This window comes from Oncorhynchus kisutch, linkage group LG23 (assembly GCF_002021735.2).
Source record: "Oncorhynchus kisutch isolate 150728-3 linkage group LG23, Okis_V2, whole genome shotgun sequence".
Lineage (NCBI taxonomy): Eukaryota > Metazoa > Chordata > Actinopteri > Salmoniformes > Salmonidae > Oncorhynchus > Oncorhynchus kisutch.
Window position 1 is genome coordinate 29207495 of NC_034196.2, and position 71741 is coordinate 29279235.

General features: G+C 45.0%; 3 protein-coding genes across 7 annotated transcripts in view; 1 reads left to right on the top strand and 2 right to left on the bottom strand.

Moving 5' to 3' along the window:
* Positions 1-2792: 2792 nt before the first annotated feature.
* On the bottom strand, positions 2793-17500 carry LOC109868338 (synaptobrevin homolog YKT6). Of its 2 annotated transcripts, XM_020457807.2 has the most exons (8): positions 17149-17500; positions 16573-16717; positions 15999-16081; positions 15764-15864; positions 14603-14707; positions 14339-14404; positions 7146-7247; positions 2793-7033 (listed from the first exon to the last, which is right to left on the bottom strand). In XM_020457807.2, the coding sequence occupies exons 2-8, from the start codon at positions 16674-16676 to the stop codon at positions 6998-7000; spliced, it is 597 nt and encodes a 198-aa protein (XP_020313396.1). In that variant the 5' UTR covers positions 16677-16717; positions 17149-17500; the 3' UTR covers positions 2793-6997. The 2 variants fall into 2 exon arrangements, with proteins under 2 accessions (XP_020313396.1, XP_020313397.1); XM_020457808.2 differs by lacking the exons at positions 2793-7033; positions 7146-7247 and adding an exon at positions 13059-14123 and having other exon boundaries at positions 17149-17411.
* Positions 17501-17674: 174 nt separating this feature from the next.
* Positions 17675-56575, bottom strand: LOC109868817 (adipocyte enhancer-binding protein 1). 4 transcript variants are annotated; one of them, XM_031802982.1, is made up of 20 exons: positions 55738-56570; positions 40508-40798; positions 40062-40145; positions 39765-39809; positions 39622-39666; positions 39380-39439; positions 38688-38765; positions 37666-37775; positions 36365-36504; positions 36110-36194; positions 32074-32218; positions 23540-23619; positions 23198-23321; positions 22874-23070; positions 22498-22671; positions 22237-22368; positions 19872-20127; positions 19521-19660; positions 19250-19349; positions 17675-18767 (listed from the first exon to the last, which is right to left on the bottom strand). In XM_031802982.1, exons 1-20 carry the CDS (start codon positions 55979-55981, stop codon positions 18169-18171), a joined length of 3129 nt encoding a protein of 1042 aa, XP_031658842.1. In that variant the 5' UTR covers positions 55982-56570; the 3' UTR covers positions 17675-18168. The 4 variants fall into 4 exon arrangements, with proteins under 4 accessions (XP_031658842.1, XP_031658841.1, XP_031658844.1 ...); XM_031802981.1 differs by having other exon boundaries at positions 40062-40148; XM_031802984.1 differs by lacking the exon at positions 39622-39666 and having other exon boundaries at positions 55738-56575.
* Positions 56576-68614: 12039 nt separating this feature from the next.
* The window catches only part of LOC109868135 (set1/Ash2 histone methyltransferase complex subunit ASH2-like), a 7861-nt gene continuing 4734 nt past the window's right edge, over positions 68615-71741 (top strand). Inside the window, exons 1-9 of the mRNA XM_020457591.2 lie at positions 68615-68733; positions 69789-69855; positions 69947-70092; positions 70289-70377; positions 70486-70580; positions 70773-70868; positions 71016-71111; positions 71182-71257; positions 71453-71470. Coding sequence (XP_020313180.1) covers positions 68675-68733; positions 69789-69855; positions 69947-70092; positions 70289-70377; positions 70486-70580; positions 70773-70868; positions 71016-71111; positions 71182-71257; positions 71453-71470 — 742 coding nt within the window. The 5' untranslated portion in view covers positions 68615-68674. The remainder of the gene's footprint in view (positions 68734-69788; positions 69856-69946; positions 70093-70288; positions 70378-70485; positions 70581-70772; positions 70869-71015; positions 71112-71181; positions 71258-71452; positions 71471-71741) is intronic.

Below are 71741 nucleotides of genomic sequence, written 5' to 3' on the forward strand. Positions count from 1 at the left end.
AGCCACTGCCAGATTTCTGGATTGGGCTGCACTCAGAGTATCCTGCCTTGGCAAATCGCGCTGTTAAGAAATCGCGCATGAAAACTAAATACAGGAACAGACTGTTTGTGGAAAATGATTTAAGACTGAGACTCTCTCCAATACAACCCAATGCTGCAGAGTTATGTGCATCTTTTCAAGCACACCCTTCTCATTAAACTGTGGTGAGTTATTCACAATTTCCGATGAACAAATAAGGTTTTATATGTAAGATGGTTATTATTTGTGCCCTGGTCCTATAAGAGCTCTTTGTCACTTCCCACGAGCCGGATTGTAACAAAACTCACACTCATTCTTATGTTTAATAAATGTATCATATAGTGTGTGTGTGTGGCAGGCTTACAATGATGGTAAAAAACAACATTTGAGAGTGCGCTGACCCTGGTGCTAGAGGGGGTACAGCTGACCCTGGTGCTAGAGGGGGTATGCAGCTGGAGGTTGAATGTTTGATGGGTACGGACTATAAAACATTTGGGAACCACTGATGTAGACGGTTTAACTGACCTAGCATCTGTGTGGATCTAATTGATATCGACTGTTTGACCTAGCATCTCTCTCTGTCTCTCAGATAACGCTGAGCGGGTTTTGAAGCCGTATGGGTTTAAGATGGAGATCGAGGGCTTCAGATACTGCTAATCGGGTACGTACACACACCTCTGTGATATCATAGCACACCTGTTCACCTCACACCTGGTAGTATATGAGTTTGGATTGTGTGCCCATTCACTCAAGGTGAATGGGCTTCTCTCTCCTCTGTTTCTCTCCCTTCTGTTTCTCTTTCTTCTCCCTTAACTGATTGGTCCGTTGTTCTGTCACTCAAACATACTTTGAGGACAACGTTAAAGACCTGCACCCTGCCGTCATCAACCACACCTGAAAAACATCCTGAAATACCTTAGTAATACACACACTGCTTAGAGACCTCTTCTATAATATTTCAACCTTACACTCAGATTATGGTGAATGTAAACTATTTCTTATTGTCCGTTTCAGTCCCTCCGACGCTGAGGGGAGGGCCAACCCAATGTCAGGCAGGAGGAGAGAGAAGCCCAAACCTGACGGGGTCGTCAAGACAACCATCAAGGTAAGGCTCCGTCCTAACTAACTCTAACCCAGACATAAGCCTTTAACCCTAGCCATAACCCTAACCTAGCTCAACAAAGACCACACTGGGGAGTAGCAAGCCGTTTGCCGACATTCCATTGACTTTTTTCTCATGGTTATTTCTTTCACACTGGGAGCAGCAAACGGTAAGCAGCCATTTACATTTCAAAGTGTAATGAATACACTGATCTAACCTTGTCTCATCCCTCCTTCCATCCATTCCTCCCTTCTCTTCATCCATCCCTCCCTTCTCTTCCTAGAAGGACTTCTGAGGCAAGAACCACTTGAAGAGTTTTTGCTACACCGGAGTGAGGAGCCGAGGGGGCAAGGCTAGCAAATCCTAGGATTCCATGTCAAAGTGAATCCAAATCAAATTCACCTATGACATCACCAGTTTCCAGATCAGTGCAGATGGAGGGGAAACAAACTGAGGAAGCCACTGTAGACTGAGATGCAGCCGAAGTGTCCACTATCAGGCCCCAAACGGAAGAAAACGGACTGAAACAGGAGGGGACAATCTGAACTTATCCAATAAGAAACACTTGTTTTTGTATTCTGTTGGAAAACATTTTGCTACGTTTTGAAACAGTGCACACTAATGAATACAACCCAGATGAGGAACCTATCAGCAGCACCATTACTCTTAAAGTGAGCCAACATCGGAGTTTGCCTGGTTAGAAAACCTGTCAAATTAATATAATGTGCATTCCAACCTAAAAAAACCACAGTAATGTTATGACTGCATTACTCTGCACCTCCACTGATGCGAATGAACTTCCTTCTCTTTACTAGTGTTCAATGAAATCCGAAATTGAAGAATTAAAATAGTTTTTCAATAATTAATTTTCGATTATTGAATTGTCAATAATAGAAATGGAATTGACCCCAATTCTGGTATTCCCTATACACATGCTATGTATGTGTGGTCATTTCAGATGTCTACACGTGGGTATTACATTTATTGTTTCTTTGTAATTAGAATTCAGAAAACGTTTATTACATGTTTTGTATTTTTGCTCTTTAAGCCGTTTACCATAAATCATGTCAGTCCCAGAGGTCTCTCCCTCTAACCAAAGGTTCTTTGGGGGGCCTCCCGAGTGGCACAGCAGTAAGGCACTGCATCGCAGTGCTTAAGGCGGCACTACAGACCCAGGTTCGATCCCAGGCTGTGTTACAGCCGGCCGTGACCGGAAGACCAATGATGCAGGACACAATTGTCCCAGCGTCATCCGGGTTAGAGGGTTTGGCTGGCCGGGATTTCCTTGTCCCATCGCTACTGGTGAACCCTCGTGTCTCCCTGTGGCGGGCCGAGCGCCTGCAAGTTGACTTTGCCAGCAGGACAGTGTTTCCTCCGACACATTGGTTCGGTTGGCCTTCCGGGTTAAGCGAGCAGTGTGGAGGACGCATGGCGCTCAACCTTCGCCTCACCAGAGTCTGTACGGAAGTTGCAGCGATGGGACAAGACCGTAACTACCAATTGGATATCACAAAAAATTGGGGAGGAAAAGGGGTAAAAGTACAAAAAGATAAATAAAAAGTTCTTTGGGGACGTGCTTTGGATGTAATTATGAACTGGTGTTAAAATAAATTATGAACACAACGTAGAAAGCAAGTGGAATTCAGATTCATATAACCACCACAAATCTTGATATGGTTCAAATTATTTTATTGATTATTCTTGCAAGCCCATATCTTGTTTCACATTTAATACAATGTACACATGGTTACATTTAAGAGCGGTAAGAGAAGTTTGAATGATCAAACAGAAGAGGGTATTTTAGTCAAGGCATGCTACATACCTATGGTAGGTAGGCAGCTTAACCTGAATATACAGAATGGATGCAGGTGTGAGGGTTTTACTCAAGTAAATAAACAATTGTCAAATAATCGCTACAATAATATAAGATGAACCGGCATGAAGGTTTATTTTAGAACATTTGGCACATAGTGAGGCTGTGGTTCCTGGAGTGTACACACTGATGCATTGGTATAACTGTGAGCTGGAGGGAGTTCCTTATAGTCCAAGGGCCTGAAAATAACCGTATGTCTATCATCCATTATCTCTGTTGGATGAAAAATGTCAGCAGCATCTCAGACCATTTACCAGAATTTGGCTGGTGGCTGGGACTCATTTCAGGTGTGGAGTGAACAAGGAGAAGGGTAGGGAGTCGGTTCCCAGGCCAGGCTGGAGAGAGAAGGCACGTTGAAAGGCCTGCCGGATTTTGGAATCTCTCGGCAGAGAATGAAAGACTCTTATCTGGCACCATGTTACCCGATGCTTTACTGCAGCCTTTCTTAAAGTATGGGTTGAGATCCACTTTGGATTGCTGATGCTACAGGTGCATTAGGAAAGTATTCAGACCCCTTGACTATTTCAACATTTTGTTACATTACAGCCTTATTCTAAAATGGATTAAATAGAAAATGTTCGTCAATCTACACACAACACCCTATAATGACAAAGCGAAAACAGTTTCAGAAATATTTGCAAATGTATTAAAAATACAAAACAGTTTTCCAACCCTTTCCTATGAGACTAAATTCAGCTCAGGTGCATTGTGTTTCCATTGATCACCCTTGAGATGTTTCTACAACTTGATTGGAGTCCTTCTGTGGTAAATTAAATTGATTGGACATGATTTGGAAAGGCACACACCTGTCTATTATGGTGGAAATTACAAGAGTATGTTATAATACTTTTACTGCATCAAATGGTTGAATAGAGGGTTCTTATAACTCTATTGTGTCTGTGTGAACTGAAAGTGGGCCTCTGGGAGATAACACTGATAGGAGATTTACGATGTCTTTGGGTGATACCACATTCCAGAGCATGAGTTAATGTTTCTGTACTGGGGTACCAGGGGGAGATGGCTCCCGTATGGAGTTGGGGGCCAGACCCTGGTCTCTACACAATGAGAACTGTTTTTTACAGCAGATACTGTCTGCTGTGAATTATAAGTATCTTTCATACAAATCTTAACCTTGTGACCCAATCCATACATCTGTTGTTTGTCATATAGACTGAAGAAGGATGGACTTTGCTATAAAATGTTGTGGCTCAAACCATCTCGATGAGTTCTCAATGATCATCTCCAGGGGTGATTACCGACCAGCTCCATTACTGCAGTAATTAAATAATAAAGTTGGATTATTTTTAGGAAATCTAAAAGTCTCCTTTTGATTTCAATAATTCCACCACACTATATAAAAGGTCCCACAGTTGACAGTGCATGTCAGAGCAAAAACCAAGACATGAGGTTGAAGGAATTTTCTGGGGAAGGGTACCAAAACATTTCTGCAGCATTAAAAAGGTCCCCAAGAACACAGTGGCCTCCATCATTCTTACATGGAAGAAGTTTGGAACAACTCAGACTCTTCCTAGAGCTGGCCACCCAGGAGACTGAGCAATCAGGGAAGATAGGCCTTGGTCAGGGAGGTGAACAAGAACCCGATGGTCACTCTGACAGAGCTCCTCTGCGGATAGGAGAACCTTCCAGAAGGACAGCCATCTCTGCAGCACTCCACCACTCAGGGCTTTATGGTAGAGTAGCCAGACAGAAGCCAGATGACAGCCCGCTTGGAGTTTGCCAAAAGGCACCTAAAGGACTCAGACCATGAGAAACAAGATTTAACTCTTTGGCCAGAATGTCAAGCATCACGTCTGGAGGAAACCTGGCACCATCCCTACAGTGAAGCATGGTGGTGGCAGCATCATGCTGTGGGGATGTTTTTCAGATGCAGGGACTGGGAGACTAGTCAGGATCGAGGGAAAGATGAACAGAGCAAAGTACAGAGATCCTTGATGAAGAGCGCTCTGGAGCGCTCAGGACCTCAGACTGGGGCGAAGGTTCACCTTCTAACCGGAAAATAACCCTAAGCACACAGCGAAGACAACGCAGGAGTGGCTTCGGGACAAGTCTCTGAATGGCTTTGTGTGGCCCAGCCAGAGCCCGGACTTGAACCCAATTTAGCATCTCTGGAGACCTAAAATTAGCTGTAGAGCAACACTCTCCATCCAACCTGATAGAGCTTGAGAGGATCTGCAGAGAAACTCTCCAAATACAGGTGTGCCAACCTTTTAGAGTCATACCCAAGAAGACTTGAGGCTGTAAATCGCTGTCAAAGGTGCTTCAACAAAGTACTAAAAAAGGGTCTGAATACTTATGTAAATGTCACATTTTAGTTAATGTTTTATAAATGTGTAAACATTTATTGTGTGTACATGAGGAAACAAATGTATTTAATACATTTTAGAATAAGGCTGTAACGTAACAATATTTTGTAGTGGGGACAGTAACATTAGTAATCTCAAATGTAAACGTTTTTACATATTTTATTTGTAGGCTTAGCTCACATAATATAATTTAAAAGTTTGCATTAAGGTGTCTGTATAGAATAAATGTGGCAAATGTAGATGTTAATAAATGCATTTCAAATGTTTTTTTTAGGAACTCAGTCGGGGTCTCAACTTACTGTTGAAACTTAGTTAGAATAGTAGAATACACAAGGTGCCATTTAGAAATGTGGTTGTGCATCACCAGTTTTCTCGTTATGTCAGTCACTCAATTAGCCATGTCAGCTAACAGTTTTTAGATTGGTAATTCAGTCTAGCCAGCTATCTAAACTTGTAGTAATCATGGCAAAATACCAACAGGCCACGTGGCCAAGGGCAGTGGTGTAAAGTACTGAAGTAAAAATACTTTAAAGCACTACTTAAGTAGGTTTTTTTGTGTAAAAAAAAAAGTAAGACTTTTACTTCACTACATTCCTATATACAAGAATGTACTTTTTACTTCATAGATTTTCACTGACAGGACAGGAAAATGGTCCAATGCACACACTTATCAAGAGAACATCCCTGGTCATCTCTGCTGCCCCTGATCTGACGGACTCACGAAACAGAGAACATCCCTGGTCATCTCTACTGCACCTGATCTGGTATGACTCACTAAACACAAATGCTTTGTTTGTGAATTATGTCTGAGTGTTGGAGTGTGCCCCTGGCTATCCATAAATTAAAAACCAAAATCGTACCATCTGTTTTGCCTAATATAAGGAATTTGAAATGATTTATACTTTAACTTTTGATACTAAGTATATTTTAGCAATTACATTCACGTTTGATACTTAAGTATATTTAAAACCAAATACTTTTACTGTATTTTACTGGGTAACTTTCACTTTTCTATTAATGCGTCTTTACTTTTAATCAATTATGACAATTGGGTACTTTTTCCAACACTGTACAGGAGCACATTGATTTTGGTAACTACTCTCACTCAGATACCATATTAACATGATGTAAGCTATGTCAAAATGTGTAGAATTGCAGGAAACTAGCTGTAAAACTGCAGAAAAAAATGCTCTGCCCCATGGCAAAATGTGTAGAATTGCAGAAAACTTGCTTTAAAACATCCATTTTCTTCTCCGCCATCAACAGGGGGGCCCCTAAAATGTTTTCTTAGGACCCCAAAAAAGGGGGCATGTTTTCATGAGCTTGGGTCCCAAGAAAACATCGACTTTCTCATTTGGTTCACAGGCTGAAAAGGTTTAATAACCCCTGCTTTACTGTACACACACACACACACCTTTGATGCACAATGTTCACTTCTCACACACACAAGTCATGTACTTTTTCACAACTAGGAATGTATAGAATTCACTCAACATATTCAGAAAACAGCACTTAGGCCTAATCAACTGCAAAAGGCTCCAACAACTATCACCTGATACACTTCACCACACAACCATTTCGCCAGTATGCTCACACACACGCAGAGTAAGAAGTATAATATGAAGGCTGATAGTCATGGCACATCCAGGGGGTGAGGAGATCAAGAGGGGTTCAGCAACATCACATGACCTCACAGCAAGAGTTCTGCTTCCGCGCCTGGGGAGAACACACACACATACAGTATGATTACACTAGCAATCTAATACTGTATGTCCTCTCATTAATTATTGTGTGTGTGTGTGTGTGTGTGTTCCAATACGTTTCTCACCGTCTTGTAGAAGGCTTTAGACTGGTTCCCCAGGTGTTCGGACTTCTGGACTAGATCATCCAGCTTCTCTCCTCTCTCCAACAGACTTTCCATAGTGTTGTGCTGAGAGAGGAGATGAGGTGGAGAAGTCATTAAAAAGGGATAGATGGACAAATTTAACATGTTCACTACACCACGGGTAAACAACTTCTTGCTATTGACATGAAAATGGTGGGTAGAAGTGGAAAACTTAGCTTGCAGAGCTGTGAGACTGCTGTTTTTTCTTGGTGCCATGAATCTCTTGTCTGGGCATGTTTTTTCTTCTTCTCACATTTATCCACACATTCATTCAGGTTACAGAACCATTAGGCAAGCCTAGGACCCCTAGTACAGTGTTAACAGTCGGTTTCATAGCAAGACTGCATCGTAGCTTATTAGCTTGTGGGCGGTAGGTAGAGCGTTGGACCAGTAACCGAAAGGTTGCTAGATCTAATCCCCGATCGAATCCCTGAGCTGACAAGGTAAAAATCTGTTGTTCTGCTGCTGAACAAGGCAGTTAACCCACTGTTCCTAGGCCGTCATTGTAAATAAGAATTTGTTCTTAACTGACTTGCCTAGTTAAATAAAAGGTGTCAAAAAACTATTTGGGGGCCAAATAACTGTAGTTTTGGTTGACATGATGGTTTTAGGTTGAAACCTCCGCCTAAGTTGAAGACAAAAAAGCGGTGTGCCACAATCGGAAACAGGAATGGGGTGGATAAGGCACACAGGATTGTGTGGTAATATGAACCTCTCAACTTTGAACTCAAAATGTCCAAACTACAGCCGTTGAATGCGTTTCTTACTGAACGACTAACAGTGGCTGCTTCTGAGATATCCCAGGCCGTGGAAAAAACGTTAGCAGAGAAATGTCCCATTCCAAAGAGGAGAACGGACATCTACAGATGGTACTGGATTTGGTTTTCAAACCAGAGAAAGTCACAGAGCAGGTTTGTATCAACTAGCTAGATATCACATAAATCAGATGATACATTTATAAAGTAATCTACCAAACCCTGTAAATGTAATCCGTTGAAGTTAAATTACAATGACAAAAATGGGTAATCCAAACTCAGTAAAGTAATCTGATTACTTTTAGATTACTTTCCCCTAAAGATGCATTAGAAAAAGACAAAAATGAATATTACCTATTGACCGACATCTATTGCCGGATATGCACGACTCCAACTCGATCATCAAGTTTACTGATGACAACAGTGGTAGGCCTAATAACCAACAATGACGTCGAGACAACCTACAGGCCCTGGCGGAATGGTTCTGGGGAAATAACCTCTCCTTCAACGTCAACAAAACTAACGATCTGATTGTGGACTATCAGAGAGAGCACGCCCCCTTCCACATTGATGGGGCCTCGGTAGAGGGTCAAAAGCTTCAAACTCCTTGGTGTGCACATCACCAAGGGCCTGAAATGGAACCTGTGGTGAAGAAGTCGCAACAGCACCTCTTCAACCTTAGGAGGCTGAAGAAATTCAGCCAAGACCCTCATAAAACTTCTCCAGATGCACCGTTGAGAGCATTCTGTTTGGCTGCATCACCGCCTGGTACAGCAACTGCACAGCCAGCAACCGCATTGCTCTCCAGAGGGTGGTGCGGTCATCCCAATGCATCACCGGAGGCAGACTGCCTGCCCTCCAGGACATCTACAGCACCTGGTGTCACAGGAAGGCCAAGAAGATCATCAAGGACATCAGCCAGCCGAGCCATAGCCAGTTCACTCTGCTCCCATATAGCAGATAGACAGTACAGGTGCATCAAAGCCTGGACCGAGAAACTGAAAAACAGCTTTTATCTCCAGGCCATCAGACTGTTGAACAGCCATCACTAGCCAGCCACCGTCCGGTACTCTGCCCTGCACCTTAGACACTGCTGCCGCTCTATATGTACACTACTGATCAAACGTTTAGAACACCTACTCAATCAAGGGTTTTTCTTTATTTTTACTATTTTCTACATAATAGTGAAGATATAAAATTATTAAATTACTCATATGGAATCATGTAGTAACCAAAAAAAAGTGTTACATATTTTATTATTTTAGATTCAAATAGCCACCATTTGCCTTGACAGCTTTCCTTGGCATTCTCTCAACCAGCTTCACCTGGAATGCTTTCCCAACAGTCTTGGAGATCCCACATGTGCTGAGCACTTGCTCGCTGCTTTTCCTTCACTATGCAGTCCGACTCATCCCAAACCATCTCAAGTTGGTTGAGGTTGGGGGATTGTGGAGGTCAGGTCATCTGATGCAGCACTCCATCACTCTACAGCTTGGTAAAATAGCCCTTACACAGCCTGGAGGTATGTTGGGTCATTGTTCTGTTGAAAAACAAATGATAGTCCCACTAAGCCCAAAACCAGATGGGATAGCGTATCGCTGTAGAATGCTGTGGTAGCCATGCTGGTTAAGTGTGCCTTGAATTCTAAATAAATGACACAGTGTCCCCAGCCAAGCACACCCATTTATTTGGGCTGCAAATTCTGAGGCTGGTAACTTTAATGAGGGGCGGCAGGGTAGCCTAGTGGTTAGAGCGTTGGACTAGTAACCGGAAGGTTGCAAGTTCAAATCCCCGAGCTGACAAGGTACAAATCTGTCATTCTGCCCCTGAACAGGCAGTTAACCCACTGTTCCTAGGCCATCATTGAAAATAAGAATTTGTTCTTAACTGACTTGCCTAGTTAAATAAAGGTCAAAAAATAAACAAGAATCTTCTGCAGCAGAGGTAACTCCAGGTCTTCCATTCCTGTGGTGGTACTAGTGAGAACCAGTTTCATCATAGCGCTTGATGGTTTTTGCGACTGCACTTGAAGAAACTTTCCGGATTGACTGACCTTCATGTCTTAAAGTAATGATGGACTGTAATTTCAGCTGTTCTTGCCATAATATGAACTATCTTCTGTATACCCCCCCTACCATGTCACAACACAACTGATTGGCTCAAATGCATGAAGGAAAGAAATTCCACAAATTAAATTAAGGCACACCTGGTAATTGAAATGCATTCCAGGTGACTACCTCATGAATCTGGTTGAGAGAATGTCAAGAGTGTGCAAAGCTGTCATCAAAGCAAAAGGGTGGCTTTTTTAAGAATCTCAAATATATTTAGATTTGTTTAACACTTTTTTGGTTACTACATGTGTGTTATTTCATAGTTGATGTCTTCACTATTATTTTACAATGTAGAAAATAGTACAAATAAAGAAAAACCCTTGAAAGAGTAGGTGTTCTAAATCTTTTGACCGGTAGTGTATATAGAGACATGGAACACTGGTCACTTTAACCATGTTTACATACTCTTTCATCCACCTTATATTTACAGTGCTTTGCCAAAATATTCAGACCGCTTGGATTTCTTCACATTTTATTGTGTTACAGTGGGGTTGAACTAGATTTCATTGTCATAATATTTTGTCATAAATCTACACAAAATACTCTAATGTCAAAGTAGAATCATTTTTTAAGATAACTAAGCAGTGACCCTCAGCCCCTCTCTGCAGTAAATCCAGACTACTCGGAACTCCAGAAGAGTGGAGGACTTCTGCCAGGCAGCATAAACCGAAAGTTGTCCTGTTTGAAATCTCCTAGTTAAAGACATGCAGCTTCTCATTGTTGCAAGGCGTCTAAAAATATTTTTACTTCACTGCTTTATTTAACTTTTCATGTGCGAACCAAACACATAAAGCATAATGAACATCTCTGTGGTGTGCGCGGGAAAGACCTTGAGTCCACAGTGAGTTTGATAGATCACCTGGAAACTCACACTAAAGCTGAAACTAAACATTTGTCATGTTAATGGAAAATGTTTCTCTCCTGATTGTAAACTGAAAAGACATATGGAGAAGAAATCATGTCAATGCAAATAATGTGTAAAGTGCTTCATCTTTAAGACACATGTGGCCAGACATAATGATTCACAAAAAGGAGAAGCCATATAATTGCAAAGATTGTGGGAATTGTTTCATCCAAGTCAGATCTGACCAGGCATGTGATGATTCACTAAGGGTTGAAACCATATACACAGAGTATACAAAATATTAAGGATACCTGCTCTTTACATGACATATTCTGACCAGGTGATTCCAGGTGAAGGCTATGATCCCTTATTGAGGTAACCTGTTAAATCCACTTCAATCAGTGTAGATGGAGGGGAGGAAAACGGTTAAAGAAGGACATTTAACCCTTGCAACAACTGAAACAACGATTGTGTATGTGTGCCATTCAGAGGGTGAACGGGCAACACAAAAGATGTAAGTGCCTTTGAACAGGGTATGGTAGCTGGTGCCAGGCGCGCTAGAACTGCAATGCTGCTGGGTTTAACACACTCAACAGTTACATGTGTGTATCAAGAATGGTCCACCAACTAAACAACATCCAGCCAACTTGACACAACTGTGGGAAGCATTGGAGTCAACATGGGCCAGCATCCATGTGGAACACTTTCAACACCTTGTAGAGTCCATGCCACGACGAATTGAGGCTGTTCTGATGGCAAAAGGGGGGTGGCAACTCAATATTAGGAAGTTGTTCCAAATGTTTGGTATACTCAGTGTAGGTGCCATGAATGTGACAAATATTTATACCGTAAGGACATACTGACTAAAGGCATCCACATTAGGTTTGGTTTGCTCCTAGCACAACTCGGCTAGGCGAAGCGAAGATCTGTACCTCGCATACTCCCTTTAAAGACCCTTTGTTGAAAAATTTGCGACAATATTACACTTTGAGACATCGTGGCAACAAATAGCCAATATTCACTTCCTCAAAATTGTCTCAATTAATCTAAGATCAATCAAGATATCTGTAATATATTTGGACCTTTCTGCAGGTCTTAATTGTGCGATTTGACAATTTACTAAGATGTTTGGTGCAGCATTTCTCAAACGAAAAAAATAAATAGCCTTCTCTGTTAAATGACAAAAAACACATAATTGAAGAATCCTTACTGTTGACCAATCACCGAAGGTGTGTAGACTTCGACTAGCCTCAAGAAGGGAAAAAAAATATCATAAAATTAGGTGCAAACTATTTGGACTGGGAAGCATATGGTAAGCTTTAGCATATGATGATTCACACAGGAGAGAAACCATATGAGTGCAAGGATTGTGGGAAATGTTTAATCCAAAAGTCAGATCTGACTATCCATATCAGATGTCACACAGGGGAGAAGCCATGTTAGCGTAAAGAACGTGGCAAATGCATCAAAAATAATTCTGCTCTGATCAAGCATATCAATCAAATGTATTTAGAAAGCCCTTTTTACATCAGCAGATGTCAAATTGCTGATACTGAAACACAGCATAAAACCCAAAAGAGCAAGCAATTCTGATAAAGCACGGTGGCTAGGAAAAACTCCCTAGAAAAGGCAGGAACCTAGGAAGAAACCTAGAGAGGAAGATCTGAGGGGTGGCCAGTTCTTTTCTGGCTTTGCCCGGTGGAGAATATAAGAGTACATGGCCATTAAAGCCAGATCATTGTTCAAACTTTCATAGATGACCAGCAGGGTCAAGTAATAATAATCACAGTGGTTATAGAGGATGCAACAGGTCAGCACCTCAGGAGTAAATGTCAGTTGGCTTTCAGAGTTTGAGACAGCAAGAGCAGCAGAGAGAATCAGAGGAAGGCCCTAAAAATTGTCAAAGGCTCCAGCCACCCTAGTCATAGACTGTTCTCTCTGCTACCACACGGCAAGCAGTACCGGAGCGCCAAGTCTAGGTCCAAGAGGCTTCTAAAAAGCATCCACCACAAAGCCATAAGACCCCTGAACAGCTAATCAAATGGCTACCCAGACTATTTGCATTGCCCCCCCCCCCCCCCCCCCATATGCTGCTGATACTCTGTAAATATCCATGCATAGTCACTTTAATAACTCCTCAATACCAGTGTCCCTGCACATTGACTCTGTACCAGTACCCCCTGTATATAGCCTTGCTACTGTTATTTACTGCTGCTCTTTAATGATTTGTTATTCTTATCTGTAACTTTTCTTTTTAGGTGTTTCTTAAAAGTGCATTGTTGGTTAAGGTCATAAGTAAGCATTTCACTGTAAGGTCTACACCTGTTGTATTCGGCGCACGTGACAAATAACATTTAATTTGATTCATAAACATGTCAAGAATGTGGGAAAGGCTTCTACCTTGAGGATCACCTGAAAGCTCATATGATTACTCACACTCGGAAGAAATCATATCAACGTAAAAAAATATGTCAAATGCTTCATCTCTAAGACACAGCTGAACAGACATATGAGGATTCACACATGAGAGAAATGAGAAACAAACATGCAACGATTGTGGGAAATGTTTCAACCAGGAGTCAAATCTGAAAAGGCAACTGAGAAGGCATATTTCTCACACAGGGGAGAAACGTCTGGAAAATGTAGTAGCACCGCAGCAAACTTAAAACAGCACCAGCATAGAAACCTTAAGGGTCCAACACCTGTAGCAGATGCTCGAGTATGATTTACTTAAAAATCAGTACTCTTCATAAGAGAGAACTCGACAGTTCCCTTGGAGTAAAATATGTTCCAACCAGTAGATTCCAACTAACATCTGAGTCACATTTAGAAGGGTGCAACACAATTCTATATGCACCAACAACAGTGCAAACAGAAATGTCATATTTAGAGCAGACAGGATTTCTTACTCTAGATAATAGATTAGCATGTCTGTTCTATTCAATATATTTCTATCCGGATGTGTCATAACCTTTATCCCAGTTACTGGGTCAGGTACGATGACATAGCCCTCATGTGACTGCTCTTGTTCAAATAAGATATAATGAATGAATCAATGCATTTGGTAAACATTGAAGAGTATTGCTGTTGGCAAAGAGTTGCTTTGATGAAGACTGAAACATTGGCAGATTAAATCAGATATTTATTTGCAAGTGCTGTGTGTGGAGTTCTCTTACATCAAAGTACTTTTGGATATCTCTTTGGATACTACCTATGGATGTAGATATGCGAGCACATTTCAAAAAGACTCCATGGACATTTATTGTAGAATCATGACACATTTCAGTCACTCAACTCTGTCATCACAGCTGTTCTGTCTGTAGAAAGGCTCCTTATTCCTTATTTGTTTCAGAAAATGTTCTTACACTTTAATTAAAATGAATGTTACATTTTATTATTACACACACACACGAGAACTCAACTCACCAGAATTATTTTGGTTTCGTCCAGCTCAGCTTGTACTTTACTCATTGCGTCTGCCTCCCGAGGATTCTACAGGCAAATAAACAGGGTTAAGTTAACGCATAAACAAAACCCCACATTGCAACACTTGTTGTTATAAGAAGTCCATCTATGGAACTCACTTCCAGATCAGCTCAATCGTGTGCAACATATTGATGTATTCTAATGCAAATCAAAATGTAAATAAATCAATTGTGATTAACCTGTGAGAGGGAGTGTGTGTGTTACCTGGTACTTGGCGAGGTAGCTGTCCAGGGCAGTATAGTGGACAGTGTCAGGAGAACCAGAGGGCCAGTCTATACTGCTCACCTGTCTGGAAAATTCCTCCAGCACCTGAAAGAGAGGGGAGGAGAGAAGGAGGGAGGGGAGAGAAGGAGAGAGTAGTCAGGACTGAGTACTCATCCGAAGCAGGATACATGCATCAATCAAACCTCTGAGTTTCTAAATTGAATTTCAAAAAGACAGATGGTAAATCCTCAGCGGCAGTAATATTTTATGACTAACAATCCATGACTAATGGCCCTAACATAGGAAATGCAGAAATTCATCTAGTTCTCCGACTCCGCTCAGTAAGTGGGTCTGAATGTAAGGCAGATCACATGAATAGGTCAATATGGTCAAATGTAACACAATATCTGCCAATTAATTTTCAGCAGTATTGCCCCGGTCTGTCTGTTTGGTGCGCGCGTTTGTCTATCACTCCTTATGTAGCCAGCTAGCGATGCTTGTAATGATAACGGTCTTGTGGGTAGACAGAAAGACTTTCCACAAAAACCTTCTCGAATTAAATGTTAACTATAAAGGAGGCTTAGCTGACAAGATTATTTGTAACAATTTGGTGGCCGTTGTTTTGCATATTCTGCCATGACAAGCTGCAGCAGTAATTCAATCAGTAACACCACTAGACGACACATTCCACTATTTCTAAATGCGCAATTAAACGGGAATTAAACTCTTGTTTTTCTGACTCAAAATTGGTCTTCTAATGTGATTTAAGCATTGACAAGGACTCAGAACATCCATTTACATTGTTTCTGTATGAATAATTGTAATATTGAGAGAAAAAACTGGAGAAAACCCCCAGAGGAAAACTGAATTCTTGAAAATACATAATATAATTTTATGGGACCCCTTAGTCCCATTGTTTTACGAGGTATATTGATATAAAACATCTCTTGTACACTAAGGACCCGGGGAAGAGTTTTAGGGTAGAGGAGAATAGAAAAATGTGCCTATTTGAAAGCTTAAAATATATAAAATATGGAGTAGTTTGTGACATTCTTTTAAAAGTAGCTCTCATGCTAGAAAAAGCTGGAGACCCCTGCTCTAGAGGGATACTCTCCTACCTTATCCAGTAGGGTGAAGCACACTCGAGGGATACTCTCCTACCTTATCCAGTAGGGTGAAGCACACTCTAGAGGGATACTCTCCGTCAGCAATCACCACCGCACCCAGGGAGTCGTTCCTTACATACACGTGACACAGGTACTCTGAGAGGGAACACACACATTCAGTCTCTGAGACACCTATGGGGGCTAATGTGGAGTTAGTGAATGTGGGTGGTATTGTGTGTGGTGTGTAAGAGAGAGAGTTGCCTAGGTGTGTATGTCGTCCTCACACTAACCTTGTTCTTTGACAGAGGCTCGGCTCCCTATAGACGAGCGTTGAACTATGAGGTCACTAGTGAATGTCATGAACTCCTGAACACTGAGACACAACCACACACAAATAATGAAGCAAGTCTCAATTAATACTCATGTAGCAATCGGAAAACCTGGGCAACAATGCAGATCAGACAGAGATAAGTACCTGACACCAGGTACCTGACACCACTAATTTTTAAAAGAAACAGGTGACGTCACAATTGAAACATGCTGTGGCCAACCCTTCTCCAAGAGAGCTAGTGGGTGTGCATTACTAATAGCGCCAGCCCTACACGAACACACTTCCTGATTCAGCTAATCAAGGAGCAGCTGATTAGTAGAATGTGTGTATTTATATTACTGGGGATGGAACAAAGTCCTGCGGGAGGTTAGGATAGCTCTACTCCACAAAAGGAGGGTAAGCCTGCCCCCCCTGTCATAAACGAGAGGTTTAATGGAAATTCTTAATTTAAAGTATTTTTTAGTCCAGGACTAGGCTTAATCGGTGTCCAGGGAAACTGGCCCATAGATAGATAGACAAAGAGCCAATCCTACCTAGACTTCTGGAAGAAGCTGAAGGATGACAGGTCGAAGGCAGCTTTCAGTAGGTTAGACTTGGTGGTCCCTTTATACAGCACACTCAGACTGAAAAGCTTCATGGTGGTGGTGTGAATAACCTCTGTCTTCTAACGCAGGCAGCCTGCAACGATGAGATCAAGTCCTATGTCACTTTCAGCTACACGCCGCTGCTGTCATGCTAATTATCCACACTGATGTGTGACATTATCTCTCACACACATAGTGTGTAGCTTATTAGTTACTCAAACTTGGTGAATAACTATTCAACATGATCTGAATTAAGTTATTGGGCATACTGGTAGCAGTATTAGGCACCGTTTTTGCTGTAGTACAATAACCAAACAACGTTATCTGTAACTAGCGGTTAACATTAGCAACTAGATAACTTTAGCGAACTAGCTAGCGTCTGAAAGCTACAGGGCACAACTGTCACTATCAAATCAACTTCCAACATTTCAGAAAATCAACAGGTTGCTGCTAATGACAGTTTAACCGATTAAAGACTGCGACAGACTTGAAACATAGCTAGCTAGTAAGATAAAGTAGTTTTACCTTGTTCTCTCCTCGACACAAACTTGATCCACCAGAAATTACCCGCTATAGTATGAGTAGGCTAGCTTAACGTTAACTAATTAACGTTAGCTTTCAGTACGTTAGCTTTTTAAATACAAATTTATTTTGAATATAGTTTCACTAGCTTGTTTAGTTAAGCGATTGTGGTATTAACTATAACCAGAGATATTGCTAGCAAAAAAACTCCCCTTTTCCAAACTACACAGGATGTTGACTACGTCATTAGCGGAAAACGTCCATCCTCAGAGATATCCCGGTTTACAGAATTCCAAAAGTTGAGCGGGAGAAAGGTACCTACCCCTTCCACTATCACTCACTAGCAGCTGTTACAAATCCTCCTTCCAATAACTTAAAGAAATATACTGTTATTGACTTCGTTATAAACACTATTATTTGTACCGCAATACTTAGGGTAATATGTCATCAAAATGAATATTTAGTTGTGGTTGTGGTCCTATTTCTCTGTAGGTGAAGGCCTTGCAACATCATATAAACAACAAAGATATACTTTTTTGAACACTTTTAATGTAATAATACAAACACACCGCAGTTTCCATAGATATTAGTAATCATATCTAACCAAACATAAGAATCCACGTTGAGGCAAAGCATGACTTCAGCGTGGGTCAAATAACCTGTTTATACTCTTTTATTGTGAAACATTTGAAGCACCCTATATCTACGTCTCAGAATAGGCTTGCTTAAGTAAATAATATGAAAAACATGCTGTTAACTCCCTGCTCTGCAGAGAGAGAATGTAGACTATTCTCTGATCTATGTGTGAGCATTACAAAAATATATCAGAATACAGACCATCATGAGACATAAAGCACAGAGAAAGTATTATTTTTAAAAAGCTTTTTTTTTAAATGCTATATTTTCTTTTAGCTCTGCAAGGAATTAAATATGTTTTCAATTTCACACAATTTGAATAATGCCTTTATGGTTGTGTTTTTAAAAACTGTAATTTGTTACTTTAGCAATTTAATTAAATTCACCTTAGTAATCTTCGAACTTGTACTCAAAGGTGTAGTCCTGTGTAGGTTCTGACTCCTGGATCTCTGTGAAGACCTCGGCAGGTGTGGGCTCTGTGTACGAACTCTCCACAGGGAACCACGAGTCATACCAGGAAGTAGTGCTCTCTGTCTCAAGCTCCACCGTCGTTGTGGGGGCCGCCGTGGTGGTCGTCGTGGCAACGGGCGTGGTGGTGGAGAAGTTATACCTGAGTCTCTGCTGGTGCATCTTGCGCAGGCGCATCAGCCGTAACCGCCGGAGACGCTCTGCATTATGGGAGTTGGCCGATATCCCGCCAGTGGCGCCCGTCTTTGTTGCGTCTACGCTGCCAAGTGACCCGCCGCTGATGTCACTTCCTACCCGGGGTGGTGCTTTGGGAACAAGCCGTATGGGCCTCTTGCCGTGGAGGACCATAATCTGCTTAATTCGGTCCCAGTTGGACTTGGCCAGGGTGAAGCTACAGGGGGTGGCTCCGGAGTCGTAGCCCACAATGCACAGCCGGGTCTGGAGCGTGTAGCCGTCGACGCGAGCTGTCACACGGTACTCCCCGGGGTTCAACAACCGCCAGTAGTCACCAGCCGCAGCTATAGGTTGGGGGGTGAGAGAGAAGAAGAGGGAGAGAGGGAGGGAGGAAGAGGGTGTTATACAGTGCATTCGGAAAGTATTCAGACCCCTTGACTTTTTCCCCCCATTTTGTTACGTTACAGCCTTGTTCTAAAATTGATTAAATTGTTTTCCCCCCTCATCAATCTACACACAATACCCCATAATGACAAGCAAAAACAGGTATTTAGAAAGTTTTGCAAATAAAATAAAAACTAAAAATACATTTACATAAGTATTCAGATCTTTTATTCAGTACTTTGTTGAAGCAGCTTTGGCAGGGATTATAGCCTTGAGTCTTCTTGGGTATGATGCTACAAGTTTGGCACACCTGTATTTGGGGAGATTCTCCCATCTTCTCAAGCTTTGTCAGATTGGATGGGGAGCATCGCTGCACAGCTATTTTAAGGTATCTCCAGAAATGTTAGATCGGGTTCAAGTTTGGGTGTGAATGCAGGTTTACCAGTCTTGACATCGTGCTTGACGCCGTCCACAGAAATGGTGGCGTTGGCCAAGGGTTTACCCTCCATGTCCCTCACTATGCCCTTTATCCCACGATGCACCTAGTACAGGAAACAGCACCTATATAAGGGCTCAATGCTCAGATGACATCACTGGATGCAATACAATCAAGTATTTACTCATCAGCAACATACAGTACAGTTTCCAGTAAAGACACATTAAATACATTAAAAAACAAGTATGAGAATGGTTTAAAAACGGTGTATTCTCACCTGTTCTATGAAGGACAGTAGTGCCTCCCGGTTGTTCTCCCATTCCAGAGGCAGCTCACTCTCATGAGGAAACTTGTCACAGCCCAGGAAGACAGACAGCTCAAAGCAGTTAGTGTGCAGGTAGCTGAAGTCATTCATACCTGGAAATTTACAGCGTGGCGGGGAGGGAAGAATACATGATATTGGGTTAATTAGGAGCTCTCTCACCAGATTTTTCTGTACTTTTCTCTTCCGCCCTCATTCTCTCTTTGTCATACTCTCTCCTTTCATCTTTTTCTCGCCATCTCTCTCCCTCTTCCCTTTCCCTCATTACCACTATTCACATCTCTCCCCCTCCCCATAGAGACTCACTTCCCACCACAGGTTTCCAACTGGCCCTGTTGATGATGCCCTGTCCCCCAGAGATGTCGTCTGTGTGGCAGGAGCCCCGCTGGGTCTCCGTCATGGTCAGGTGGCTGTGGGCGTACGACATGGCCAGCCAGCGGAACATGGTGTCGTCAGACGTCTCTCGTAGCGCGTCCCCATTCTGACGCTGCATCCGAGCCCACGTTTCCTCATTCATCTCATGGTTCACACCTGGTCTCAACTCACGCCGAGACCCCAAAGTCTGTTGGAAGACAGAGGAATACAGTGCCTTGCGAAAGTATTCGGCCCCCTTGAACTTTGCGACCTTTTGCCACATTTCAGACTTCAAACATAAAGATATAAAACTGTATTTTTTTGTGAAGAATCAACAACAAGTGCGACACAATCATGAAGTGGAACGACATTTATTGGATATTTCAAACTTTTTTAACAAATCAAAAACTGAAAAATTGGGCGTGCTAAATTATTCAGCCCCTTTACTTTCAGTGCAGCAAACTCTTTCCAGAAGTTCAGTGAGGATCTCTGAATGATCCAATGTTGACCTAAATGACTAATGATGATAAATACAATCCACCTGTGTGTAATCAAGTCTCCGTATAAATGCACCTGCACTGTGATAGTCTCAGAGGTCCGTTAAAAGCGCAGAGAGCATCATGAAGAACAAGGAACACACCAGGCAGGTCCGAGATACTGTTGTGAAGAAGTTTAAAGCCGGATTTGGATACAAAAAGATTTCCCAAGCTTTAAACATCCCAAGGAGCACTGTGCAAGCGATAATATTGAAATGGAAGGAGTATCAGACCACTGCAAATCTACCAAGACCTGGCCGTCCCTCTAAACTTTCAGCTCATACAAGGAGAAGACTGATCAGAGATGCAGCCAAGAGGCCCATGATCACTCTGGATGAACTGCAGAGATCTACAGCTGAGGTGGGAGACTCTGTCCATAGGACAACAATCAGTCGTATAGTGCACAAATCTGGCCTTTATGGAAGAGTGGCAAGAAGAAAGCCATTTCTTAAAGATATCCATAAAAAGTGTTGTTTAAAGTTTGCCACAAGCCACCTGGGAGACACACCAAACATGTGGAAGAAGGTGCTCTGGTGAGATGAAACCAAAATTGAACTTTTTGGCAACAATGCAAAATGTTATGTTTGGCGTAAAAGCAACACAGCTCATCACCCTGAACACACCATCCCCACTGTCAAACATGGTGGTGGCAGCATCATGGTTTGGGCCTGCTTTTCTTCAGCAGGGACAGGGAAGATGGTTAAAATTGATGGGAAGATGGATGGAGCCAAATACAGGACCATTCTGGAAGAAAACCTGATGGAGTCTGCAAAAGACCTGAGACTGGGACGGAGATTTGTCTTCCAACAAGACAATGATCCAAAACATAAAGCAAAATCTACCATGGAATGGTTAAAAAATAAACATATCCAGGTGTTAGAATGGCCAAGTCAAAGTCCAGACCTGAATCCAATCGAGAATCTGTGGAAAGAACTGAAAACTGCTGTTCACAAATGCTCTCCATCCAACCTCACTGAGCTCGAGCTGTTTTGCAAGGAGGAATGGGAAAAAATGTCAGTCTCTCGATGTGCAAAACTGATAGAGACATACCCCAAGCGACTTACAGCTGTAATCACAGCAAAAGGTGGCGCTACAAAGTATTAACTTAAGGGGGCTGAATAATTTTGCACGCCCAATTTTTCAGTTTTTGATTTGTTAAAAAAGTTTGAAATATCCAATAAATGTCGTTCCACTTCATGATTGTGTCCCACTTGTTGTTGATTCTTCACAAAAAAATACAGTTTTATATCTTCATGTTTGAAGCCTGAAATGTGGCAAAAGGTCGCAAAGTTCAAGGGGGCTGAATACTTTCGCAAGGCACTGTAAGACATATGTTCATGTTATAGAAGAGACCAGGGCTGGGCCTGAAATGGAACACTATTCTCTTGGCTCCCAGTGCAAATATAATTCCTTGGGTACATCTGAAATTCCCTACATAGAAATTCACTAAATAGTGGATTACTTTTGGACACCAGTGTTCAGGGCCGGACTACAGCATTTGGGGCCCCAGGGCAGTTGTAAGAACATTTCCTGTAATTGTACACTTTTTGCAATGAGGCAGGGAATTGTTTTTAATGTTTCTTAATGTTTCATAGCTCATCTTATGCTTTTGTTCACATTTTGCCATGATGCTGAGAGAACACTTCGCTACCCCAACCCCATGATTTGGGATTGGGAGCACCCTGGAAGTCAGGGCCCCGGGGCATGTGCTCTGAGTGCTTGTTCGGTAATCCGGCCCTGCCAGTGCTGATTCATCCTATTCCAGTCAGAACAGAACCCACCCCTGTAGCTTTTGGAGGTCGCTGCATGTCAAACGGGTACGCCACCACTTTCTCTCCACCCTGCAAATTGGCTCCCAACACAAATGGGGTCCGCTCCATCCAGTTAATAATGGCTTTGGTTTCCAGGGCAACCTACAGAGAGAGAGAGTGGGAGAGAAAAGTAGATCTAACACCAGAAATACAAACTGTAGTATAATTGGAAAATTAACAATACAAAATAAATAAATATTAAAAAACAACATCTGTAGCCCTAACACCCACCGAGCCATTGAGGAAGTTCTCTGGGAGTGGGATGTGGTGATTAGGTACAATGCGTGGGACCCAGCCTCTGTCCTCTGCCCCCCATAGAACACTGTTGAGGTCCGGGAAGTTCTGGAAGATATCGTATCCCTCCTCAGTCCAGTGGCCCAGACCCCAATTCCCCATCTCAGAGCCCTGGAGACGAGAGAGGAGGCTAGAAAATAATAAAGAAAGGATCTCTATTGGAGAGATTAAGAGCAGGGAGTTTGAGGGGTGTGAGAAACCGGATATGGAAGGACAGTATGTAATGTAACATTGGTTCCAGTTTCATCAGCTTAAACATATACTGTATATTCCTTGTTGGAGCATCTTTCTGGAATGAGCCCAGGTCCCTCACCATCTCGTAGGCCAGTTCGTAGGCGTCTGGGTTGAGTGAGGGAACCAGGTGTATTCTCACTCCCTCCACCAGGCGGCGCACTCTGGGGTTGTTCCCATTATACTCCTTACACATGAACTGCATCAGCAGGAGGAGCAGCTCCCGCCCCAGTGCCTCATTACCATGGAGACCCGCTGTGTAGCGGAACTCCGGCTCACCTGGTGAGGAAGATGACATCCTGTGATGGTGTTTTGTGATCACTTAGTATGTTCCTTTGCTGTATGGCTCAACTATCACACACACACACAAACAAACAAACACACACACACACACACACACACACACCTGTCTGGTGTTCCCCGGGGTTGTCAGAGATCTCCATGGCATACATCTTCAGGCCTGCAGAGCTCTTCCCAATGTTATAGATCCTAGTGATGTTAGGACACTCCTCATTTATCACCTTCATCATCTGACAGGGGGAGGGAGGAAAGAAGTGGATGAGGAAGAAGGGAGAGTGGCAGAGATGATGGAGGGAGGGAGGGAGGTGGGAAGAGGTGTGATGGAGGGAGAATGGGAGCGGGAGAGGAGGGAGATAGTGAAAGAGGAGTAAGGGAGGAGTGGAGAGGGATAAGGAAGAGATGAAGGACAGTATCAATCTCACCCGTCCCACTCTCATTAAACACTCACCTGTCTCATGTCCTTATAGTTGTGGTGTCTGAAGTCAAGGTTGTCTGTGGGGTTGACCTCATTCTCACTACGGAATCTGCCTGTGGGAAGGGGTGAGCAGACATTGGAAGCATATGGCTGAATACACATGGGAGCGATCATTCATTGGGGAGTAACGGGGATGTTGAGCACGGGGATGGTAACGGGGATGTTGAGGACGGGGATGGTAACCGGGATGTTGGGGATGTTGAGGACGGGGATGGTAACAGGGATGTTGAGGACGGGGATGGTAACGGGGATGTTGAGGACGGGTTGTTGAGGACGGGGAAGGTAACGGGGATGTTGAGGGCGGGATGGTAACGGGGATGTTGAGGACAGGGATGTTGAGGACGGGGAAGGTAACGGGGATGTTGAGGACAGGGATGTTGAGGACGGGATGTTGAGGGCGGGGATGGTAACGGGGATGTTGAAGGCGGGATGGTAAAGGGGATGTTGAGGATGGGGATGTTGAGGACGGGGATGGTAACGGGGATGTTGAGGGCGGGATGGTAACGGGGATGTTGAGGACAGGGATGTTGAGGACGGGGATGTTGAGGACGGGGAAGGTAACGGGGATGTTGAGGACAGGGATGTTGAGGGCGGGGATGGTAACGGGGATGTTGAAGGCGGGATGGTAAAGGGGATGTTGAGAACGGGGATGGTAACAGGGATGTTGAGGACGGGGATGGTAACGGGGATGTTGAGGACAGGGATGTTGAGGACGGGGAAGGTAACGGGGATGTTGAGGACGGGATGTTGAGGACGGGGATGTTGAGGACGGGGAAGGTAACGGGGATGTTGAGGACGGGGATGGTTGAGGACGGGGTTGGTAACGGGGATGTTAAGGACGGGGATGTAACGGGGATGGTTGAGGACGGGGATGTAACGGGGATGTTGAGGACGGGGATGGTTGATGACGGGGATGGTAATGGGGAGGTTGAGGACGGGATGGTAACGGGGATGTTAAGGATGGGGATGGTAACGGGGATGTTGAGGACGGGGATGGCAACGGGGATAATGAGGACGGGATGTAATGGGGATGTTGAGGACGGGGATGGTAACTGGGATGGTAATGGGGATGTTGAGGACGGGGATGGTAACAGGGATGTTGAGGACGGGGATGGTAACGGGGATGTTGAGGGCGGGGATGGTAACGGGGATGGTTGAAGACGGGGATGCAACGGGGATAGTTGAGGACGGGGATGTTAACGGGGATAGTTGAGGACGGGGATGGTAACGGGGATAGTTGAGGACGGGGATGTTGAGGACGTGGATGGTAACGGGGATGGTTGAGGACGGGGATGGTTGAGGACGGGGATGGTAATGGGGAGGGTAACTGTGATGGTTGAAGACGGGATGGTAACGGGGATGTTGAGGACGGGGATGTTAAGGATGGGGATGGTAACGGGGATGTTGAGCACAGGGATGTTGAGGACGGGGATGGTAACGGGGATGTTGAGGACGTGGATGGTTGAGGACGGGGATGGTAACGGGGATGTTGAGGACGGGGATGTAACAGGGATGTTGAGGACGGGGATGGTAACGGGGATGTTGAGGACGGTGATGTTGAGGACGGGGATGGTTGAGGACAGGATGGTAACGGGGATGTTGAGGGCGGGGATGGTAACGGGGATGTTGAGGACGGGGATGGTAACCGGGATGTTGAGGATGGGGATGTTGAGGACGGGGATGGTAACAGGGATGTTGAGGACGGGGATGGTAACGGGGATGTTGAGGACAGGGATGTTGAGGACGGGATGGTACGGGGATGGTAACGGGGATGTTGAGGGCGGGATGGTAAAGGGGATGTTGAGGACGGGATGTTGAGGACGGGGATGTTGAGGACGGGGAAGGTAACGGGGATGTTGAGGACAGGGATGTTGAGGACGGGATGTTGAGGGCGGGGATGGTAACAGGAATGTTGAGGACGGGAATGGTAACGGGGATGTTGAGGACGGGGATGGTAACGGGGATGTTGAGGACGGGGATGGTAACGGGGATGGTTGAAGACGGGGATGTAACGGGGATGGTTGATGACGGGGATGGTAAGGGGATTTTGAACACGGGGATGTTAAGGACGATGGTAATGGGGATGTTAAGGACGGGGATGGTAATGGGGATGTTAAGGACGGGGATGGTAATGGGGATGTTGAGGACGGGGATGGTAACGGGGATGTTGAGGACGGGGATGGTAACGGGGATGTTGAGGACGGGATGGTAACGGGGATGTTGAGGATGGGATGGTAACGGGGATGTTGATGGCGGGGATGGTAACGTGGATGGTTGAAGACGGGGATGTAACGGGGATGTTGAGGATGGGGATGTTGAGGACAGGGATGTTGAGGACGGGGATGGTAACGGGGATGGTTGAGGACGGGGATGGTAACGGGGATGTTGAGCACAGGGATGTTAAGGACGGGGATGGTAACGGGGATGTTGAGGACGGGGATGGTAACGGGGATGTTGAGGACGGGGATGGTAACGGGGGTGTTGAGGACGGGGATGTTAAGGAGAGGGATGGTAACGGAGATGTTGAGGACGGGGATGGTAACGGGGATGTTGAGGACGGGGATGTTGAGGACGGGGATGGTTGAGGAAGGGATGGTAACGGGGATGTTGAGGACGGGGATTGTAACCGGGATGTTGAGGATGGGGATGGTAACAGGGATGTTGAGGACGGGGATGGTAACGGGGATGTTGAGGACAGGGATGTTGAGGACGGGGATGGTAACGGGGATGTTGAGGACAGGGATGTTGAGGACGGGATGTTGAAGACGGGGATGTTGAGGACGGGGATGGTAACGGGGATGTTGAGGACAGGGATGTTGATGACGGGATGTTGAGGGCGGGGATGGTAACGGGGATGTTGAGGGCGGGATGGTAAAGGCGATGTTGAGGACGGGGATGTTGAGGACGGGGATAGTAACAGGGATGTTGAGGACGGGGATGGTAACGGGGATGTTGAGGACAGGGATGTTGAGGACGGGATGTTGAGGACGGGGATGTTGAGGACGGGGAAGGTAACGGGGATGTTGAGGACTGGGAAGGTAACGGGGATGGTTGAGGATGGGGATGTAACGGGGATGTTGAGGACGGGGATGGTTGAGGACGGGGTTGGTAACGGGGATGTTAAGGACGGGGATGGTAATGGGGATGTTGAGGGCGGGATGGTAACGGGGATGTTGAGGACGGGGATGGTAACGGGGATCGTTGAGGATGGGGATGTTGAGGACAGGGATGGTAACAGGGATGTTGAGGACGGGGATGGTAACGGGGATCGTTGAGGACGGGGATGGTAACGGGGATGTTGAGGACAGGGATGATAACAGGGATGTTGAGGACGGGGATGGTAACAGGGATGTTGAGGACGGGGATGTTGAGGACGGGGGATGTTGAGGACGGGGGATGTTGAGGATGGGGATGTTGAGGACGGGGATGGTTGAGGACGGGGATGGTTGAGGACGGGGATTGTAACGGGGATGTTGAGGACGGGGATGTTGAGGACGGGGATGGTAACGGGGATGTTGAGGACGGGGATGGTAACGGGGATGTTAAGGACGGGGATGTTGAGGACGGGGATGTTGAGGGCGGGATGGTAACGGGGATGTTGAGGACGGGGATGGTAACGGGGATGTTGAGGACGGGGATGGTAACTGGGATGGTTGAGGACGGGGATGGTAACGGGGATGTTGAGGACGGGGATGGTAACGGGGATGTTGAGGGCGGGGATGGTAACGGGGATGGTTGAAGACGGGGATGCAACGGGGATAGTTGAGGACGGGGATGGTAACGGGGATAGTTGAGGACGGGGATGGTAACAGGGATAGTTGAGGACGGGGATGTTGAGGACGTGGATGGTAACGGGGATGGTTGAGGACGGGGATGGTTGAGGACGGGGATGGTAATGGGGAGGGTAACTGTGATGGTTGAAGACGGGATGGTAACGGGGATGTTGAGGACGGGGATGTTAAGGATGGGGATGGTAACGGGGATGTTGAGCACAGGGATGTTGAGGACGGGGATGGTAACAGGGATGTTGAGGACGTGGATGGTTGAGGACGGGGATGGTAACGGGGATGTTGAGGACAGGGATGTAACAGGGATGTTGAGGATGGGGATGGTAACGGGGATGTTGAGGACGGTGATGTTGAGGACGGGGATGTTGAGGACGGGGATATTTGAGGACAGGATGGTAACGGGGATGTTGAGGGCGGGGATGGTAACGGGGATGTTGAGGACGGGGATGGTAACCGGGATGTTGAGGATGGGGATGTTGAGGACGGGGATGGTAACAGGGATGTTGAGGACGGGGATGGTAACGGGGATGTTGAGGACAGGGATGTTGAGGACGGGATGGTACGGGGATGGTAACGGGGATGTTGAGGGCGGGATGGTAAAGGGGATGTTGAGGACGGGATGTTGAGGACGGGGATGTTGAGGACGGGGAAGGTAACGGGGATGTTGAGGACAGGGATGTTGAGGACGGGATGTTGAGGGCGGGGATGGTAACAGGAATGTTGAGGACGGGAATGGTAACGGGGATGTTGAGGACGGGGATGGTAACGGGGATGTTGAGGACGGGGATGGTAACGGGGATGGTTGAAGACGGGGATGTAACGGGGATGGTTGATGACGGGGATGGTAAGGGGATTTTGAACACGGGGATGTTAAGGACGATGGTAATGGGGATGTTAAGGACGGGGATGGTAATGGGGATGTTAAGGACGGGGATGGTAATGGGGATGTTGAGGACGGGGATGGTAACTGGGATGTTGAGGACGGGGATGGTAACGGGGGTGTTGAGGACGGGGATGGTAACAGGGATGTTGACCACAGGGATGTTAAGGAGAGGGATGGTAACGGAGATGTTGAGGACGGGGATGGTAACGGGGATGTTGAGGACGGGGATGTTGAGGACGGGGATGTTGAGGACGGGGATGGTTGAGGACGGGATGGTAACGGGGATGTTGAGGACAGGGATTGTAACCGGGATGTTGAGGATGGGGATGGTAACAGGGATGTTGAGGACGGGGATGGTAACGGGGATGTTGAGGACATGGATGGTAACGGGGATGTTGAGGACAGGGATGTTGAGGACGGGATGTTGAGGACGGGGATGTTGAGGACGGGGATGGTAACGGGGATGTTGAGGACAGGGATGTTGATGACGGGATGTTGAGGGCGGGGATGGTAACGGGGATGTTGAGGGCGGAATGTAAAGGGGATGTTGAGGACGGGGATGTTGAGGACGGGGATGGTAACAGGGATGTTGAGGACAGGGATGGTAACGGGGATGTTGAGGACAGGGATGTTGAGGACGGGATGTTGAGGACGGGGATGTTGAGGACGGGGAAGGTAACGGGGATGTTGAGGACTGGGAAGGTAACGGGGATGGTTGAGGATGGGGATGTAATGGGGATGTTGAGGACGGGGATGGTTGAGCACGGGGTTGATAACGGGGATGTTAAGGACGGGGATGGTAACGGGGATGTTGAGGGCGGGATGGTAACGGGGATGTTGAGGACGGGGATGGTAACGGGGATCGTTGAGGACGGGGATGTTGAGGACAGGGATGGTAACAGGGATGTTGAGGACGGGGATGGTAACGGGGATCGTTGAGGACGGGGATGGTAACGGGGATGTTGAGGACAGGGATGGTAACAGGGATGTTGAGGACGGGGATGGTAACAGGGATGTTGAGGACGGGGATGTTGAGGACGGGGGATGTTGAGGACGGGGGATGGTAACGGGGATGTTGAGGACGGGGATGGTAACCGGGATGTTGAGGATGGGGATGTTGAGGACGGGGATGGTAACAGGGATGTTGAGGACGGGGATGGTAACGGGGATGTTGAGGACAGGGATGTTGAGGACGGGATGGTACGGGGATGGTAACGGGGATGTTGAGGGCGGGATGGTAAAGGGGATGTTGAGGACGGGATGTTGAGGACGGGGATGTTGAGGACGGGAAAAGTAACGGGGATGTTGAGGACAGGGATGTTGAGGACGGGATGTTGAGGGCGGGGATGGTAACAGGAATGTTGAGGACGGGAATGGTAACGGGGATGTTGAGGACGGGGATGGTAACGGGGATGTTGAGGACGGGGATGGTAACGGGGATGGTTGAAGACGGGGATGTAACGGGGATGGTTGATGACGGGGATGGTAAGGGGATTTTGAACACGGGGATGTTAAGGACAATGGTAATGGGGATGTTAAGGACGGGGATGGTAATGGGGATGTTAAGGACGGGGATGTAATGGGGATGTTGAGGACGGGGATGGTAACGGGGATGTTGAGGACGGGGATGGTAACGGGGATGTTGAGGACGGGATGGTAACGGGGATGTTGAGGATGGGATGGTAACGGGGATGTTGATGGCGGGGATGGTAACGGGGATGGTTGAAGACGGGGATGTAACGGGGATGTTGAGGATGGGGATGTTGAGGACGGGGATGGTAACGGGGATGGTTGAGGACGGGGATGGTAACGAGGATGTTGAGCACAGGGATGTTAAGGACGGGGATGGTAACGGGGATGTTGAGGACGGGGATGGTAACGGGGATGTTGAGGACGGGGATGGTAACTGGGATGTTGAGGACGGGGATGGTAACGGGGGTGTTGAGGACGGGGATGGTAACAGGGATGTTGACCACAGGGATGTTAAGGAGAGGGATGGTAACGGAGATGTTGAGGACGGGGATGGTAACGGGGATGTTGAGGACGGGGATGTTGAGGACGGGGATGTTGAGGACGGGGATGGTTGAGGACGGGATGGTAACGGGGATGTTGAGGACGGGGATTGTAACCGGGATGTTGAGGATGGGGATGGTAACAGGGATGTTGAGGACGGGGATGGTAACGGGGATGTTGAGGACAGGGATGATAACGGGGATGTTGAGGACAGTGATGTTTAGGACGGGATGTTGAGGACGGGGATGTTGAGGACGGGGATGGTAACGGGGATGTTGAGGACAGGGATGTTGATGACGGGATGTTGAGGGCGGGGATGGTAACGGGGATGTTGAGGGCGGAATGTAAAGGGGATGTTGAGGACGGGGATGTTGAGGACGGGGATGGTAACAGGGATGTTGAGGACGGGGATGGTAACGGGGATGTTGAGGACAGGGATGTTGAGGACGGGATGTTGAGGACGGGGATGTTGAGGACGGGGAAGGTAACGGGGATGTTGAGGACTGGGAAGGTAACGGGGATGGTTGAGGATGGGGATGTAACGGGGATGTTGAGGACGGGGATGGTTGAGGAATGGGTTGGTAACGGGGATGTTAAGGACGGGGATGGTAACGGGGATGTTGAGGGCGGGATGGTAACGGGGATGTTGAGGACGGGGATGGTAACGGGGATCGTTGAGGACGGGGATGTTGAGGACAGGGATGGTAACAGGGATGTTGAGGACGGGGATGGTAACGGGGATCGTTGAGGACGGGGATGGAAACGGGGATGTTGAGGACAGGGATGGTAACAGGGATGTTGAGGACGGGGATGGTAACAGGGATGTTGAGGACGGGGATGTTGAGGACGGGGGATGTTGAGGACGGGGGATGTTGAGGATGGGGATGTTGAGGGCGGGATGGTAACGGGGATGTTGAGGACGGGGATGTTGAGGACGGGGATAGTAACGGGGATGTTGAGGACGGGGATGGTAACGGGGATGTTGAGGACGGGGATGGTAACGGGGATGTTAATTACGGGGATGTTGAGGACGGGGATGTTGAGGACGGGGATAGTAACGGGGATGTTGAGGACGGGATGGTAACGGGGATGTTGAGGACGGGGATGGTAACGGGGATGGTTGAGGACGGGGATTGTAACGGGGATGTTGAGGACGGGGATGTTGAATACGGGGATGGTAACGGGGATGTTGAGGACGGGGATGGTAACGGGGATGTTAAGGACGGGGATGTTGAGGACGGGGATGTTGAGGACGGGATGGTAACGGGGATGTTGAGGACGGGGATGTTGAGGACGGGGATAGTAACGGGGATGTTGAGGACGGGGATGGTAACGGGGATGTTGAGGACGGGGATGGTAACGGGGATGTTGAGGACGGGGATGTTGAGGACGGGGATGTTGAGGGCGGGATGGTAACGGGGATGTTGAGGACGGGGATGTTGAGGACGGGGATGGTAACGGGGATGTTGAGGACGGGGATAGTAACGGGGATGTTGAGGACGTGGATGGTAACGGGGATGTTGAGGACGGGGATGGTAACGGGGATGTTGAGGACAGGGATGTAACGGGGATGGTAACGGGGATGTTGAGGACGGGGATGTTGAGGACAGGGATGGTAACGGGGATGTTGAGGACGGGGATGGTAACAGGGATGTTGAGGACGGGGATGGTAACGGGGATGTTGAGGACAGGGATGGCAACGGAGGTCGTTGAGGAGGTGATTATTGTCATTTTAGGGGTTATGAAGGTGTTGGAGTTAGGGATGTGATGACGTTCTGGAGTTTATGGAGGGTTGATTGGGTTATGCATTGTACTGTACTCACTGGTCAGTTGGCAGGCCATGACCTCAACTCTGAGACACAGGCTGCCGTTCCAGCTCTGGGGAAGGACACGGATGTAACGTGCCACGGTTGGCCAATCAAACTGCACCATCACTGGAGAGTCTCTATCCACATTCCCATAGAACAACTGGAGGGAGGGAGGGAAGGAGGGAGGGAGGAGAGAAAGAGGGACAGAGAGGGGAGGAGAGGAGAGGGTATTCGGAGGAGAGGAGAGGGTATGGAGAGGAGAAGAGAGGGTATGGGTAGGAGAGGGTATGGAGAGGAGAGGAGAGGGTATGGAGAGGAGAGGGTATGGGGAGGAGAGGAGAGGGTATGGAGAGGAGAGGAGAGGGTATGGAGAGGAGAGGGTATGGGGAGGAGAGGAGAGGGTATGGGGAGGAGAGGGTATGGGGAGGAGAGGAGAGGGTATGGGGAGGAGAGGGTATTGAGAGGAAAGGGTATGGGGAGGAGAGGAGAGGGTATGGGGAGGAGAGGAGAGGGTATGGGGAGGAGAGGGTATGGAGAGGAGAGGGTATGGGGAGGAGAGGGTATGGAGAGGAGAGGGTATGGGGAGGAGAGGAGAGGGTATGGGGAGGAGAGTAGAGGGTATGGGGAGGAGAGGAGAGGGTATGGAGAGGAGAGGGTATGGGGAGGAGAGGGTATGGGGAGGAGAGGGTATGGGGAGGAGAGGGTATGGGGAGGAGAGGGTATGGAGAGGAGAGGGTATGGGGAGGAGAGGAGAGGGTATGGGGAGGAGAGTAGAGGGTATGGGGAGGAGAGGAGAGGGTATGGAGAGGAGAGGGTATGGGGAGGAGAGGGTATGGGGAGGAGAGGGTATGGGGAGGAGAGGGTATGGGGAGGAGAAGCGAGGTTATGGGGAGGAGAGGGTATGGAGAGGAGATGAGAGGGTATGGGGAGGAAAGGTATGGTGAGGGAAGAGGTTAGGGAGGAGGAAAATTAAGTGATTATTTGGATATTAAATTGCCGGCTGTACTGATCAATCGTTACCAAACTGGAAGTCTTCCGACAGTACCGTAGAGCCCTTACTGCTGCTCGATCATCCTATTTTTCTAACTTAATTGAGGAAAATAAGAACAATCCGAAATTCCTTTTTAATACTGTCGCAAAGCTAACTAAAAAGCAGCATTCCCCAAGAGAGGATGACTTTCACTTTAGCAGTGATAAATTCATGAACTTCTTTGAGGAAAAGATTATGATTATTAGAAAGCAAATTACGGACTCCTCTTTAAACCTGCGTATTCCTCCAAACCTCAGTTGTCCTGAGTCTGCACAACTCTGCCAGGACCTAGGATCAAGAGAGACGCTCAAGTGTTTTAGTACTATATCTCTTGACACAATGATGAAAATAATCATGGCCTCTAAACCTTCAAGCTGCATACTGGACCCTATTCCAACTAAACTACTGAAAGAGCTGCTTCCTGTGCTTGGCCCTCCTATGTTGAACATAATAAACGGCTCTCTATCCACTGGATGTGTACCAAACTCACTAAAAGTGGCAGTAATAAAGCCTCTCTTGAAAAAGCCAAACCTTGACCCAGAAAATATAAAAAAACTATCGGCCTATATCGAATCTTCCATTCCTCTCAAAAATTTTGGAGAAGGCTGTTGCGCAGCAACTCACTGCCTTCCTGAAGACAAACAATGTATACGAAATGCTTCAGTCTGGTTTTAGACCCCATCATAGCACTGAGACGGCACTTGTGAAGGTGGTAAATGACATTTTAATGGCATCGGACCGAGGCTCTGAATCTGTCCTCGTGCTCCTAGACCTTAGTGCTGCTTTTGATACCATCGATCACCACATTCTTTTGGAGAGATTGGAAACCCAAATTGGTCTACACGGACATGTTCTGGCCTGGTTTAGATCTTATCTGTCGGAAAGATGTCAGTTTGTCTCTGTGAATGGTTTGTCCTCTGACAAATCAACTGTAAATTTCGGTGTTCCTCAAGGTTCCGTTTTAGGACCACTATTGTTTTCACTATATATTTTACCTCTTGGGGATGTTATTCGAAAACATAATGTAAACTTTCACTGCTATGCGGATGACACACAGCTGTACATTTCAATGAAACATGGTGAAGCCCCAAAATTGCCCTCGCTAGAAGCATGTGTTTCAGACATAAGGAAGTGGATGGCTGCAAACTTTCTACTATTAAACTCGGACAAAACAGAGATGCTTGTTCTAGGTCCCAAGAAACAAAGAGATCTTCTGTTGAATCTGACAATTAATCTTAATGGTTGTACAGTCGTCTCAAATAAAACTGTGAAGGACCTCGGCGTTACTCTGGACCCTGATCTCTCTTTTGAAGAACATATCAAGACCATTTCAAGGACAGCTTTTTTCCATCTACGTAACCTTGCAAAAATCAGAAACTTTCTGTCCAAAAATGATGCAGAAAAATTCATCCATGCTTTTGTCACTTCTAGGTTAGACTACTGCAATGCTCTATTTTCCGGCTACCCGGATAAAGCACTAAATAAACTTCAGTTAGTGCTAAATACGGCTGCTAGAATCCTGACTAGAACCAAAAAATGTGATCATATTACTCCAGTGCTAGCCTCTCTACACTGGCTTCCTGTCAAAGCAAGGGCTGATTTCAAGGTTTTACTGCTAACCTACAAAGCATTACATGGGCTTGCTCCTACCTATCTCTCTGATTTGGTCCTGCCGTACATACCTACACGTACGCTACGGTCACAAGACGCAGGCCTCCTAATTGTCCCTAGAATTTCTAAGCAAACAGCTGGAGGTAGGGCTTTCTCCTATAGAGCTCCATTTTTATGGAACGGTCTGCCTACCCATGTCAGAGACGCAAACTCGGTCTCAACCTTTAAGTCTTTACTGAAGACTCATCTCTTCAGTGGGTCATATGATTGAGTGTAGTCTGGCCCAGGAGTGGGAAGGTGAACGGAAAGGCTCTGGAGCAACGAACCGCCCTTGCTGTCTCTGCCTGGCCGGTTCCCCTCTTTCCACTGGGATTCTCTGCCTCTAACCCTATTACAGGGGCTGAGTCACTGGCTTGCTGGGGCTCTCTCATGCCGTCCCTGGAGGGGGTGCGTCACCTGAGTGGGTTGATTCACTGTTGTGGTCATCCTGTCTGGGTTGGCGCCCCCCCCCCCTTGGGTTGAGCCGTGGCGGAGATCTTTGTGGGCTATACTCAGCCTTGTCTCAGGATGGTAAGTTGGTGGTTGAAGATATCCCTCTAGTGGTGTGGGGGCTGTGCTTTGGCAAAGTGGGTGGGGTTATATCCTTCCTGTTTGGCCCTGTCCGGGGGTGTCCTCGGATGGGGCCACAGTGTCTCCTGACCCCTCCTGTCTCAGCCTCCAGTATTTATGCTGCAGTAGTTTATGTGTCGGGGGGCTGGGGTCAGTTTGTTATATCTGGAGTACTTCTCCTGTCCTATTCGGTGTCCTGTGTGAATCTAAGTGTGCGTTCTCTAATTCTCTCCTTCTCTCTTTCTTTCTCTCTCTCGGAGGACCTGAGCCCTAGGACCATGCCCCAGGACTACCTGACATGATGACTCCTTGCTGTCCCCAGTCCACCTGGCCATGCTGCTGTTCCAGTTTCAACTGACCTGAGCCCTAGGACCATGCCCCAGGACTACCTGACATGATGACTCCTTGCTGTCCCCAGTCCACCTGGCCATGCTGCTGCTCCAGTTTCAACTTCCACCTGACTGTGCTGCTGCTCCAGTTTCAACTGTTCTGCCTTATTATTATTTGACCATGCTGGTCATTTATGAACATTTGAACATCTTGGCCATGTTCTGTTATAATCTCCACCCGGCACAGCCAGAAGAGGACTGGCCACCCCACATAGCCTGGTTCCTCTCTAGGTTTCTTCCTAGGTATTGGCCTTTCTAGGGAGTTTTTCCTAGCCACCGTGCTTCTACAGCTGCATTGCTTGCTGTTTGGGGTTTTAGGCTGGGTTTCTGTACAGCACTTTGAGATATCAGCTGATGTACGAAGGGCTATATAAATAAATTTGATTTGATTTGATTTGATTTGGTTACTGACCCACTCAGCATAGCCATCATGGAGCACTGTCCAATCACGACTGTCATTACTGAAGGACACGTAGAACGTGGACACAAAATCTTCCCTGAAATACAGAGAGAAGAAATAGAGAGCGAGAGAGAGAGAGACTTTACAAGTCATACGAATATCCAACATATATCTCTAACATTCAAAATGCCAGATGATTCCACAGGTAAGATTCCATTTCCACAGTGCAGTGATCCCAGTGCAGTGACACCAGGCAGCAGGACTTACGCTGTGTCTGAGTTCCTGCCCTGTACGATGACTCCAGTGAACTCCACCTCTCTGCGAGCGTCCACCTCAAACCAGTGGTTCTTCTCCTCTGGCTCAGCACACCACGCACCCCCGTACACACCCTCCTCATTCCCAGAGCTCTGGGAAGACAAAATAGCCCCCTCTCTCGTCAGATGTGTCGGGGCTGTGTGTGTCCTGACTTCTCATGATTTTATGTGAAGATTTGGTTTGTGCGTTTGTATACAGGAACATTAGAATACAACAAGTATAATGGATATTACAACATTCTGTATCTATAAACTGCCGTATTATGGTGTATGCCACTAACTTCCTACAAGTATACACATTTAACTATGGGGGAAAAGAGAAAATGTGCAGTTTTATAGCTAATCTCATGCTATTCTACACATTTTGCCATGAGGCTGAGAGAAAATGTTGCTATTTTAAAGCTAATTTCCTGTCATTCTCAACATATTTGCCATGGCATATGACATGTTCATATCCTATTATTTAGTTGTTATTGTTTTATTATTGGGTTTGGTGCCCCCATAGCCAGTGGGCCACCTTGCGGGGGCTGCGGGGGCGTCTGGTACGCCAGTGATAGTGTATCATACTGTGTGTACCTGCACGTTGAGCATGCCTCTCTGAGCAAAGAAGCTGTGGTGAGACTTAAATGAGGCAGTACTATGTGTAACGATTCTCGTCCTCCTCTTCTGAGGAGGAGTAGTAAGAAGGATCGGAGGATCAATGCGCAGCGTGGAAAGTGTTCATTATATTTATTTATAACTCAGAACACTAAAGAATAAAACAACAAAGAGAAGGAAATGAAACCGAAACAGTCCTGTACGGTGCAGACATAAAACAGTCCTGTACGGTGCAGACATAAAACAGTCCTGTACGGTGCAGACATAAAACAGTCCTGTACGGTGCAGACATAAAACAGTCCTGTACGGTGCAGACATAAAACAGTCCTGTACGGTGCAGACATAAAACAGTCCTGTACGGTGCAGACATAAAACACAGAACAGAAAATAAACACCCACCAAACACAATAGAAAACAGGCTCCCTAAATATGGTTCTCAATCAGGGACAACGATTGACAGCTGCCTCTGATTGAGAACCATACCAGGCCAAACCCAGAAATAGCAAATCATAGAAGAACTAACATAGACAACCCATCCAACTCACTCCCTGACCATACTAAAACAAAGACATAATAAAAGAACTAAGGTCAGAACGTGACACTATGGTGTAGTACACCGTATATCTACACTACAGTGTAATGTAGTACCGTGTTTACCTGCATGTTGAGCCTGCCCCGCTGAGCAGAGAAGCCGTGGTGAGACTGAGAAGAGGCCAGCAGCTGGTCATCGTCAACACGATGGGACTCCAAACCTAGAGGAGGGCATTCTAGGAACAAAACAACTCATAAATCATGTGACACACTCCAAAAAACAAAACAACTCATAAATCATGTGACACACTCCAAAAAACAAAACAACTCATAAATCATGTGACACACTCCAAAAAACAAAACAACTCATAAATCATGTGACACACTCCAAAAAACAAAACAAAAATCATTTTTGTTTTATCTGCTTTATTGTCAAATAAAGATTACAGAAAAGTTTCTGTCGGCTAAATATTTTGGTCTGTAGTGGTCAAGAGCAACAGGCTGAAAACACTCAGTTGATGCTGACCACATCTTACACAAACACATACACACGCAGGCACGCACGCACACTGACCAACACATACACACAATGCTTTTGTAGATTCTGAAAGCGTGAAAAGAGAATGGTTTGTTTTCAAGTGCGTCCAAAAACAATTCTCACAGCGACCATTTTCCTTTTTATGGGTGCTTGTAATCTGGTGCTTGTAAGAGGAAGAGAAAGAGAACGAAACTGCTAGTCGTCTCCTAGTCTGACTGTACAGTAAAACATGTATTTCTGGCAGGACCAGAAGTCTGATTGGGGAGAAAGCCAGGTTGTTACAGTAGACAGGAGTAAACAAGGACAACAGTCCAGCTGCAGGAAATAGACAGTCATGTAAGGCAGGTTTTCCCAAAGTCTGTCCTGGGGCCACCCCCTGGCTGCACATTTTGATACCAGCTGATACCAAAACACCAAAACTTTAGGGTAAAGTGACTTGCTCAATGGCACATCGACAGATGTTTCACCTAGTCAGCTCTGGGATACGAACCAACGCCCTTTTGGTTACTGGTCCAATGCTCTTAATCGCTAGGCTACCTGCCGCCCCTCAAGTGAAGTTGAAGCTGCTCATGAATAAAGATGAAAACCAGTGTTGAGGTGATTTTCTTACTCTTGGGTTCGGCATGTACTGGGATCTTCCTCAGCCTCTCCTCCTCTTCCTCCTCCCACTTCTTCCTCAGCCGCTTCACTGTGATGCATGATGGGAAAACAAGATGTGACTAGGCATGTTTACACACGGTCATGGCTCACCAAGCATCAAATACTTACACATGTGCTGCTGCTAGTAGAGTACTGAATATTACAGTCACTGCCATTCTGTTTTCCCTCCAATAAGTCTGCATATTCTTGTAAACATATGTTTCACTTTATCCAATGAAACCTCTTCTCAAGCAGACAGCCTGCAGTCCTGCACACACTCAAAATAAGCGCCAACACCCTCCTACCCTTTCTCCCTTCTTCCCTCTCTTTCTCCCTTCCCCTTCTCGCCCGTCTATCTTACTGATGTCTACCGGCCCAGGGCCCCAGCACATGGCAGTAGCTGTTTTGATAAACTGTCTTTCTATCCTTCTCCCGCCCAGTCCCCTCTCTCTCTTCCTCAATCCACCCCCCTCTCTCACACACAGCCACAGTCCTTTCCTCCCTCCACTCCCCAACACTGACAATGTTGCAATCTACAGGCTATAATGGTTCTTGTTGCATAAACAATCCGGTCATCTCTGTAAGTGAATGAACACATAAGGGGGCCCTAAAGGGACAGGGCTACAGGTTGCTCTCTGTCAGACAGATAAAAGAGATTCAGACCTTTTTCCTCCTTCTCCTTGCGAGCTTTCTCTGCCTCCTCCTCAAGTTGTTTAGCTGCCACTGTGGAGAGAGAGAGCAGAGGTTAGAGAGATTAAAGAGAGTTTAAGAGAGGTTAGACGGGGGTGCTCTTACCAACACGATCACACAACGAAGGCAGACAGTACAGGCTGATTGTACAGGTGATCATACATGACCAAACAATTGCAGGAAAGACAGACAGACATAACGTGTAATGTACGTACAGTCTGCATAATCATACTCTTCGTACCAGGGCACTGTGGTTTCCTCTGAAAGAACATGTGCATGCATGGTAAATACGTTGAATTATTCAAATGTGTCGTTTCGACTTCCGCCCAATTCATTTGTTATGTGATGGGCTATTTACCTGATACATACATGATGACCTCAGTGGTAGTCCTCTCTCTGTCCACTGTTAGAGATGGTAACAGAAATGTAGATGTCTTAGAGGGCTGAACAACTACTGTACTGTACAGGAAAAGCAATGTGTTTCCTCTCAACTTTCACAAACATTAGAAATGGCTTTGACAACATGAGTGTTTTGCTTTTGTTGTAATAGCTTATTGGTGACATATGATCATAATCTTTGCCAAGCTAAATTCATGCTTCAAATCAGAGAAGACTGGATTGAAAGTGATAGATCGTTGAGTCATGACAGACATACGCTTGGTGTCCCAGTAATCTTGACCATGCTCTGTCAGGGTCTTGGAGCCAGCAGAGAGAGGTGTGTGTCCCGAGGGTCTGCTGTCTACTGGGCAGAGACAACACGTCTCAGTCGTCTCGCATTGCAAATTAATGAGATTATACTGTACCACTACATTTTATTTTTTAACTAGGCAAGTCAGATAAGAACAAATTCTTATTTACAATGATGGCCAGGGAACAGTGGGTTAAGTGCCTTGTTCAGGGGCAGAAAGACAGAATTTTACTGTCGTTCGGGGATTCGATCAAGCAACCTTTCGGTTACTAGTCCAACGCTCGAACCACTAGGCTACCTGCCGCCCCTAAATTAACATGGCCTGCTTGTTTTTAAAGGTATGACATGAAAAAAAGCAACTCATAGGGAACAGATTAGAACAGAGTTGTCCTAATATATATATATATACGTACGTCTGTCCCAGCCCAGCTCAATCAGGAGTTTCTCCTCCTCCTCTTCCAGACTGGGTCTTCTGGTCACCGGCTTCACCCCCTCCTCCTTCCATGCTGTTGTCTTGGAGGCCTTGGTAGCTTTGGGCTTTGTGACCTTAGGTGCCTTGGTGGCTTTAGGTGCCTTGGTGGCCTTGAGCTTCTTGGGTGCCTTGGTGGCTTTGGTTTTTTTAGTGGGTTTCGGGGCTTTGGGCACCTTGTTGGCTTTCTGCTTCTTGACTTTGGCCTCCTTATCTGCGGCTTTCTTTGCCCTGGCTGAAAAGAGAAATGGAGAGAGAGAGAGGGAGGGAGGGAGGGAGGGAGAGAGAGAGAGAGAGAGGGAGAGAGAGAGAGAGAGAGAGAGAGAGAGAGAGAGAGAGAGAGAGAGAGAGAGAGAGAGAGAGAGAGAGAGAGAGAGAGAGAGAGAGAGAGGGTGTAAGTGAGAAAGTGACCACCACAATTACTTCACCCCAGCCCCATCCAGAAAAATTGAGAAAGAGAACACAAGGTTGAATCAGAATATGGGACCACTAAATACAGCATGAAAGAGAGAGAGAAGTAAACAGCGGAAATCTCTCCACAGGTATCACTTTGCCCTCTCTTTCTCCCTCTCTTCTCCCCTATTTCCTGAAGGGCAGGTCTGATCACATTCCTCCTCTCGCACAGTGTTCAGTGGTTCAGTAATGACACATGGTCACTGCTTTGTTTTGGTTTCAGATCAAGCAGCCAGCCGGCCAAACCCGCTGTGTTGACGTCCCTGCTGTCGACATCTGTCTAACTATTCCTGGTTGATTAGCTGTGGATAATGCTTAATTTGGTATATGTTTGTAGAAAGGTTTAGTTTGTAATGAAAAGTATTAGTGATTGCGATCCTATATGTAATTACCCTCAGACTAGCAGACAGACACAGGACTGTATGAACAGCGAAGAGCTTGTTGTCTCCCAGTAGACTTAAGTAGACCAGCTCCTGCAGCTATGTTATTGTTCCATGATGACCTAGCTGTTTAAAATGTAAATGTCAACATCCTCACACACACAGCCAGGCCAGCTAAACACACCAACCAGTAAAATGTCTGTTCTCTCTTGGTCTACTCACCTGTTCCACTAACATCCGATTGGTGGGTGAGGATGCCCCTCAAGTGCTGTCAATCAATGGGGTTATACTACAAAGTCAGTGAAAACTCAAGCTTAAAGAAGGGGGACGATCTTCCATGAAGATACATGGATGTCTGAATGTAAAAACAAGGAAGCTCCCAACGATCCCTGTGCCATCATGAATCATGCCATTTTTTCACAAGACAAATACATACATCTTGTAATTTTGATTCATAATTTGATCTCCATGCAGCACAACCAAATAAAATATCTCTCAGTGGTCCCGGATTCTGGCAATTCAGCCTTATTATGTTACCTACTTCTAACAGTCATGAATGGCTTTGGAAAGAACTAGTAGGCTTATGGCTTTGGAAATAACTTATGGCTTTGGAAAGAACTAGAAGGCTTATGGCTTTGGAAAGAACTAGAAGGCTTATGGCTTTGGAAAGAACTAGAAGGCTTATGGCTTTGGAAAGAACTAGAAGGCTTATGGCTTTGGAAAGAACTAGAAGGCTTATGGCTTTGGAAAGAACTAGAAGGCTTATGGCTTTGGAAAGAACTAGAAGGCATATGGCTTTGCTCCATGCAGTGGAGAATGTAATACTGTGCATATGAAACGTAAGTTTCATTGTTACAACTGGGCCCGGTCATACATTGTCTTTCCCATTTTCGGTATTTTGAACAAATTTATATTTTAATCTTCTTATCAAGGGCCTGGGTATGCAGGAAATCAACAAAAATCTTACATTTTTAAATAATATATTTAATCAGATTGCCAAATAATGCAATATTTCATCTAAACAGCATATTATATCACGGCTGGACCAGGTCATGAGACCTCTGTCACGTGTGCTCCCTCTCCGGCCTCTAGGTCACCAGGTTGCTCATTATGGCGCACACCTGTCACCATCGTTACGCGCACCTGCGTGTCGTCAGACTCACCTGGACTCCATCACTTCCCTGATTACCTTCCCTATATATGTCACTCCCTTTGGATCCTTTCCCAGGTGTCATTGTTTCTGTTTCATGTCTGAGTGTTGTTAGTGTTTCTTGTTTTGTATTATGTGCCGTTTATTTATTAAAACACTCACTCCCTGAACTTACTTCCCGACTCTCAGTGCATGTCATTACAGACTGAAGTTGGTTCTGCCAAGAAAACACTTTTAGACCTCTAAGTGCATATCACAGTAACGCTCTCCCTCATCACTGAATTACTGTAGTGTTAGCCACACATACACACATGCAGATGCACGCAAACACGCACATACACCACGCAGTTACTAAAAACCCATAATCAGCCACACCACACCGTTACTCACAACTCCATACAGCAGGGAGTCTTTCCACTTTTCCACTACGAAACAAACACGTAAAACGTTATAACTTTTTATCAGCACAATTAAAGTAAATACTCTCAGTTACAAGACAATTGTATATGTCAACAGGCTTTTTAACAAATTGGTCTTCATGATGATTGGTTGATAATAAACTCTAGGGAGAAAACAAAGGGTCTAGACGTCAACCGTCTCGACCGAGAACATGTTGTTGACAGATAGCTAGCTGTGTGGTTTCTAAATGCAAAGCAAATGTTAGTTTTCCTATCTGTATGTGCGGCTTTGGCCTCACTGCACAGAGGGAAATGGCGAGAGAGAGGGGGATGGAAAGATACATGAAAAGGGGAAGGGATGGAAAGAGAACCCAGTGAACCATCGCTTATCACCCTGTTCCTGTCATGAGTCAGACCAGATGTGTTTGCCATCTATACAAGCACCAAACTTAATAAGGATCTGCCCCTTTTTTAAATTTTTGCCTGAAATGACATAGTCAAATCTAACTGCCTGTAGCTCAGGCCCTGAAGCAAGGATATGCATATTATTGGTACCATTTGAAAGGAAACACGTTGAAGTCTGTGGAAATGGGAAAGGAATGTAGGAGAATATAACACATTAGATCTGGTAAATTATAATACAAAGAAAAAACCAACCGTACTTTGGTATTTTTTTGTATCATCATCTTTGAAATGCAAGAGAAAGCCATAATGTATTATTCCAGCCAAGGTGCAATATACATTTTGGCCACTAGATGGCAGCAGTACATGTGCAACGTTTTAGATTGACCCAAAAAAACATTGCATTTCTGTTCAAAATGTTGTTTCAAGACTGCCCAAATGTGCATAATTTGTATATTAATAACTTTTTATGTTCAAAATTGTGCACTCTCCTCAAACAATAGCATGGTATTATTTCACTGTAATAGCTACTATAAATTGGACAGTGCAGTTAGATTAACAAGAATTTAAGCTTTCTGCCAATAGATATGTCTATGTCCTGGGAAATGTTCTTGTTTTTAAAACCTCATGCTAATCGCATTAGCCTACGTTAGCTCAACATTCCCGTGGAAGGGACACCAATCCCAATGAAGTTCACATACACACACAGTACTGAACTGGAATGTTTCCTGTTTCCTGTGAGTAATTGTGAGTAATTTTACAGTGAGATGCTTAAGGGGTAACTGACTCAGACGTGTTTTACAAGACAATTCTACATGTCGGAACTGTAGAGAAAAGTTTTCAGAAAAATATTCCATAAAGTTCTGCTGCTCAGTTACTCTCCCTCTCAGGCTAGATAGAATCAGGCAGAGAGGTTTCAGAGAGGAAACCACAAAATATGGCGCTGTACTGTATGGCTGCCGTTTTGTCAGCTCCAACCCAACTTTGTTATTTAAACATTTTTGTTGTTGTTGATTTTCTTCTATTTTTTATTATATTATTTTCACAAAATGTATCCACTATCATTTCTTATAACCGACAAGAACTTCTGAACATCAGATTGGCATATTTACTTGCCTTAATTCCAGCTTCAACTTCAATTCATATACTCTGGGCTCTTTCTGTAATTCTGACCCAACTTTCGGGTCCAAAACGAAACACTGGCATTACACAGGTAAGAGAGGGGGAGCCTGGCAAGATTAAGGCGAAGGGAAAACAGGCCACCTATTCACTCCATTCTATTGGACAATGTACGGTCACAGTTGGATGACCTTTGATCGCGGATTTGCTACTGACGGGACTCTCGTAACTGCAATATTCTCTGCTTTTCTGAAACATGGCTTTCGTACAACATGGCTACCCAACTCAATGGATTCTCCGTTCCCTGAGCGGACTGGACAGTGGAGTCAGAGATGGGGAGGGGTTTGCCTTTTCATCAACAACAAAATGGTGACTGACTCGAGCGCAGTGGAAGTCTCGACCCATTGTTCACCGTCTTGGAATACCTGATGGTCAAATGCCGACCCTTCTACCTCTCGAGGGAGTTTTCAGCTGTTATCTTGACTGTTGTGTACATTACACCACTGGCCAGAAAATATAAAAAGCTGAACCTTAACGAACGGTACGAGGCTATAAACAAACAGGAAAACTTGCACCCGAAGGCTGCTTTTTTTGTTGCCAGTGATTTTAATACCTCTTCATTGACGCATGATGCCAAATCTCTTTCACCACTAGCGTTGATAAAGTCCTAGACCACTGTTACTCTACCCACAAGCAAGTATACAAGGCCCTCCCTCATCCCCCATTCGGCAAATCAGATCATGACTCAGTACTCCTGGTTCCTGTTTACAGGCAGAAGCTCAAACAGGAAGTACCCTTGACTTGCTTTGTTCAGAAATGATCATCAGAATCAGAGATTATGCTACAGGACTGCTTTGCTGGCGCTGATTGAAATATGTTCCAATTCTTCGGCAATGACATCGACGAGCTAACCACCTTCGTCGCTGGCTTCATTGTCACAGTGAAGAGTCACTGCTTTCCCAATCAAAAGCCTTGGATTAACATTGAAGTTGGCGCTAAGCTAAAGGACAGTGCTACCACACACAGGGCTATCGCGGACAACCCTGAGCCTACGACTGAGGACAGAATAAGTACAAGAAGTCCTGGTATGACTTCCGCAGAGTAATCAAATGAGCAAAAGGATATTGGAATAAGGTTTAATCATATTACAAAGACTGCGACTCCCGCCGCATGTGGCAAGGGCAGCAGTCCATTACAAATTACAAAGGAAGACCCAGCCGGGATCTGCCCAACAATGCTTCTCTACCAGACAAAAACAATGCATTTTATGCACGCTTCGACAATAACAACACCATACTGTGCTTGAGGGCTGCAACCGACCCAGAGGACTGGGTGATCTCGCTCTCCGAGAGGTTTTTAATCAGGTCAACACTCGCAAGGCCTTGGGGCCGGATGGTATTCGAGGGCAGTTCTTAGAGTATGAGCAGAACAGCTGGCAGGCATATTCTGTAGTCTGTAATGCCCACACGTCTTAAACTGATCATCATCAATTCTGTTCCCAAGAACTCTTAAGGGTTCATGCCACAATGACTACAGCCTTGTAGTATTCACATCTGTAATCATGAAGTGCTTTGAAAGGCTGGTTATGGCACATATCAACTCCATCATCCCAGACACTCTAGATCCACTCCAATTTGCACACCGCACCTACAAATCTATAGATGACACAATCTCAATTGCACTCCACACGGCCCTTATCCACCTAGATAAGAGGAATACTATGTGAGAATGCTGTTCATTGACTACAGCTCACCATTGTTCCCTCTAAACTTGTCACCAAACCTAGGACCCTGGGACTGAACACCTCCCTCTGCAAACTGGATCCTGGACTTCCTGATAGGCCGCCCCCAGGAAGTGAGGTTAGGCAACATCATCTCCGCCACGCTGACCCCCAACACGGGGTCCCCACAGGGGTCTGTGCTTAGTCCCCCCTGTTCTCCCTGTTAATCCACGACTGTGTGGCCATGCACGACACCTTCATAAAGTTTGGTGATGACACGGCGGTGGTAGGCCTGATCACCGGCAATGATGAAACCAACTACAAATCAAATCAAATTGCCACATGCGCCGAATACAACAGGTGCTTAGTTACAAGCCCTTAACCAACAATGCAGATCAATAAATATAATTAATAAAATATTTAATTAATAAATAAAATAATGAAAGAAAAAAGAAACACAATAAAATTACTATAACGAGGCTATATACAGGGGGTACCAGCACCGAGTCAATGTGCGGGGGTACAGATTTGTCAAGATAATTTGTACAAGTAGATAGTGGTAAAGTGACTATGCATAGATAATAAACAGTGAGTAGCAGCAGCGGGATCAATGTAAATAGTCCGGGTGGCTATTTGAAAAATTGTTCAGCAGTCTTATGGCTTAGGGGTAGAAGATGTTAAGGAGCCTTTTGCTCCTAGACTTGGCACTCCGGTACCGCTTACCGTGTGGTAGCAGAGAGAAAATTCCATGATTTGGGTGACTGGAGTCTTTGACAATTATTGGGGCCTTCCTCTGACACCGCCTAGTATATAGGTCATGTATGGCAGGAAGCTTGGCCCCAGGGATGTACTTGGCCGTGTGCACTACCCTCTGTAGCGCCTTACGGTCAGATGCTGAGCAGCTGCCATACCAGGCAGTGATGCAATCGTTCAGGATGTTCTCGATGGTGCAGCTGTAGAACTTTTTGAGGATCTGGAGATCCATGCAAAATCTTTTCAGTCTCCTGAGGTGTAAAATGTGCTGTCATGCCATAATCACGATTGTCTTGGTGTATTTGGTCCATGATAGTTTGTTGGTGATGTGGACACCAAGGAACTTGAAACACTCTACCCACTCCAATACAGCCAAGTAAATGTTAATGGGGGCATGTTCAGCCAACCTTTTTCTGTAGTCCACGATCAGCTCCTTTGTCTTGCTCATACTGAGGAAGAGGTTGTTGTCCTGGCACCACACTGCTAGGTCTCTGATCAGGCCTACCACTGTTGTGTCATCAGCAAACTTAATGATGATGTTGGAGTCATGTTTGGCCACTCAGTCGTGGGTGAACAGGGAGTACACGAGGAGACTAAGCTCGCATCCCTGAGGGGCACCAGTTTTGAGGATCAGCGTGGCAGATGTGTTGTTGCCTATCATTGCCACCTGGGGGTGGCCTGTCAGGAAGTCCAGGATCCAGTTGCAGAGGGAGGTGTTTAGTCCCAGGGTCCTTAGCTTAGTGATGAGCTTCGTGGGCACTATGGTATTGAACGCTGAGCTGTAGTCAATGAATAGCATTCTCACATAGGTGTTCCTTTTGTGCAGGTGGGAAAGGGAAGTGTGGAGTGCGATTGAGATTGTGTCATCTGTGGATTTTGTTGGCGCGGGATGTGAATTGGAGTGGGTCTAAGGTTTCCGGGATGATGGCGTTCATGTGAGCCATGACCAGCCTTTCAAAGCACTTCTTGGCTACCGATGTGAGTGCTACGAGGAGGTAATCATTTAGAAAGGTTACCTTCGCTTTCTTGGGCACAGGGACAATGGTGGTCTGCTTGAAACATGTAGGTATTACGACTCAGTCAGGGAGAAGTTGAAAATGTCAGTGAAGACACTTGCCAGTTGGTCTGTGCATGCTTTGAGTACACGTCCTGGTAATCCGTCTGGCCTGCGGCATTGTGAATGTTGACCTGTTTAAATCTCTTGCCAACATCGCTACGGAGAGCGTGATCACACAGTCATCCAGAACAGCTGGTGCTCTCATGCGTGCTTCAGTGTTGCTTGCCTCAACCCAGAAGCCAGCCACACCAATGTGTTGGAGGAAACACCATGCACCTGGCGACCTGGTTAGCGTGCACTGCACCCGGCCCGCCACAGGAGTCGCTAGTGCTTGATGAGACAAGGATATCCCTACCGGCCAAACCCTCCCTAACCTGGACGAGGTGGGAAGGACTAGGCCAATTGTACGTCGCCCCATGGACCTGGTTGGGATATGTACGTACGGTCACTGTGGGGACGACGTAGTCGATGCACTTTTGATTGATGAAGCCGGTGACAAAGGTGATATACTCCTCAATGCCATTGGATGAATCCTGGAACATTTTCTAGTCTGTGCTAGTAAAACAGTCCTGTAGCGTAGAATCCGTGTCATCTGACCACTTCAGTATTGAGCAAGTCACTGGTGCTTCCTGCTTTAGCTTGTAATTATTATACGAGGGAGAACTTTGTATGCATCTCTGTGTGTGGAGTAAAGGTGGTCTTTTTTCCCTCTGGTTGCACATGTGACATGCTGGTAGAAATGAGGTAAAACAGATTTAAGTTTGCCTGCATTAAAGTCCCCAGCCACTAGGAGCGCCACTTCTGGATGAGCATTTTCTTGTTTGCTTATGGCCTTATAAAGCTTGTTGAGTGCAGTCTTAGTGCCAGCATCGGGTTGTGGTGGTAAATAGATGGCTAAGAATAATATAGATGAGAACTCTCTTGGTAGATAGTGTGGTCTACAGCTTATCATGAGGTACTCTACCTCAGGCGAGCAATACCTCAATACTTTTTTAATATTAGACATCGCGCACCAGCTGTTATTGACAAATAGACACACTCCCCCGCCCCTTATCTTACCAGACGTAGCTGCTCTGTTTTGCCGATGCACGGAAAACCCAGCCAGCTCTATTTATACATGTCGTCGTTTAGCCACGACTCTGTGAAACATAAGATATTACAGTTTTTTACGTTTTATTGTAGATCATCCAGTATATTTTCCAATGATTGCACGTTAGCCAATAGTAAGGATGGTAGTGGTATAAGGGCACAAGGCGAGACCCAAATACAGACACAGGAGGCAGCTGTTTGAGCTCCGATATTTATTATAGCAAAAGGGGTAGGCAAAAGGCAGGTTGGGTACATGCGAGAGTTCATAAAGCAGGTCAGAGTCCAAACGGTACAAGACGATAGGCAGGCTCGATGTCAGGGCAGGCAGAGTGGTCAGACACAAAAACGCTGGTTGACTTGACAAACAAGACGAACTGGCACAGAGAGACAGGAAACACAGGGATAAATACACCAGGGATAATAAGCGACACCTGGAAGGGGTAGAGACAAGCACAAGGACAGGTGAAACAGATCACGGTGAGACAAGTGGAGGTTTACTCACTCGCCTACAAATTCTCACAAGGCACCCTGACCTCCGCCCCCTTTTTCTCCGTCTTTTCTTCACGCAAAGGATGGGCATTCGGGCCTGGTCTCAAGAAAGCAGTATATTCCTTGCGTCAGACTCGTTAAAGAAGAAATATTTGTGCAGTTCGAGGTGTGTAATCGCTATTCTGATGTCCAGAAGGTATTTTCAGTCATGCGAGACAGTAGCAAATCAAATCCAATGTTATTGGTCACATACACATGTTTATCAAATGTTATTGCGGGTGTAGTGAAATGCTTGAGTTTCTAGCTCCAACAGTGCAGTAATATCTAACAAGCAATATCTAACAATTTCATAAAAATACACACAATGCACACAAATCTAAAGTAAAGGAATGGAATTAAGAATATATAAATATTTGGACGAGTTATGTCAGAGCGGCATAGACTAAAATACAGTAGAATAGAATAGAATACAGTATATACACTTGAAGTTGAAAGTTTACATACACCTTAGCCAAATACATTCTCAGTTTTTCATAATTCATGAATCCTAGTAAACATTCCCTGTCTTAGGTCAGTTAGGATCACCACTTTATTTTAAGAATGTGAAATGTCAGAATAATATTAGAGAGAATTATTTATTTCAGCTTTTATTTATTTCATCACATTCCCAGTGAGTCAGAAGTTTACATACACTCAATTAGTATTTGGTAGCATTGCCTTTAAATTGTTTAACCTGGGTCAAACGTTTCGGGAAGCCTTCAACAAGCTTCCCACTGTAACGGCGTTCTTCGTTTGTTGAAAGAGAGGACCGAAATGCAGCGTGGTGGTTACTCATGTCTTTAATGAAAAAAGTGACGGTACATGAAATAACGATAAATACAAAAAAACAACAAACGGAACGTGAAACCTAATACAGCCTATCTGGTGAACACTACACAGAGACAGGAACAATCACCCACGAAAGACAAAGCGAAACTCAGGCTACCTAAATACGGTTCCCAATCAGAGGCAACGAGAATCACCTGACTGCTGATTGAGAACTGCCTCAGGCAGCCAAGCCTATACAACACCCCTAATCAGCCGCGATCCCAAATACTACAAACCCCAATACGAAATACAATAACATAAACCCATGTCACACCCTGGCCTGACCAAAATATATAACGAAAACACAAAACACTATGACCAAGGCGTGACACCCACAATAAGTTGGGTGAATTTTGGCCCATTCCTCCTGACAGAGCGGGTGTAACAGTCAGGTTTGTAGGCCTCCTTGCTAGCACACGCTTTTTCAGTTCTGACCACAAATTTTCTATAGCATTGAGGTCAGGCTTTGTGATGGCCACTCTAATACCTTGACTTTGTTGTCCTTAAGGCATTTTGCCACAACTTTGGAAGTATACTTGAGGTCATTGTCCATTTGGAAGACCCAATTGCGACCAAGCTTTAACTTCTTGACTGATGTCTTGAAATGCTGCTTCAATATATCCACATAATTTTCCTCCCTCATGAAGCCATCTATTTTGTGAAGTGCACCAGCCCCTCCTGCAGCAAAGCACCCCCACAACATGATGCTGCCACCCCCATGCTTCACGGTTGGGATGGTGTTCTTCGGCTTTCAAGGTTATGTCGATATGGGACTCATTTTACTGTGGAAATAGATACTTTTGTACCTGTTTCCTCCAGCATCTTCACAAGGTCCTTTGCTGTTGTTCTGGGATTGATTTGCACTTTTTGCACCAAAGTACGTTCATGTCTAGGAGACAGAACACATCTCCTTCCTGAGCAGTATGACTTCGTGGTCCCACAGTGTTTATATTTGCGTACTATTGTTTGTACAGATGAACGTGGTACCTTAAGGCATTTGGAAATTACTCCCAAGGATAAATGAGACTTGTGGAAGTCTACAATGTTTTGGGCTGATTTATTTTGATTTTCCCATGATGTCAAGCAAAGAGGCACTGAGTTTATAGGTAGGCATTTGAAATACATCCACAGGTACTCCTCCAATTGACTCAAATTATGTCAATTAGCCTATCAGAAGCTTCTAAAGCCATGACATCATTTTCTGGAATTTTCCAAGCTGTTTAAAGGCACAGTCAACTTAGTGTATGTAAATGTCTGACCCACTGGAATTGTGATGCAGTGAATTATAAGTGAAAATATCTGCCTGTAAACAATTGTTGGAAAAATTACTTGTGTCATGCACAAAGTAGATGCCCTAACCGACTTGCCAAAACTATAGTTTGTTAACAAGAAATGTGTGGATTGGTTGAAAAACAAGTTTTAATGCCTCCAACCTAAGTGTATGTAAACTTCCGACTTCAACTGTACATATGACGATATCTAAAAGATATCTTAACCGCCATCAATAAGAAACATTACTGTGCAGCCGTATTCATTGATCTGGCCAAAGCTTTCAACTCTGTCAATCACCACACCCTCATCGGCAGACTCGACAGCCTTGGTTTCTCAAATGATTGCCTTGCCTGGTTCACCAACTACTTCTCTGATAGAGTTCAGTGTGTCAAATCGGAGGGTCTGCTGTCCGGACCTCTTGCAGTCTCTATGGGGGTGCCACAGGGTTCAATTCTTGGACCGACTCTCTTCTCTGTATACATCAATGATGTCGCTCTTGCTGCTGGTGAGTCTCTGATCCACCTCTACGCAGACGACACCATTCTGTATACTTATGGCCCTTCTTTGGACACTGTGTTAACAACCCTCCAGGCAAGCTTCAATGCCATACAACTCTCATTCCGTGGCCTCCAATTGCTCTTAAATACAAGTAAAACTAAATGCATGCTCTTCAACCGATCACTGCCTGCACCTGCCCGCCTGTCCAACATCACTACTCTGGACGGCTCTGACTTAGAATACGTGGACAACTACAAATACCTAGGTGTCTGGTTAGACGGTAAACTCTCCTTCCAGACCCACATCAAACATCTCCAATCCAAAGTTAAATCTAGAATTGGCTTCCTATTTCGCAACAAAGCATCCTTCACTCATGCTGCCAAACATACCCTTGTAAAACTGACCATCCTACCAATCCTCGACTTCGGCGATGTCATTTACAAAATAGCCTCCAATACCCTACTCAACAAATTGGATGCAGTCTATCACAGTGCAATCCATTTTGTCACCAAAGCCCCATATACTACCCACCATTGCGACCTGTACGCTCTCGTTGGCTGGCCCTCGCTTCATACTCGTCGCCAAACCCACTGGCTCCATGTCATCTACAAGACCCTGCTAGGTAAAGTCCCCCTTTATCTCAGCTCGCTGGTCACCATAGCATCACCCACCTGTAGCATGTGCTCCAGCAGGTATATCTCTCTGGTCACCCCCAAAACCAATTCTTTCTTTGGCCGCCTCTCCTTCCAGTTCTCTGCTGCCAATGACTGGAACGAACTACAAAAATCTCTGAAACTGGAAACACTTATCTCCCTCACTAGCTTTAAGCACCAACTGTCAGAGCAGCTCACAGATTACTGCACCTGTACATAGCCCACCTATAATTTAGCCCAAACAACTACCTCTTTCCCTACTGTATTTATTTTATTTATTTATTTATTTTGCTGCTTTGCACCCCATTATTTGTATTTCTACTTTGCACATTCTTCCACTGCAAATCTACCATTCCAGTGTTTTACTTGCTATATTGTATTTACTTTGCCACCATGGCCTTTTTTTGCCTTTACCTACCTTATCTCACCTCATTTGCTCACATCGTATATAGACTTGTTTATACTGCATTATTGACTGTATGTTTGTTTTACTCCATGTGTAACTCTGTGTCATTGTATGTGTCGAACTGCTTTGCTTTATCTTGGCCAGGTCGCAATTGTAAATGAGAACTTGTTCTCAACTTGCCTACCTGGTTAAATAAAGGTGAAATAAATAAATAAATAAAAATGAGATGAGATGAGTAATGCAAAATATGTAAACATTATTAAAGTGACTAGTGTTCCATTAATAAAGTGGCCAGTCATTTCAAGTCTATCTAGGGCAGCAGCCTCTAAGGTTCTAGTAATGGCTGTTTAACAGTCAGATGGCCTTGAGTTAGAAGCTGTTTTTAAGTTTCTCGGTCCCAGCTTTGATGCACCTGTACTGACCTCGCCTTCTGGATGATAGCGGTGAACAGGTAGTGGCTCGGATAGTTGTTGTCCTTGATTATCTTTTTGGCCTTCCTGTGACATTGGGTGCTGTAGGTGTCCTGGAGAGCAGGTAGTTTGCCCCCAGTGATGCTTTGGGCAGACTCCACCACCCTCTGGAAAGCCCTGCGGATGCAGGCAGTGCAGTTGCTGTACCAGGCGGTGAAATAGCCCGACAGGATGCTCTCAATTGTGCATCTGTAAAACTTTGTGAGGGTTTTAGGTGCCAAACCAAATATCTTGTGGGTCCTGAGGTTGCGCCTTCTTCACCAACACACTGTCTGTATGGGTGGATCATTTCAGTTTGTCAGTGATGTGTACGCCGAGGAACTTTAAGCTTTCCACCTTCTCCACTGCGGTCCCGTCGATGTGGATAGGGGGTTGCTCCCTCTGCTGTTGCTTGAAGTCCACAATCAGCTCCTTTGTTTTGTTGATTGAGAGGTTATTTTCCTGGCACCACACTCCCAGGGCCCTCACCTCTTCCCTGTAGGCTGTCTCGTCATTGTTGGTAATCAGTAGCAGCAACATTATGTAGCAGCAACATTATGTACAAAATAAGTTACAAACAATGCAAAAATAATAATTGCACAGTTGGTTTTGAGCCCGTCAAGCGCCAGTCATCCCCTCTGGCGCCATTACTACAGGGAGGAGGTCTGTGACCTGGCAGTGTGGTGCCGGGTCAACATCTTCTCCCACAACGTCAGTAAGACCAAGGAGCTGATCGTGAAATATAGGAAACGGGGGGCGAGTACGCCCCCCATCCAAAATGACGGGGCTGCAGTTGAGGGGGTTGAGAGCGTCAAGTTCCTCAGTGTCCTAATTACTAAGGACTTAAAATGGTTTCTTCACCCTCAGGAGGTTAAAAAGGTTTGGCATGGGCCCTCAAATCCTCAAAAATGTTATACAGCTGCACTCACTATTGTGAGCATCTTGACTGGCTGCATCACTGCTTGTTATGCAACAGCACTGCCTTCAATCGCATGGTGCTACAGAGGGTGGTACGGACAGCCCAGTACATCCCTGGGGCTGAGCTCCCTGCCATCCAGGACCTCTATATCAGGCTGTGGGGAAGGCCCGTAAAATCGTTAAATGCTCTAGCCACACCAACAGGTTCCTGAACAGCTTCTATCCCTAAGTCATAACAGCTAACAAAATGGCTAATCAAACTATCTGAGTTGACCCTTGTATTTTATATGTGGCACTGTCTCTATGCATACTCACAGGACTCTACCCACTCACGCATACTGACACTCTAACACACACATAACATGCAGACATATTTATTCTGAATCTACACCAACGCACACACACTCACGTACAAGCATCATATAAACTTCTGCTACTCTGTCCATCATATATCTTGATGCCTAGTCACCTTACTTAGAGTTTGCAAGAAAGGCATTTCACTGTACATGTGCACGTGACATTAAAACTTGCAACTTGAACACAGCCGTGTGTCTGTACTGATGTAGGATCTTAATTTGAGCCAGTTTGCTACAGAAAGGAAATAATCCTGCAGCAACAGGAAATGTGAATTATTATGTGGATTATAATTAACGGACATCTTTGTAGGGGTTGATACAGTTTTTGTTAGGGCAAATCTAGTCTGAAATGTAAATGTGGAAACAACAAACTTTAGAAAACTTTTAAAAACTCAAGTACACTGCAAGTTTGTATTTCCTGCTGTGCAGGACATTTCTCATCAACAAAAGAGTGATCAAATTAAGATCCGTCTGTAGCTCATCAGTGTGTGACACATGCAGCTGTGAGCTCTACTAGACCACGTTCATCTCTGTTAATAGCTCAAGGTCAAGGTCTCCACGCATGTTAGTGAACATACTCTAACAAGGGAAAACTGGGCCAAGTGTTTGGTAAGTTTGTCCCCAAGAGGTTGTAACAGGGATGGCTAGTTGATGGACCTCCATGAATATACAGTCAAGAAAAGGATAAAGGACAAAGAAGAAGAAGAAGAGGAGGAGAACAAGAACTAATGGAGTCACCTCTTACCTGCCTCCACCTCCTCTATGGATTTCTTCTTCTTTGGTTTGATCTCCTCCACCTCCGTACCAGGGTCGTCCATCATAACGTCCTCTCTCTCTTCCTCCCACTGTCTCCCATGATCCACAGGTCCAGCCTGTCTTACCTGTGTCTGGACACCTGTGGTGTCCTGTCCCTCTACACCTCCATCCCAGCCTAGAACACAGCAACAGAGGGCCAGAGACACCGACAAACCCAACAATGCCCCCCTCATCGTCTTACTACACTCAGAAGCAGGACCGGACTAAATCAGCCTACAGCTTAAACCAGATTTACCAAGAGCAGCACTGGCAGTGGAACCTGACCCCAGCTCTAGGAAGGCAAGAGAAGCTTCCTCAGTTACTCTGCTTGCACCAACAAAACAAAGAAAAGGTTGCAGGCCAAATGGCCCAACTCCTGTTTCAGTGAAGCACAAAAGGCCCCAGGCCACCCCCAGTCTCTCACACAGACCAGTCAGAACCGTCAGCTAACAGATGACTTGCATTTGCTAGACGGGCAACAACACAGAACATCGAACAACAGTCCTCAGGTGTAGAAGAAGTCTCAGTTGGAGTCAGTCTGTCTTGTAGAGTCTCTGAGAGCTTGAAGAGATGAGTTCTGGTTGGTTCCTTCCAGTAGCCGTGGAGTCTGAAAGAAAATTTGTATAAAACTTTGGTGTGTAGAATGCTTTGGTGTGTAGAATGCTTTGGTTTGTAGAAAGCTGCGGTTTGTAGAAAGCTGCGGTTTGTAGAAAGCTGCGGTGAAAGGTTTGGTGTGCAGATGTGTACAGAGCGCAGGCCTGTTTGGTGGTGGAGCAGGAAAGAGCTGTGGGCTCAGGGCTTTAAAGCAGTCTCCTGGCAGAGAACGAAGAAAGGAAACACAGACGCATGCAGGAGTCTGGAGTCTCAGCAGCAGTAACACAGCACACCTCCTGGCTCCCGTCTTTCCTCGCCCTCTCACTCCTCCGCAGGCACCCCATCTCCTTCTCTCACACTCAACATAGGGGAGGGGGTCTTCCACATGTCACGTTGCAGGGGAGAGGGGACAGAGAGAGAGAGAGAGAGAGAGAGAGAGAGAGAGAATAATTTAGAAAAACATTTAAATGCAGAAGTTGACAATAATTAATTTCCAGAGTAAGTACTATACTCTTGCAACAAAAAGACAAATGTGAGTCAGTCTACTGAATCCACCCAGGACCCATTTTTCAATGAGTTCAGAAAAAAGGAAAACATTTTATTGGAGAGGAAAACTCATTCCATGTTTAAGAATGTACCCAAATCGTGTGGTTGGGAATAAGTGTTTTAGCAGACCTGGTAAAACACACATGCACACACACGCACGCACGCACGCACGCACGCACGCACGCACGCACACACACACACACACACACACACACACACACACACACACACACACACACACACACACACACACACACACACACACACACACACACACTCCCACACACACACTGACCCAAACAACCCAGCTCAGCTCCACATGCCTCCAGGTCATACAGAGATGTCAGGACCTGTCCCTGTCTCCTTCTCTGCTCTCAAGTGGAAAACAGAAGATAAAGAGAGAAAAAGAGAGATAAGAGTGTGAAAGAAGGGTGTGAACTGGAAGTGAATTCGCTAAAAAAATACGACTTTACACTGGTTACCAATGGTGGGTCGGGACCTAGTGGTGGGTTGCATCTGATTCCTTGTGAGGTCTTTGCTTAAGACTGGGTTCAGGCTAGAAACATTGAATGAGAATGGCCCCAGAGGTTTAAGTTGATATCTGTGATAAAATATGACAATAAACAGTAATAACATATTAATGTGTTTATTGCTATTCATTCCTCTGAGACTTTATCTTCTAGTTAACAGATTAAGTATGCCCCCTACAGTAATCACACTGACAACTCATGCTGGAGACTACTGAGTCTGGTGGCCACTAAGTTCCAGAGTTATTTCTTCTATGATATTGTAGTTATGACAGTCAGATGTGCTGTGATATCTAAGCATTCTACTTCTACACCAGATGTGCTGGAATATCTACTTTCTTTATTTCTAGTCTGGAGCACTGAGCCAGCCTGCAGTGTTAGCAGGACGGTCATCTTGACTTCATCAAGGCCATGCATCAATGAACACACATCTGATCTGATGTACAAACAGAAGATAGAAAGCTGCTATTCATAGATCATCAAAAGTCAGTGAACATTAATGCTTTGAGCTCTGGAAGGCAATCCAGCAGTCTATGTACTTAGCTCTACGTACCTTATTCTCAATTGTTGTTAATATGATAATGTATTAAAGTTACACTTGTGCATTCCTGTATAGTTTATGATTTGGAAAGTATGTTAATGTCGAAGCCTCATGGATGGAAAAACCTCCTTAATTACTGTAGCATGTGACCAGTCACCCAGGCCGATCAGTCATACTGTTTTCTGTACTGTATCATCTGTATCTGTCTCTCGTCCATAACCGTGGGAGGTAGGACTGCTGAGGGTGCTCAGCGGTTTTTTAAAGATTTCTGTCAGTGAATGTGATACAGAGAATGAGGGTGATAGAGTCCAGGGGTGTCATGCTCCCCCAAAATCTAAAAGGGCACAAAGTACTGTGCTTTTTCCTGCAATCTTGTGCCATAATCATTATGTCTAATTCTCTGTTTAAAAAATATCTATATATTTTTCTGCGTATCTAGGCATATCTTGAGCTGTCTGTATCCTCCTGACTTGTGCTTCTTTTTTTTAAATAAACAAAATATGCTTCTCTGCATGGCTGCTAAAATCTGGGTAACAGATTGGAAGGAATGTGAGTCTTATTCAGAACGTTTAGTTATTGCTTGCTTTTCTAAAGTCTACCAACCTTGCCAGCAAGCATGCCAGCTAAGATTGTTAGACAAGCTAGCTACTCTAACTTGATTGATAGCCTGAAATGGTTTCTTGGTAGCTAGTTATGAGGTTGGGAGATTGGGAATCTATATGGGCTAAAGCCTACTTCATAAAATTGCTAGGTGGCTAGTAGTATTACAGTTTTTTTTTAAATATTTTTTATATATAGCTCTATATATTTTTTAAATGTAAAAACCTACACTGTTTAATCTAGAGATAACTGATGGCTCTCTGACATCTGCGGCTAACAGAGAGCATATGATGGATTGCAAACAGATGTGCCCTGGCTGGACGAATCCAGTGTGTGTGTGTGTTTGTGTGCGTGCTCCTGCTGGTCTGATTGTATGCTTTCTCATCATCCTCTATGAGTGCTGCTGTTTCTCATCTCAGAGACCAGGAAACTGCTAGAATTGACAGCTATTACTATCATATCCACTCCACATCTGTCTTCCTTCATCTCCTCTGTGTGTGTGTGTGTGTGTGTGTGTGTGTGGTCACTTGTGTTTGTGTCTTTTTTGCATAATAAATCATTCAAGATAGATTTTTTTTAAACTTCTTTAAAATTGTGAAGAAGAACACTATTGGTACAGTACAAAAATATTTAACCTTTGTGTATGGACATAACATCCAAATAAGTTAACACCTTTTAACAATAAGAAAATAACCCTATCATTTAACATTTCACAGCAATAATCCTTCGGCATATGGAATAGATTGACATAGTTTTCCAATGGCTTTTAAATAACACATAAATAGTAACTCATAAATACTGATATTAATTTACAGTGGCCTATTACATTGCACAAATACCTTTATTTTTTTTCTATTTTTTTTTTCACCTTTATTTAACCAGGTAGGCTAGTTGAGAACACCTTTATTTAACCAGGTAGGCTAGTTGAGAACACCTTTATTTAACCAGGTAGGCTAGTTGAGAACACCTTTATTTAACCAGGTAGGCAAGTTGAGAACACCTTTATTTAACCAGGTAGGCTAGTTGAGAACAAGTTCTCATTTGCAACTGCGATCTGGCCAAGATAAAGCATAGCAGTGTGAGCAGACAACAAAGAGTTACACATGGAGTAAACAATTAACAAGTCAATAACACAGTAGAAAACAAAGGGGGAGTCTATATACAATGTGTGCAAAAGGCATGAGGAGGTAGGCAAATAATTACAATTTTGCAGATTAACACTGAGTGATGAATGATCAGATGGTCATGTACAGGTAGAGATATTGGTGTGCAAAAGAGCAGAAAAGTAAATAAATAAAAACAGTATGGGGATGAGGTAGGTGAAAAAGGGTGGGCTATTTACCAATAGACTATGTACAGCTGCAGCGATCGGTTAACTGCTCAGATAGCAGATGTTTGAAGTTGGTGAGGGAGGTAAAAGTCTCCAACTTCAGCGATTTTTGCAATTCGTTCCAGTCACAGGCAGCAGAGTACTGGAACGAAAGGCGTCCAAATGAGGTGTTGGCTTTAGGGATGATCAGTGAGATACACCTGCTGGAGCGCGTGCTACGGATGGGTGTTGCCATCGTGACCAGTGAGCTGAGATAAGGCGGAGCTTTACCTAGCATGGACTTGTAGATGACCTGGAGCCAGTGGGTCTGGCGACGAATATGTAGCGAGGGCCAGCCGACTAGAGCATACAAGTCGCAGTGGTGGGTGGTATAAGGTGCTTTAGTGACAAAACGGATGGCACTGTGATAAACTGCATCCAGTTTGCTGAGTAGAGTGTTGGAAGCCATTTTGTAGATGACATCGCCGAAGTCGAGGATCGGTAGGATAGTCAGTTTTACTAGGGTAAGCTTGGCGGCGTGAGTGAAGGAGGCTTTGTTGCGGAATAGAAAGCCGACTCTTGATTTGATTTTCGATTGGAGATGTTTGATATGAGTCTGGAAGGAGAGTTTGCAGTCTAGCCAGACACCTAGGTACTTATAGACGTCCACATATTCTAGGTCGGAACCATCCAGGGTGGTGATGCTAGTCGGGCATGCGGGTGCAGGCAGCGACCGGTTGAAAAGCATGCATTTGGTTTTACTAGCGTTTAAGAGCAGTTGGAGGCCACGGAAGGAGTGTTGTATGGCATTGAAGCTTGTTTGGAGGTTAGATAGCACAGTGTCCAAAGACGGGCCGAAAGTATATAGAATGGTGTCGTCTGCGTAGAGGTGGATCAGGGAATCGCCTGCAGCAAGAGCAACATCATTGATATACACAGAGAAAAGAGTCGGCCCGAGAATTGAACCCTGTGGCACCCCCATAGAGACTGCCAGAGGACCAGACAGCATGCCCTCCGATTTGACGCACTGAACTCTGTCTGCAAAGTAATTGGTGAACCAGGCAAGGCAGTCATCCGAAAAACCAAGGCTCCTGAGTCTGCCGATAAGAATATGGTGATTGACAGAGTCGAAAGCCTTGGCAAGGTCGATGAAGACGGCTGCACAGTACTGTCTTTTATCGATGGCGGTTATGATATCGTTGAGTACCTTGAGTGTGGCTGAGATGCACCCATGACCGGCTGACATAGCAGGTTATAGTGTCTAAACTGTGAGCTCAATCTGATTGAAAATGTTCTCATCTAAAATTTATGATGGTTGTATTGTGGAGTGAGGAAGGTTGGTGGCGTGAACATTTTAATCTGTGGTCCCTGGTGAAAATGCATTTTGTTGTACAGTGGAAAGGTTGTAGGATAGATAGGAGGAGGTGAGGGGTATCTGACCCCACACTGGAGCTGCTGCTCAGGCAGCCCTTTCCCCTCACACTCTTTCTTCCACTTGGTGCGTCGGTTCTGGAACCAGATCTTAACCTGGGTCTCTGTGAGACAGAGCATCAAGGCGATGGCGTAGCGCTCGAACACAGACAGGTAGTGGCTGCTGTGGAAACTACGTTCTAGAATGTGTAGTTGATCCAAGGTGAACGCTGTCCGAACCCGCCGTGACTTGCCCTTTGACCTCTCCAGGCTACGGCACACAGATGCAGGGTGAGACTCCCTTTCCACTGAGTCCACTGTGGTGGAGCATTTACTGGCTGCTGGACCACTTGGGAATTCTACTCTCTTGGAATGGCTTTCTGGAATGGCTGCCCCACCTGAATATTAAAATAGTGAGTTTAGAGAAGGACCTCAACCATTCTAATCTGCAGTTATGATGATATGGGTTGAATGCTGATAAAGAATAATGTTAAAAGTTCATTGTTGAGGGCTGGGCCAAAAATATATAACTCAACACTGCCTTCTGGGAAATAACTAATACTACTGTATCAACTGTAGCAGTACTAGGCCATGCCTATAAACTAAACTTCTGCATCAACCCTATATCTCAATCTAAGGATAATATTTATTTATAAAATATAACTAGAAAGTAAATGGCTTTTAAACCCTTTACGTTTTCGAAAGAAATTGTTATAATAACTGAACACTCCTACCTGTGGTCTGTCTTGCAGCATCACTCTCAGCAGTTGAACCATGGCTCAGGTGGGTACTGCTTGGACTCCCAGTGAATTTAGACGGATCCATGATGTCTGCTACAGAGAAAGAGGTTCTGCTAACCTGTGACAACTTTTCTGGCTGCATTTTAATTATCTGTTGTGTAAATTTGGACGAAAATGCTCACGTTTTTCAGTGAAGGAGGTGGTAGATAACTCGAGTACCACTGCGCGCGCCACCTTACATCCCCGTGTCTGATTCTTGTTGCCCTGGCGCCCCTCAATTTATACAGATCAAGCACACACCGCTCCCCCGCATAAAATTAACATTTCCACAAATACAAGTGCACGGCTGCGCTCTGCAAGAAAAAACACGTGCTCCTTCCTGCGTGCATAATTTGGCGCGCGCAACACGCACGGACACACACACGAACAAACAACACTGGCCGAGTGCGTGGAAGAAGGAACCCCTGCGCGGGCACTTTAAAATGCTAATGAGCGCTCTCAGATGTCTCGGTTATTTATTGCAGAGCATCTGGTTAAAATGTGCCGTTTTCTTTACAACCGTGTTCCTTTTTGTCGTTTGGCTTGTCATTATTTGCAATTGTGTGATTTTTCGCTGGTAGGACACGTGAACTCTGGTTGTCATTCTAAGTAATCGACTCCTCTCAGAGTGAAAGTGATGCTGCTTCACTTGTGCACGAATATCAATAGAAACATTTGTGTTTTTTATTGGATGTGGTTAAAATGTATAGCTTTGTAGTGAGTCTAATCACACAAACACTTAGCTATGATTAGAGGTCCACACATTTACAACTAACACGATTATGAGTGCAATAGCCCATCTGTCTGCTCAACAGTATGAAACTTAAGACCTAACTAAAGCATTTTGTGCCTATTAGTTAACTTGGAGCTTATTTTCCTGTCGTAATTTGTGCTGTTGTAGCCTACTGTTAGAACACATCGTTTCAGAATCCCTTGATAACAGTTCTCCAAATGTGTTCTTCATTGGTGTATCATTTTCTCTCCACTGTTTCCAAGTATACCTGGCAGGCTCGAAGTGGGAACCTATTACTATCCTATTGTGGACTGTAGGCTAGATTTCAACCCAATCCACATACTTTTATGTAAAATCTCTTAGTATCTTTCATCTCTCAAACAAACCATAGAAGCAACATCAACCACATAGCATAATATGACCACAGAGAGATCCACGGGGAAGTTTGTATAATAATAAATCCCACTGATATGTGCACATTGGATAAGTGGGTTGTTCCCCGAAATTAGTGCCTTTTGCGTCCCTTTGATATTTCAAGTAGAAATTGTGCAGCAATAAAAAGTTAAAAGCCTGTTATATTAAATTAAGTGCCCTCTAATATACCCCCTACTCGGTAATCTAGTTACATAACAAAAAATTGCCATCAAAATCCATACATTTAAGCTATAGATATCTGGTTTTTGCATTGGATGCATCTCAATCGACAGCATCTGTCAGTGTCTCACTTCTACATCTGTGGTGATCGGTGGTAGAGCTAGAGAGGTGTTTGACAGAGCATGAGACATCTGAAAATCAGTCTTCTCACGAAAACATCTGTAGCGTCCAAACAGTTTTGACCACTCTATGGAAAGGGGAGATTCTCACAAACAGACGATGATGTTCCGTTTTGCTCTACGAACCCCACAAGTTTTCAGGAAACTAGTCTGAACTCGGTACAGTTGATGTGCCTACTTCTGTTTGGTAGCGTCCGAACTGTTTTGGAAAGGGGAGATTTTCACGGATATGGTGGTGTTCTCTGTTTTGCTCTCTGACCTCAACAAGTGTTACGGGACTGGTCTGAAAAAAATTGGGGAAAAATGGAAGTATGAAGGTAGTTTTGTTCCTACCAAAAGAATGGGTTAAATATGTCTAAAAAAATATATATATATTTCCAGAGTTTAAAATAAATATCTCCTAGATTTATGACAGACACTTCAAAACCTTGTTTTTGTATTTTATTTTTGGACTGTCCTTTTTGCCATTTCTGAATGTTTTATTCAATGCGTTTCTATGGACTTTAGTAGTAAAGGCCAAAATCTATATTTTACCCAAGAAAATATATCTATATTTTTGTGATACCTAAAGGGTCCTAAAATTCTAAATCAGATACCTAAATAATCCATAGTATGACCATCTTAAAACAATTCCATTATGTCAGTTTAGCACCCCCTTCTCCCCCAATGTCTTAGACTCTAAATAATTAATATTGACCACAAGTCTGTCCCTCACTTTAATATGGCGAAACTATCCCTTTTAAATATATATTTTTAAATAAACATTGAACACCTAATAGTAAAATCCTAGTGTAAAAGCAGGTGAGCTGTGGTGGAAAACTGAGTGGATTGAACCTAACACGTCAACCCTGTGCTACCCATATATATATAGACAGGCTAGAAATGTAACAATTATGAAGCTTGCATTCAATTGCCACACCCTGTTTCACACATCAAGCTTCTATTCCCATGTTCACGAGGGGGATTCATGGCTGATTCAAGATTAAATCGTAAACCCTGTTATGGTCAACCCTGTTACTTTATCTGTCTCTTGATAGGCACCTACTATAGTCATTTTTTAAATTTAACCTCTTAAGATGGGGAGAACTGTTTAAAAACGTTTTTTAATGAAGATTAACATGTGCTCTTTATGAAGGAATGTTAAAATTCGGTGAAATCAAACGTTGTTTTCAAAAGGCACCGAATTGGTGGAATGACCCAAGTGCTGTTTAGGTGGTGCAGCGCAGTACAGTCTATCAGTCCTCTTCCAAATAAATGTACTGTACATTCTTTGCAGCCTACATGCGAGATATCTGAATCGTCTATCAGGAAGGCTCTATAAAAGCACTATAAAGCCTTATTAATAGTCCTGTCCTTAGCCATACATGAGTAATATGACTTCTACTAATCTGTAGTCTCCAGCGAGTGAGTAAATGGGGGATGAGAAGGTCCAACATGAAGAGTCATTCTGGGGGGGTACATGAGGGGTATAAATGCCCCCTGTGGAGCAGGCCAGATCGTAAAGGTGGGATAACAGGATGGCATCTCCCAGCGTCATCCAAGCAGCGACCCCCTGCAGAGCGGTTGGTATTGAGGGGAGAAGAGTGGCCGGCCCACTGGGACAATTAGCAGATGTCACCAGTAGGCCTGACCCTCCCTGACCCAGGCCTTTGTCCAGCAGGACCAGAGAAGACGAGGGGGACCGTATATAATATGTGTGGTGAAGAGCTTCACACTTCTCAACCCACACCAAGCACTCAACCCACACCAAGCACTCATCCCACACCAAGCACTCATCCCACATCAAGCACTCAACCCACACCAAGCACTCATCCCACATCAAGTACTCAACCCACACCAAGCACTCATCCCACATCAAGCACTCAACCCACACCAAGCACTCATCCCACATCAAGCACTCAACCCACACCAAGCACTCAACCCACACTAAGCACTCATCCCACACCAAGCTTGTCCAGGGTCGAAGAAAGAGCATTAAGGACTAGTGAATCAAATTGTTCTGAACTTTATTCTATATTCTTGACTTAAAATGTAATGTATTTACCTTGCATATTTTATTGACCTTCCATGCTGTTAAAAATGAAATAAAACTTGTATCAGAATCTGACTGAGCGGTGAGAGGAGCTGAGGAAGAGGAGGGGGGGTGAGGAGGGCAGGAAGAAGACAATAGAAGAGGGAGCGATTATGTCGATTAAACAGTGTATTTATTTTACTTTGGCCAGGCCCAGGTCTATCTTTTGTCTCCATAAGCTTAATTAAAGGTTTCATTCATCCATCAACATTGTGTCAGAATAGCCATCATGCATTGTGGTTAGATAATATTAACTATACCGATAGAAGGGTCTAGGGGACTATGCTGAAATAATCAACTAGTATCCACCCGCATCCCTCTTCTTTCGGGAAATGTATGTGTCCTGACGGTCATGGTGTAATTGAGAATTGAATGTGCATACAGGGGGTACTGTTCAATTCTCAATTAACCCCTCATCCCTCCCTCTCCTCCTTAGCCCCCACGACCCCGCCTCTTACCACTCCACCTCACAGATGGGCTCCACTACAAGAGAGAGAGAGAGAAGGAGGAGAATCTATAACTATATAATTTACTTAACAACAGTTAAAAGCACTTCTAACCATACTCAGGGGAGATCTTAGCATTCCACAGCAATAGGATTCCATTATGGTCTATCTGTCTGCCACACTTTTAGCCACACGCCTATGTGGCATAATGGTACCCTGTGTACCTTTGCTGTGGAGGAAACTGGCCATGAATATCTGAATGGCGTTACATTGTTGATCAAATCAAATCAAAGTGTATTTGTCACGTGCGTGGAATACAACAGGTGTAGACCTTACAGTGAAATTCTTACTTACAGGCTCTAACCAATTATGCAATTTTAAACAAAGAAGGTATTAATTTAGGTAAACAATAGGTAAGTAAAGAAATAAAAACAACAGTAAAAAGACAGTGAGTAATAACAGTAGTGAGGCTATATACAGACAGTAGGGCTGATTGAGGTAGTATGTACATGTAGATATGGTTAAAGTGACTGTGCATATATGATGGACAGACAGTAGCAGAAGCGTAAAAAGAGGGGTTGGCGGGTGGTGGGTGGCGGGACATAATGCAGATTGCCCAGTTAGCCAATGTGCTTGGGCACTGATTGGTCGGGCTACTTGAGGTAGTATGTACATGAATGTATAGTTAAAGTGACTATGCATATATGATAAACAGAGAGTAGCAGCAGCGTAAAAGAGGGGTTGGGGGGAGGCACACAATGCAAATAATATAGCCCATCCAACTACCTCATCCCCATACTGTATTTATTTATTTATCTTGCTCCTTTGCACCCCAGTATCTCTACTTGCACATTCATCTTCTGCACATCAATCCCTCCAGTGTTTAATTGGTATATTGTAATTACTTCGCCACCAAGGCCTATTTATTGCCTTACCTCCCTTTTCACCTCATTTGCCCACACTGCATATGGATTGTTTCTACTCTATTATTGGCTGTATGTTTGTTTATTCCATGTGTAACTCTGTGTTGTTGTATGTGTCAAACTGCTTTGCTTTATTCTTGGCCAGGCCGCAGTTGTAAATGAAAACTTGTTCTCAACTAGTGCAACCGATGTGAAATGGCTAGTTAGTTAGCGGTGGTGCGCGCTAATAGCGGTTCAATCGGTGATGTCACTCTCTCTGAGACCTGAAGTAGCTGTTCCCCTTGCTCTGCAAGGGCAGTGGCTTTGGTGGAGCGATGGTGGGTGACTGTTGTTGGTGTGTGCAGCGGGTCCCTGGTTTGAGCCTGGCGAGGGGACGAACTAAAGTTAAACTGTTACACTAGCCTACCTGGTTAAATAAAGGTGAAATATATATATTTTTTAAATAGTCCGGGTAGCCATTTGATTACCTGTTCAGGAGTCTTAAGGGTTTTGGGTAAAAACTGTTGAGAAGCCTTTTTGTCCTAGACTTGGCACTCCGGTACAGCTTGCCATGCGGTAGTAGAGAGAACAGTCTATGACTGGGGTGGCTGGGGTCTTTGACAATTTTTAGGGCCTTCCTCTGACACCGCCTGGTGTAGAGGTCCTGGATGGCAGGCAGCTTAGCCCCTGTGATGTACTGGGCCGTACACACTACCCTCTGTAGTGCCTTGCGGTCGGAGGCCGAGCAGTTGCCGTACCAGGCAGTGATGCAACCAGTCAATGTTGCAGCTGTAGAACCTTTTGAGGATTTCAGGACCCATTCCAAATATTTTTTTTTCCTGAGGGGAATAGACTTTGTCGTGCCCTCTACACAACTGTCTTGGTGTGTTTGGACCATTCCAGTTTATTGGTGATGTGGACACCAAGGAACTTGAAGCTCTCAACCTGCTCCACTACAGCCCCATCGATGAGAATGGGGGCGTGCTCGGGCCTCCTTTTCCTGTAGTCCAAAATCATCTCCTTAGTCTTGGTTACATTGAGGGATAGGTTGTTATTTTGGCACCACCCGGCCAGGTCTCTGACCTCCTCCCCATAGGCTGTCTCATTGTTGGTGATCAGGCCTACCACTGTTGTGTCGTCTGCAAACTTAATGATGGTGTTGGAGTCTGGCCATGCAGTCATGGTTGAACAGGGAGTACAGGAGGGGACTGAGCACGCACCCCCGAGGGGCTCCAGTGATGGTGGTAATAGAGGTGTTATAGACATGTTTAACCACACATTAGGAGGCGGGTTGTCTGTGGTCATAAATGTAAGCCTATTTGTGTTCAAACAAAAAATGTATATTTAATTTATAGATGCAGATTTTGACTCAAATATATGTACTACAATAATGCAATAGTGTTGGTTATTTATTTATGAGGACCATCTTAGCAGTGGTAGGGACGTCCCAATGATCACACTTAGAAAATACCAGCCCAGAGCGTGACACAACTTCACAGAAGTTTACAAGTAATTGTGACTGATCTAGGCTCATATTTCACCTACCTCAATACATGTACAATGCTTACATCCGAAAATAAACTGACCCTAGATCAGCGCTCAGGGTCTAACACCAAAACGTCTCGCGTGATGTAACATATTTTATTGATTTGAAACATGGCGTCGGAAGGAGAGGCGGCCAATGCTTCTGTTGTTGAACCAGAGACCGGGGACGGGTAAGTCTCCGTTAAAACGGTGAAAGACCAGGGTTTTGGTTCATAATATATGTTTGTTGGTAGACAACCAGATCAATATTCATAAATATTGCAATTACAGCTAGCTAGCTTTCCCTCAACAAACTAGCCCGCTGGCGTTAGCCAACGTTAGCTGGTTAGCAAGCTAACTTAGATGTCTCATTCAAATGCCTTGCCCACTTGTAAGCTAACTTGTAATCGACTAGTTAAAGTATCAAGGTACAGGTTGATTTCCTTGTTCAATATCTGCTTCTAAATACACTTCTAGCATGAATCCTGCAGAACATAGCTAGCAAACCAAGGGAAAATAGCTACCTAGTTAGCTCTGGTCAGAGATGTTGCGTGCGGCGTGCAGATGGATGCTTAGTTAAGCAGTAGAATCAATAACAAAGCGAACTCGCCGCCCCTGTTAGGTAAAAAGCTGAGAAATTTAACCACCGAAATTCATAGACCGAACTATGGATGCAACCACTGACACTCCATGATATCAAGATTATAATTTTAACCATGTCTTGATGCTATAACGTTATAGTCATAGTGTTTGTTTACATTTACTTTGTCAACAAACATTTGCGTAAAACAGCTTGTGTTTTTGATTCTGAAGGGGTACAACAATTGAGCTAAGCTCATGAGGCATTTGAGTTATTCTTCAAAAATCAATGCGTACATATTAAGTTATACGTCCAAAAATGGATGCAACAACTGCTGATTGCGCCATTAAAGGCTGAATCTTCTTCAACCCTACACATCTTTCTCCATTACTATTGTTACTTACAAAAGGAAAAATCTCCCTGAGTGCTGACAAACTTTTCTCTGTGTACATAAACGGTCATGTATCCAAAATATGAAATAAATGACCTTTGAGCACTTTGTTTACCACCAGACTAGCTCTGGTCCATATAAGCGCAGTCCCGACGCATGCTGATGGTCCACAGCTAGTCTTAAATATAAGAATATGAAGGTTAATGGCAGTTATCCCAGCTGTCACCATAATGATAATGTTAACCAGTTCATGTCATATTTTTGTTTACTTTCAGTGATGCTGGATTTGGGGACTTGACAGGCAACCTGGAGACGGAGTCATCGAATGGCAAAGAGGCCATGGTACTACACCTCTAATATAGCAGTTCTCTGGGCATTTCTTTTCACCGACACGAGCAATAATGAATACTTTTTCCTGTGTTCCCCTCCTCAGGATCCGGGTAGTGAGGGTTTGGAGGCAGCTGACACCCAGACAGGTTCTGGGGACGAGGAGAGCGGCAGGCACCAGGGAGAGGTGGAGCTGCAGTGTGCTCTCTGTATGAAGTGGTTCACCGCCGACACCTTCAGCATTGACACCGCGTATGTCTAGCTCACTTTGTAACTCAAACTATAGAGGCCTTTGGCTAATTGATTCTAAGACTAAGCTTGTTAGACCTTGAATTAGCCCCCTTGAGCTTGAATAACCAGGTAGGTACTGGTTGAAATAAAACATTTCAGGATCAAGGTTTTTGATTAGTCTTTCTCTCTCTCTCTCTCTCCCTCTCTCTCTCTCCAGGACGTGTCTGCCTTTCATGACCAACTATGTTTTCCATTGTAACGTGTGTCATCACAGTGGCAACACCTACTTCCTCCGGAAACAAGCCAGTGGGTCTTCTCATTCAGCTGATACACTTCTGTGTGTGTGAGAGTTCGGTGATTATTGATGGTCTGTTATTGATTGATGCACTGATTGGGGGTCATTGTGTGTTTCAGACCTGAAGGAGATGTGTCTGACTGCTCTGGCTAACCTCACATGGAGCTCCAGGACTCAGGAGGAGCACCCCAAGACTATGTTCTCCAAAGACAAGGTCAGTCCTCTCAACAGTCCCAACATAGAACCCACAGCGATACACTTTGAGAAGCAAATTTGTGATCTTTGGAAATGCTTGATTTTACATGTCATGTCAAGATATTACACACAGTTTGCATATGTTTTTCATATGCTTAAAACACTGGATATGTTAATGTAATATTTTCCGGTACACACTCTTTCCTTGCAGGACATCATCCCGTTCATTGATAAGTACTGGGAGTGTATGACCACCCGACAGAGACCTGGAAAACTTACATGGCCCAACAACCTAGTCAAGACCATGGTGAGTATGAGAGCAACCATTGACTTACACAGATGCACCAAACGACACACATCACACTAAACCTTCACTATTACACCATTGGAAAAAGTATGTGGACTTTCATTTAGAAAAAAGATCCTGTCTTTATTGGACTTTTTGGGGTTTCAGAGTAAAGAGCGGGATGTGTTCTTGGTGAAGGAGCACCCAGACCCAGGCAGTAAGGACCCAGAGGAGGACTACCCCAAGTTTGGCCTGCTGGACCAGGTAGGAAAACACATCAGACATATACCCACACAAACAGTGATGCTGACAGTTGGTTGATTTTTCATCTCAGGACCTGGGCAACATTGGACCGTCTTACGACAACCAGAAACAGACCACCGCTGCTCCCACTCCTGGAGGGCTCAACGGTAACTCTAAACACATCAACACACACTGTCGCACATCAACACATTCTCACTAAACACACAACACATGTCACACACACACACATTGTTTTTCATGGAATTAGTTATCAATGTGTCACAGTGCATAATACCACACTGAAGAAGCCCTAAAAAGTTCTCATGTTATAAATGCTATATACATGCTGTGTTGCGTTCCAGGTGGACCTTCTTTCTCAGGTGAATATGATGTGGTGTTTTGGTATCTGCCTCTGAGCCTGTGTTTCGTGCAATCGTAACTCTCCAGGTAGAATTTGCCCAAAGGCACAGATCTAGGATCAGCTTAGTCTCCCCATTCCTTACCCAAACAATTTAGGGGCAAAATGCAGTCTGACCTTTTGATCAGCATATTCAGGCAACCTCATCCTGCTCCAATTGTAACCCCATCCCTCACCTGCTCACCGCTTATGTTGGTGCCCTGAAGTGTTTACCCTTTTGATCTGGCTTTTGA

Bases quoted from the DNA above. Each gene is read 5' to 3' on its own strand.
- LOC109868338 (XM_020457807.2), bottom strand. From the start codon at position 16,676: ATGAAGCTTTTCAGTCTGAGTGTGCTGTATAAAGGGACCACCAAGTCT. The intron at 16,082-16,572 runs GTAGGATTGGCT...GTTGTGTCTCAG, and splicing joins AGCTTCTTCCAGAAGTCTAG to TGTTCAGGAGTTCATGACAT. The intron at 15,865-15,998 runs GTTAGTGTGAGG...GTTCCCTCTCAG, and splicing joins AGCCTCTGTCAAAGAACAAG to AGTACCTGTGTCACGTGTAT.
- LOC109868817 (XM_031802981.1), bottom strand. From the start codon at position 55,981: ATGAGGGGGGCATTGTTGGGTTTGTCGGTGTCTCTGGCCCTCTGTTGC. The intron at 40,149-40,507 runs GTACGTATATAT...GTCTCTGCCCAG, and splicing joins TGAGCTGGGCTGGGACAGAC to TAGACAGCAGACCCTCGGGA. The intron at 19,661-19,871 runs GTGAGTCTCTAT...GTAAATTTCCAG, and splicing joins TTGGAAACCTGTGGTGGGAA to GTATGAATGACTTCAGCTAC.